Source organism: Calonectris borealis, chromosome 3 (assembly GCF_964195595.1).
Source record: "Calonectris borealis chromosome 3, bCalBor7.hap1.2, whole genome shotgun sequence".
Lineage (NCBI taxonomy): Eukaryota > Metazoa > Chordata > Aves > Procellariiformes > Procellariidae > Calonectris > Calonectris borealis.
The window spans coordinates 79881778-79953866 of NC_134314.1; the positions used below are offsets into that span (position 1 = coordinate 79881778).

General features: G+C 42.2%; 2 protein-coding genes and 1 pseudogene across 2 annotated transcripts in view; 1 reads left to right on the top strand and 2 right to left on the bottom strand.

Annotated features, from left to right (window-relative positions):
• The first annotated feature begins 8999 nt into the window (after positions 1-8999).
• On the top strand, positions 9000-47300 carry LOC142081405 (uncharacterized; annotated as a pseudogene).
• A 3353-nt stretch (positions 47301-50653) lies between these two features.
• TTLL2 (tubulin tyrosine ligase like 2) lies at positions 50654-52526 on the bottom strand. The gene has a single exon (XM_075148136.1). It carries the CDS (start codon positions 52522-52524, stop codon positions 50860-50862), a length of 1665 nt encoding a protein of 554 aa, XP_075004237.1. The 5' UTR covers positions 52525-52526; the 3' UTR covers positions 50654-50859.
• Positions 52527-64237: 11711 nt separating this feature from the next.
• Positions 64238-72089, bottom strand: part of UNC93A (unc-93 homolog A) — a 19837-nt gene continuing 11985 nt past the window's right edge. The window contains exons 6-8 of the mRNA XM_075148137.1: positions 71961-72089; positions 70240-70371; positions 64238-64754 (exon numbers count right to left, since the gene is read on the bottom strand). The exon at positions 71961-72089 is cut by the window's right edge and continues 7 nt beyond it. Coding sequence (XP_075004238.1) covers positions 64489-64754; positions 70240-70371; positions 71961-72089 — 527 coding nt within the window. The 3' untranslated portion in view covers positions 64238-64488. The remainder of the gene's footprint in view (positions 64755-70239; positions 70372-71960) is intronic.

A 72089-nucleotide genomic window follows, 5' to 3' on the forward strand; every position in this document is an offset into this window, starting at 1 on the left:
AGTATTTATTGTTAGGTCTATAAAACCAGGTTTTTAGGAAACCTTCTTGACTCCGGTTTCTCTGCTGACTTCCACCCCACAAGAATGCAGTTATCAGAAATGAATAGTCCTCAAAATCTGCTTCCTCCTGCAAAGGCAGCTAACACGCCTAAGACATGGGCAAACTGTTGGATACTCCAGAGTGCCTGATAAAGTCTCGAGTATCTCCAGCAGATAACTGGAGCACACAGGAATCTTGTTAGACATGGACTAGTTCATATCTTTCTTGCTTCAGGATAGGAGTCAAAGCATCCAAGTGGACTGAAAGAATAAACAAAAGCTACCACATGACAGTGCAGGATATGGGATCTGACAGCTACAAACATACTGGGTAATGTTTTTAGCATATGTTGGTATATGACTCTTCCCATGGACCTTAATATCCCATAGAACCAGGCATCAGAAAAATCTCATGGGGAAAATGCTAAAAGGAAACATCAGCTTTTATAGGATCTGACATCAACTGAGACACACTCATATTTACAGGGTTCTGGCTGCAGAGAAGTTTATGCTCCCAGATGCGCAGATATTGACTGCCACTATTAGATGCATCTTGTGCAGGTGGGGAAGCTTATCCAGAAGAACTGTGCACAAAAGAAGTTTACAGTGAGATTTTTAAATATCTTTAATTAAGAGCCAAAGGCCCAGCTGTCAAAATAACACTGCTCATGGAAATCTGTCTTGCAAAGGAAGCAGGGGTTAGTGATAACTGGCAGAAAGTCAGTTTTGCTGGTGTAAGGTGTATCCACATTATTGCTGTTATAGTCTGTTATAGCCAGTGTAGCTCCATTGGCAAAGTGCCCTTCTTGTGGACTTTGCTCAAGGTGGGCTGGTAATTCCAGCTGGAAAAGTGGATTTCACGGTATAAACAGACTGAGTCAATTATCACCTAGTTCAGAAACAGAGCAGTGCTCAAATTTGAAAACTGTCTGCAAATTATTGTTACTGTCTTCTTGACATGAGTGTGGAGGCTTGGGTGTATTTGGAAACTGTTCGGGCTTTTCATCAGTCTGAGTTTAGTAGCCACTAGGTTATACAAAAATGCCACTGTCCATTGATTATTGACATTTCACAATACCATAACATGTTGTGAGACACTGATACTATCCTAAGAATCCCTTAAGATTACTTCAGAGAGCATGCGTTTCTTTTAGGCATAAAATTATTTTCACTGTTACATTTTTTAAAATCATCTGTGTGCTTCGACTTGTTTTAGTCTTGTTTGCTCACTCAGAATAGTGCAAGATTTCCCTCTAGTGGTTAAAACCCCTACAAATTGTCTAAAAGCATAATGTAGTATCTGTACTATCTAGGTTTTTTTGTAATTTTACATTGCAAAGGATGCACAGGAATGTCAGACCTTAAATAGATGTTATTACTTTGTAGATGTAATCGAAGCTTCTTTGCAGCCTGATTGAACAGAGACATGTTACAGACTACAATGCAGTCACGCAGTTTACTTTTTTCCCAAAGCCAGGTCTTTTTTCATTGTTGTGGGCTTGAGTTGTCTTTGTGTAATGCAGAAAATGTACCCATTTATATCAGTACACATTACCAATTACTTGAGCTTTCTCTCTCGGGGCGGTATTCTCCATTTACTAGAAATCTTTTTTTGCTTCATAGCAGATACCAGTGTCTGCAGAAAATTAAACTCTGGCCCTTTTTTACTCTACCTGCAAACTTCTCTTCTTCTAAGACACAGCAACAGGTAATACAAGGGACAAAGCATCACATGCTCATTTCAGAATTTCAAGCTCACTTGCTGGGAGCTATTTGGTGAATTCCTTTTCTGTCTAGGGATTCTATTCATTTATAGAAATGAACAACAGGAGAGGAAATTTGAAATCCATTCTCAAGCTGCTTTTAATTACTATTCTATTTTGGGGTTAAATTACAGTGAGTTGCCCATGCCTACTTGTTTTGTCTTAGGGAGGTACTGTTTTTGCTGCACTTGCCGATAGGTAAATTGATCCTAGTTCCACCCAGAAAATTCCACATATCCTTTATTGCCAGAGATTAAGCAGAACTATTGAAACTATTGTGCTGACCTTGTGGCAGTCCCTTGCAGAGGCAAATGTCTTCATATGTAGAGTTTTCTCTCCAGATTTAGTTGTATGTTCTGATAGCTTCCTTATAAACTCTGTGTAACCAAGAGTTACATACATATTTACGTATGTATTTGTATACATGTATTTATATACTATTTATATATGTATTTATAGATGACGTATATATTTATACACTCAGGTAGTGCTTCCTAGTTTGTGAACTTTCAGGTCTCACTTTTACCCAGCTTTTACTCTTTGGGATCACTTTCTCTGCTAGACAGCCCCTGACTAACTGTACAGCAGGCTTCAGGTGGTTTTGGACTGTTTTGCTCCAATTATATTTGCTCCCATTATCTTTTCTTCTTGAATATGAATGTTTTTGGATATGAGAGGACTGCCAACATTTCACCATGTTAGTCCCATGGATGCTAAGGATGTGGCAGCTCAGTCCAGCTCCACTGTGGGACAGAGGGTTGGTATCGGAGGCTTGGATAAGAAATGGGCAGTGAGAGAAATGTAGCATATGTATAACGTGAGACCATAAAAAAACCCTGCAGGATACTTTTGCATTTCCAGAGAAACCCTTATTAGGACATGCTGACTGATCTTGTTTAGCTTCATGTAATTTGTCACCTCCTTCCATGTTTGCTTTCAATTCCAGCCTAGTCTTTTTGTTGGGGCAGGTGAAAGGCACTGAAGCACAGCCAGCTTTCACATCATTGACAGGGAGAAGCTGTGTGATGTATTCATAGGCAATAGGATTTCTCTTTGGTTTAGCTTCTGCTGCCTGTAGCTGTATTGTTTGAAATGTTTTTTTCAGTGTGACTGGGAACAAATCAACAGGAAGGGCAGTAAACTGTATAGTGCAGATAGGTGTGAGGAGGCGGGGGAAGAGGTGAGTACACAGAAAGAAACTTGGGAAAAAAGACTGAAGTTGAACAACAAAATTTCCATTTTGGAAAGACAGTTCTTTCTGGGACTATGTTGATTTATTTTATTACATGTAGGATTCTGGCTTTAGTTGCATGAAACAGAAAACACAACCTCATCCCTTCCTCCAAACCTCTTATCTGCCAAAATTTAAGGGAGAGAGCTGGGTTTAAGCAATATCTGTTCCCTAGTCACAGCTCTCTTCTCTGACATTTTGCCTTTTTTCCCTTTAATTTGCTCATCCTTTCCATTCTCTTGCGGTGCTGTTTCTTATTTTGCATCTCTGTAGTGCTACCTGAGTTGGTTTTGCAGTAGGCAGGAGAAGAATCCTAGGAATCTGTAATGAAAGGGGGCTGACACCTGAAAGAAAGAGGTGTTCTTTCTTCAGTCACTTTTACTCTGCTCCAGCAGTGTAGAGCTCTCCCGAGCAAGCCAAACATGGCAGCTGTTTCTGTGCTTCTTTCTTTCCTCATCTGATTTATCTCCCATAGCTCTTCTTGCCCTAAATTCTCCAGGAGGAACAGCGAGCAGGGAAGCAGGCGTTGCCACTTTGTCTTGGCTGGAAGAGCTGCCAGCCACGTGGCACTGGTGGCCCTTTCTAGTCTGTTGTTTCATGTGCAGCCTTGCAGAGCTTCTGCTGTGTAATTCCCATCTGTTTAATATCCCAGGATATGTAGAGAAAAAAGAGGGAGAGAAGAATTATTAAGGCACCTTTGAGTTGCATTTTCAGAACGTCAATCGTATTTAACTTTAACAGGTAGCTAAACCATCCTACATTTAACAGAAGTCTTTTTCTATATGGTATGGTATACAAATGAGAAAGAAAAAACCTACAAAACTGAACTGATTTGGAAGTTTTCAACTGTGACAATAATTCTGCTGTAGTGAAACTTGAATGAGCAATATGTAAGGCAACAGAAATCTCTCCTGGGGAATCTTTACAAAAGCCAAGATAAATTACATGGAATTCAAGCACTCTGGAGTATCCTAAATGGTAGAGAGTAAATGAGTTGTGCTTAACTTATGTAACTCGTGTCAACTAGTTTATTACACTGAATTGTGGATACTGTTACTAAGTTGCTAGTATTTTACACTCAAAACTAGTAAACAAATCACACTAACAAGTTACTGATTCAGGAAGAGCAAGCCCTCATGTTATGCTGTTGCAGCTAGGTTCTGGGCGAAGTCATGAGCTCGGTCTGAAACTGCTTACCCAAAAAAAAAAAAGGTAAGTACCAAAAAGCTGAGTACGGAGGTCGCACTGCTGCTACATGTTTCCACGCTGCAGTGCAGGCTGTTTGGGGCAGGTGGCTGCCCATGCTGCCAGCACCTGAGTGAAAAGGAGAGATTTAAAAAGATAAAAAGAGAAAAACGAGTCTATGCTCTACTTCTTGGCTGCTTTTAAAGACTCCAGCTTGCTAGTGAGGCGGCTGACAGCGTCTTGCCGGGAGGAGACCTGGCATCCAGCTGGAGAAAGAAAGGAAAATGCTAGAAACGCCAATGTTAAGGTACGCAGACTTGCAGAAAAATATTGCCGTGGCAGAGGTGGCAGGCCAGGGTTCAGCCGAGCTGCGGGCAGCTGGGGGAGACAAGCAGCGTCGCTCCATCGCATAGGAAGGGCTTCAGCACTGCTCCTCTTGACCTCAGTGGCATGAACGATGCTCCAGTAGCAAATATTGAGACAAATATGTGCAGAACTAGCCATAAATTAGAAACAATTTGCCACTGTTCGATGTCAGTGATCACAGTTTTATCAGTCGTCAAATAGTAGCTTTCAAATGCACCAGCCATGGTGGTCATATGGAACAAGTAACAACTTAATACAAATAAATGGCTATGTTCCTCACCTAAAATAAAAGTGTGATTTCCTATTACATCATCAAACAATTGCATTTTGCATAAGAAGAATAAATCTCAAAGTTTAATGAAAAATAAGCAAATATAAATATATCACAAACCCATGAATAACTTAAAAAACCATGATCACCCAATTCACCTTCTAAATGTATTTGTCAGCACATGTCTTACAACAAAAGACTTGAAGATTATAATTAAATCCTAAATATCTCTAGGAACTATCTGGAAACTCCATTTTGTTTAGGTTGATACCAGTCTTGCTTTTCTCTTGAATCACTCAAGGTGTGAAGAGTTAGATATTGCTCTGGTGTTACTAATAGCTCTGTTTTCTCCTGTAAAATTCCTTGGCTCGCTAAGTATTTTTGGAAATTATTCAGTACTTCTAACAGAAAAAAATTAGTGGATTTTTGTGTTGATGTATGATATTTTTCATTGTATTAGTTTAGACATGTCTCAAAGCATACAGAAGTCAATGGGAATTAATGGACAAACTTCATCCTTTTTATGTTATTGTTGGTTTTTGTATTGTATGTTCATCTTTACAGAAGCCAAATATAACTCATGAAGCAGCTGCATATTTATTTGCATAAGCAGATTATAAAATAAAGTGTCATTTTGTTATGGGTCTGTACCATTCCCAGCAGAGAAGGATCAAGAGCTGTGCCTGGGATTGTTAGGTATCAGAGCAGCGCAGATATAGAATAATAAAAAATTCATTGGATTTTGGAGAATGCAGTGAATGCAGGCTAAGTCCAGCACTTCAATGCTTGTTGAATATTTTGCATTCTATGCTGCTTAAAAGAAAATTATCACCTCTGATTTATGTCTCCTTGTTCTGTTTATCTATATGCATCAAGCTTATGGCTGTTGCTCGACTCTTAATACAATTTGAAAAAGCAAAAGGAAAATTTACAACTAATAACTTCTCATTGCTATCTCTAGTAGGGAGAGTCTTGGGGAACTGCTCCAGGGTTTAGGAAAATTCTTCTCCCAAAAGTCTTTCAGACAGTGCTAGGGAAGAGGGCTCCCCTGGGCTGCCCCTGTCACTGACAGCTCTCGCAGGGCTGCGAGTCTGGCTCTGAGGCTTCTGCCGAGGTCTGCAGGCCTGAGCACGTATGGTTAACTTCCTAATGCTATTTTTGGGGACCTTATTAAAACTGCCGGGGCTTTCAACTAGATTTCTACTTGTTTTCAGGGGAATTTGTGAGGATTTAGCAGTTTTAAAGATCAGGTCATGTATGCATACGCATACTGACTTAATGCATACAGTTAACACATCAAAGGCTTTAAAAGTACATGGGTGGAAGGCTCTGTGGAAGTGCAAAGTATTTTACATATGTATTTTGTCTTATATTTATTAGTACACTACCTGGGATAAAACATGTTCATCTTTATAATAGTTTTTAAATTAAAAACTCTGCTAAAACAGAGAATCTGCTAAACCAGAAGAAAACACTTCACAAGACAATCGTCAGCCTGTACCGAGCTTCCTTGTTTGCTCCTGCCGGCTGCCAAGGTGCTTGTGCAAAGATATTTCTACCTCACAGGGAGCAGTCTTGACTGCTTTGGCCATATTTACTGAGGAACTACTTTGTTGCCTGGAGAGGGGGAGGCTTCGTGTGGCTTTGAGTGGCGCTGTCCAGGAAGAACTGCAGGGACCAGGGCTGTGGGTGAGAGCCTGTTTACTCACTAATTCCCTGGCAATCCACAGCAAGGAGAAAGCAAACATTGAAAAGATTCGTGATACAGCAAGTTTTAGTCTTTGGTTTCTTATCCAAACTAAAGTCAGCTACCAGCCTAGGCAGTGTTAACTTTTATAAACAAATGATTTCTTACCTATGAAACCTCATACATTAAGAATATACCTCCCCCCCTTTCTGAAATCGCAATATATTAAGCTGGTGAAGAAGATCAACTATGAGGGACAGTTATTGGATTTTCTTTTTACTTTTAATGGGATAAAAGCTGACACTGTCAAGTTAGTCACTCAGAGACCTCCTTATCAGTGTTAAGGTTTGAACATCTTTTCCTTGCTGATGATTTCAGGCAGGTTTCCTTGCAAAATCCAGTTCTTCACAATTCCTTACCTGTTGTGTGGTGGTTGTGGTGCCTAAAGCAAAGTATGTGTTTGGAGAGACCCTTGGCAAGTGTCACCTGTTTCCAGATCCCACCATTCTCAGTCTTCAGATTATGTTTCCTTCATCTGTATTTTGGAGAAAGCATGACCAGGACATGGAGTCTCCATGCAGCTGGTGCAAAATGTGATGTCAGTGGGACAGGCCACCAACAGCCTTTGTATTGCCCCTTACTACTGAGAGTAACCTTCTTGCTGGCAGCTGCTAACTGCCTAGCATTTGAACTTTGTACCCTATGAATAGCTAAGTGATTTTGGTGGGTATATGTTGCTTCCTAGGTTTATAAAAAAAAAAAAGTCAAACAAAAAAAGCCCCAATCAACTTGCATATAGCGTTATACTCAGAAAAATCACTGGCAGACTGGAACTTTTAGCTCCACTTGAGTTCGACCTGAAGTGGGGACCTGTAGGAGAAGCAAATTATCATATCCTGTGCAATACCAGCACACAACCAATACTGCTGTTGGCAGCAGAGGAATGGGGAGACTCGGGAATTTGGTATTCCCTCTTAGGTTTTGGAGGGAATTGCAATATAGAGACATGGGCTCTACTCTGTTGTTTAAATGTGATTTCTTAGCTCATCCTTTCTGGTCTGTGCATGTCTAGTCCTCTGTCTTCACTACACCTGCTTCCTTTTTTTTTCACTCCTATTAAAGTTCCATTCTGTAGGGTTCTTATTTTAGCGCACAAGCATTCTGCACAGACAGCCTGGACTTCTGTTGTTTTAGATTTGTAGATTTCTAAAATGTTTCCAGTGGAACTGCAGATTACTCTAAAGGGAGTTTAAGCCTACAAACAACATAATGTTTCCTAGCTACACATGATGGATCTGTCAAAGCAGGTATCGAACTGGTAGGGTGTGTATACATCTTGCGCAAACCACTTACATTAAAGTAGGAAGAAGGCATTAAATCATTTTCTTGTGAGCAAATGAAGTTCTTGGAGACTCCACATTTCTCAAAGAGTGCAGATAAACTACCTTTGAATCCTCCCATAGCAGACAAGATGGGGGAGCTCACTAGCTTCAGCTGCTGAAATGTACCCCCCCACCCCAATTTTTGAAGGTAAGTAGCAAATGCCTGGCCCCTGCCTCGGAAGGACTGGAGCCAAGTGCCTAAAGAGGGGAAGCAGAATGTTTGTGTTGCGCAGCTGTCTCAGCCATACCGCTCTCAGGGAGAACGGACGCAAGCTGTAGCAGTGTTATTTTATCTTTTTGAAATAAACATTCTTCTAAGCTACTTAAACATCAGGTGGTTTTCTAGTGATGTTTTTGCTTGTTTTTTTTCACATGCCATTTATTTTCTCCTGTTTCCTCCTGTTATCTCCATTCCCTGCTTTCTGCAGTCACCTGTGGACATTAAGCACTTTCTTTGAATTTAAAGGCTGCAGATTTAGCTGAAAGGCAAGGTCAGGACACTTTGGCAAATGCTTCTAGTGGTGAATGGGTTTTGGTTTTTATTGTGATAGTCTTACATCTGTTCCTGTTTGTCTGAGACTTCAGGATTTAATAGTGAGAGAGCAGGCAGTACATCTAAGCCATTTTAGCTGGCAGAAATATTGTGATTTTACAGGTTTTTTGTATTGCATGTATCCTAATAGTACTTTATATGTATGTATGTATATTTATATATTCTTTTATATATATATATAAAATATATAAAAATATATATATGTATGTTTTACAGTTTCTGAAATCAGAAGATACTCAACATTCAGCCTCGGCTAAAAAAATAATCTCTTGGATGAAAAAAAAAAAAGAAAGAAGACAAATCACAGGATTTACTATGTCAATATGACCCATTTGTTCATAGTGGTTTTTATTGCACATCCCTAACACGGATTTCGGAAAGCAGGGTATGGAAGCAGATGCTTTTAAGGAGGAAGACCATATGTCACAGCAGACTGCCAGTGATCTAGCAAGCATGGTACCATCTTCCAATATAATAATTGAGAAGGTCATGCCTTCTTTATCCCCGGGTTGGGCTGACAATATGAGCGAGTCCTCCAGCAAGCAGTGTCCACTTTTATACAGTTCAGAAGCCAGCGGTATGATGGGCAACAGTAATGTCTCAACAGATAACTTGGGCCACAACCAAGGTTTTCAGCATGCAAGGCAATTATATTATTTGGCCAGCTCTGATTTTTTTCCTCAAAAGTTGGCTTCCAGTGTAAGCCAGGCTGGAATTCATGATGCAAGTGACACCTTGGAAATGTTCACTCCTCCTCTGCTCCCTGCCTCAGAGCCTGGGATGAACCATTGTGCTCCCACCTACAAAAAAATGGAACAGGTTAGTTTGCTTTAAATAATCACTGAATTTATAACTGCATATTGTATATTTCTGATAGTTGCACAGCCTCTTCAGGAAGAAAGGGCTGGTAACTTTTTTGTCTGTCTATAGGTAGGAAGCTTTACTGGCAAGCACGGGGAAGTGCATCATAACCCTGTGTCTGATGCTGTTGCTCTAATGCATCCATGCAATAAATTGCTTTTCCCAAGAGGCAATTAATCACTTTTTTCTCTTGTTCCTTTTGTTCGATAGTTATCGCTATCTCCCTCCCTCTGGCAAAAAAGATTGCATGTTCTGGCTCCACATTCTCATGTATGTAATGGTTGTAGGGCATGTTCATGTTCTTATTTCCATATGCCTTTCTATCAGTCCTTTTCTCATGCTACATCTCCTTTTTTATCTTTTTTCCATTTCTGACTTTTTCCTCCTCTTCTTAGATTTGACAAAGTGATGGACAGGAGTAACTCCACAGTATCTCTTCCACTGAGTGCTCTATGTGCTTCTCATAAGATAGTAAACAATATGTTTCCACTACAGTTGAATTTATTATTTAGGATGTGTCTCAACACTTTCTCCACTGGAAGTCTACCATCGTTTTAACATTTTTTGATTATGTCAAAATCAGAAGTACCTGTGCTAACAAGGCTGCATTGTCTGCCTCTTGCCCTGGTACCACCTCTGCACAATAGACAAGAGCTGGGAAAACTGTTGTTCTTCAGTCATATGTCAGGAGATTTGCAGTTGGGCTGTGCCAGTGCAGTGGCTCCTTGACCATCTAAATTTCCTGCGGCTGAGGACTGCTAAGTCGGGTGTTGAGGCTGCCCTGGGATCAGTTCCCCACTGCCCTTCTCAAGGGGCTACTTAAGAGCCAGTCAGGAGTCCTCACCACCTTCAGCTCTCAGTCTAATGAAGATTTTAGTACTTTACATTTAGGGTCAGGAAACTTGTTGGGAAAGTATTAATGTAGGTAAGGCTGCAGTTGAAGATGACTTCTTGTGAGTCCCAGGAGCCTGCTACTTCTTTCCTGGATGACATCAACCAGTTCATTAAGTTTAATGACCAGAATGTATCCTGTGATATCCTAAACTGTCAACTGCTGGGCATTCTTTGTTCTTTGGTGGCTTCTGGCATTTGACTATGCGAATTACTTGAAATGTTCTCAAAGATTCTGGTAAAGAAAAAGTGAATTTGGGGTTTGCTTTGTTACATGGTGCTTCTTGAGTGATACCAGACAGAGGGGCAGTAGAGTGAGAATGATGCTCCCAGGCAGACTGCTGGGAAGCTCCAGGCACAGCAACAACATGAGGGTGTTTTTATGCTGTAAGTTTTAGTTCTGGAACAGATCTGGTACATCACAATAAATAAAAAAAACAAGAGGAAAAAAAGACCTGTCTCTTGCACTACTGATCTCTGGTAGTTCTTCCCAGTGGACAGGACAGAAGAAACAGATGAGAGAGAGAGGGAGTCAAATAAAGATAAACTGGGAAACTCAGAAGGCCAAGGCAAGTTGGATAGGTGTGTACCTGCAGGGAGGCAAGGGGGAGTGCCTGGCCTGCAGAAGGACTGAGGAACTAGTGGCAGCAATTTAGTCAGAGACAGAGTCAGTCCTTTCTCCATGTTAGTGAAGATTTCTGTGGAGGCAAAGACTGGACTTATTCTTCTATCCTTTCATCCCTAATTTCAGACCGTGCTCATATTTCCTCCTAATTGCATCTGTGCTCTGTAGATATTGACTTTTGAAAGCTGCTTTTCATTGATGATACTGGTAATGTCCATTTATCAGATAGTTCAACAAACAATGAAACGTTTTACAGTGAAGCCTGAGGGTATCATCTGCTCTAACACCACCTTGGTGTGAAACACAGACGGATACTTCTCTGCCTTTTGTGCTTTAGCTTCTGTGGGAAGGAAATCCCAGGACATAGACCAGAAGAAAATGCTGGCTGATGTGAGGCTGAGTAGCAAAACCTGGCAAGGCATATACTGCCTGCACAGTATCAGTGTACCCTTTGAGTTGTAAAATGGCAAAAGAGTTTTAAATACAAATGTCAACATTCTTTATTAAAAGTAATACACACTTTAAGAAACACCTACCCCCAAAGTCCAGATATGGTGATTCTTTCTGATTAAAAACCATCCAGAAATGTAGTTTGATACTATATCTTAATGATATTTTCAGAGTCCAGGAGAGCAGGACCAGGTGATGAGGCAGCAGATGGAGCAGCTGCAAAGGGTGGTGGCTGAACAGCAGAAAATCATCGCACTTTACAACCCAGGTACTCAGGGAATCCCTCCTGATGCTGTGGCACCTCACCTGCTGATGCTTGCACTGCAGCAGTGAAATGCGGCAGTTCCTTAAAGAAAGAGAAGGTCTGATAGTTGTTTTCAGTGGCTGGGGGCTCTTCCTCTGCCAGTTGGGATAAAACATTCATTTCTTTACACACATTACACACAAGCTGTAAACCCCAGAAAACATTTCTTTCCACTTTTGTATATTAAAATTCCAGGAGAACCATGAGGGGGAGTCCTTTACGTTTAATAACAGACCTCCTGTACAGACTGCTATTGAAGTATAAATTTGAATGGTATTGCAGAAAATTATAGTATAGTGATGAGCATTACAGAAAAGCTGAAATATCATTTTTTCCTGTACCTATATATGAAAGTTACAGCTTTTACGTAGAAAAAAGAAGAGGAAGAAAGTCAACAGATCATGCTTCTGTTAATAGACTCTTACCTTTAATAGTACATAATGTTCCTCACAGCATGGTACAACTCCTTGAACACCTTCATTTTGTCAGTGGCATTGCCAGAAAACGCCATCTGCCCAGCAAGTAGAAAAAGAGGAGCCCCCCCAACTTTCCCACCCTGTCTGCAGCAGTAGCATGTTCTCCTCAGCATGTGACCCCATGGTGAAAGAAGAATTTAGGGAAATCATGCAGACTTGTGACAGCATTGGCCTGGCTTTAGCAGGGCTCCTTGTGCATAACATCAGGCAGGGAACATCCATAAGGGCATAGGAAGGCCAGGTGATCCTTGGATTGCTGCTGCTCCTCAGATAATCTGCTGGGGAGGCAGCTTCACCTAACCCATATGGTAGTAGCCTAAGCAGCCTAAGGCATCCCCTGCCTGCACCTGTGCATTGATCTGGCATCTGTTTTCTCAGTCAAATTTCAAGCTTCTTTGCCCAGTTGAGGAGCTGCAAGAGTCTCATTCTGCTAAGACCTCAGAGGATAGTTAGGAGAACTAGGTTATGGCACCTTGCATGCTAGAGTTCAGTATAGCCTGATGGGGTCTTACAAATAGCTTTTTAGAGCTGAAAAGCTACATTTTTTCAAAACTTTCTTCCCATGTTCTAACCATACATAGTGTGAGGAAGTCCTCTCAGTTAAAGACAGTGATGTCTTTTGCTGTTCCTCAATGCCTGTATAAAAGTACTTCATAACACACCTAGTTTGACCAGTTTGGACAGAATAATTTATAATCAAAATTCTATTTCAGTTGCCATATGAGGAACATCTGCTTGCAAAAGTCCATTCAAAACAATACGCATTACTTTAGGCAGAGTTAATGATAATAATAAAACCACCAAGAATTTATAGTCTCTTGCCTTCCCCCCGCTCCAGAAACTCTGGGAGTTGGCACTTGTTAGTTGGTTTTGGGGAAACACGACCTTACATTATTGTTGCCATAAAAGAAATTGAAATATTAGCAAGTTTCATCTACCTCGCTAATGTATATAATAGCAGTTATTAGCCAACAAAATAAAAGGGCTTAGAAAAGTGGAATTAAACAACACTAGCCAGGAAAATGCTTGCAGGCTTTTAACCTCCCTCTACTCCCAGTGTAACTAAAATGGAAGAAAATAAAAAAAATCCAGTCTTTTAAACCTGTGTATATGCATGCGTAATTGGATCTGTATAAATATACCAAACAGTCTCTGCTGGCTTCAAGCGTCTGTCTTTTAAGAATATCTGAGCTCTGGGGCTTTGCTTCATTCCCTCTCAGCCACATGGGGTCAGAGAACCTTCTGTAGGAATGACAAAAAGTTGGGCTGGACAAACAATGGACAACCGGATGCATCGCACTGTTGGGGTGCAGCAGATGCTGACATCAAACACGTTAACAGCAACTTGAAAAGCTGTATGGCTGTCAGAACCGCAGAGCATGTATGTAAGCAGTAGGCTTGGGGTATATGCACCAGCTAGGAAGCAAGGGCCAAACCCCACCCCAACAGTGACCATCAAAAGCCTGGCTTTCTGCAGCTCAGGTTGTCTGCTTGTGTTGTGGGGACCTTTCTGAGCTCCCCGATGGTGCCAGCGGTGCAAAGCAATATGAGACTGAAGGGAAGAAGAAACCTGAGAAAGAACAGAGTTTCACATCTGTTTGAAGGTCTAGTTTTCAAACCTGGTGCTGTGAAACAATCAGTTTTTTTGATTGGGGGGGGTAAGCAGGATCTCAACCACTGACCCTCCAGCCAGAAGCCAAGCCACACCAGCAGTGATACCAGCAGGCCTGGCTGTCATTGTACTGATTTTCCTGATGGAGCTATGCCACTGCAAAATAGCTGTCAAGAGCCAGTGCTGTATACCAGGGAGACAGCTTGAGAAAGAGACAGAATAAAGACTATGGTTGAGTAAATGAAATCTTCATGATCCTGTGCTTTTTGCCTCAGAGAAAAGTCTAGTTGAAATTGCAGGCAAATGCTCAGCAAGCTGTCTGCGATGACCAGGTTGAACAAGTACACAGTTTGCGGCTTCCAAGTTTTCTAATCAAAGCAGAACATCCACAGAGCAATTATGTTGCTCATTAATCCCTGCCCAAATGCCACTATAGGCAAGATGCTTGTTGTTACTTCTACCAGTTCACTGTGAGCAGAACAGTTAGGCTGCACCACTTTCTTCGGGTTCTCAGGAAGGGCTGAACAGTGTGAGAAGGAAAGTGCCTTGGGTCCTGCTACGCTTCATCATGCAAACTTCTCTTCCCCCTGCTGTAAATCACTGGACGCATTTCTGAAGAAAGCAAGTACAGTTAGTATCATGAACTCAAGACCAAGCTCATACAGTAAGAAATATATTTATAGGATGCTGTTTGGGTGTATTTACATATCCAGATACATTTAGCTAACATATAAAGCCACAGACAAAATGGTTACTTGAATGAAAAGCTGACCAAAATCTGCACTGAAAGTTCTCATTTGTTAGTGGAGGCAGTGTAGGTTGAGGGTAGCAAAAGACATTGCATAATCTGGTCCCATTAAGCTTTAAAGAGGTAAAATATGAAGAACTACTAGGGCTACGATTTATCTTATTATGATAAAGGTAGTTGCTTTAATATTGCCATGCATTTAAAGAAATAATAGTGATCAACAGTAAAATCAAAACCTCATTGAACTATAGGTTGTCATTTTAATGTCTCATGGTAACACGGACAGAAGTGGCTCTGCCCACCAACTGGGTGGTTAGAGCATCTGTCCAGAAGTAGCACGTTGGGCTTTTTTTTGAGTCTGTGCCAGACAGGATTTGAATCAGCCTTCTTCCAAAAAATGCCTTAACTGGGCGATGAGGCAACTTCAGTCGCAGGCACTCTCTATTCTTCTTGTTGAAGTCAAGTCACAGGACAGAAAAAAATCATGGTATGGAAAAAGAAAATAAGAAGCGGCCTAACTTTGTAACCTTATAAAGGGGTTTCTTTTCTGGAAATAGTGAGCCTGGCCCCTGCAGAACTGCTTATGTCTTTTCCACTTGGAAGTCTTCTAATAAAATGTGTACAGCCATCCAGAGCTAAAAGGAAAACCTTCCCCTCTTTTGCATTGAGGAGTGCCTCAGAGAATCTTTGCAATACTTTACTTTTACCTGCTAAGGGATTTAAGAAGTCCTAGGGGAAATGTGTGTTTTATGTGCTCAGGAGTACTTTGTAAATTCTCTTTAATTCATCAGCCCTGTGGCATACAATAATTTTGGTTATGACTGATGGTTGTAGCAAGCACGTTTTACAATTTAAATAAAATAACAAAAGCAGAATTTGATTATTTCACTCTGAACATGCAAACCACCAGGGAACATGAAAGCAACATTGTTTTTGTGAAGTACCAGTTTAGCAAGAGATTTCTACTCGGTGCAAAATATTTGTTTTAAGCTTCTCTAATTTTTCTTCTCTGGTAATTATTTTTAGGCTTTCCTGTTTCTCCTGGGATACCTTCCCACCTAGTAGCCACGATGCCACCCTTTCCATGCTTTCCGGCTACTTTCACTCCTGTCCAGTTCCCACCAGGAAATTCTTCCCAAGTTGAGAGCCCAGAGTGCTTACAGACCTCTCCCTTGGCAATGCGCTCTGCTTGGCAAAGCAGATCCCCGCTGTTCGTGCCAAACGAGAGCAGTTCAGAAATCTCAGGAGAGCACGTGCAGCTTTCAGATTCAGGTGGGTAAAAAGCGCTGGAAATCTGAAGCTAAAGCTATTGTGCAAATCCTGTGAATTTTTGCCCTTGCTAGTGATTGTTACTGATTTTATTGCAGGTCAAGGAAAAGTGCTTTGGTTTTATGGTGGCTTGTTATAAAAGCTTTTAAAGTATTTTAAACTTGATTTTTTTACTTTTTGAATCACAGCCATCCTGCCTCTCATACTGACAGAGAAATTGGGTCTCGTAGATATAAATGGAGCAGAAAGTCATAAAATTGGAAAAGCTAAGTTTTATGAAGTAGGGAGTATGTTATATTTAGGGGGAGAAGCATAAAAAGTAGGAAGTCGATATAGCTTCCAAAGGCAAGAGAACGTGTTTCTTTAGCTAAGGCGGCCTGCTCTTCATCAGCAATCTTGGTGTTTCTCACATTGATATGAAGTTGCATCATTTGGAGGAAAAACAATGTAAGCTGCTACTTGGTGTCTTCTCTTTGCTACACTTTGCCAGCCTTTTCTTCTGTGGGAAGATACCAAAGGGTGAGAAAGAAGAAAGAGCGATTTGCAAGAAATCAAAAGCTGATTTCAAAATGGGAGGAAGAGGAACAAAAAGAAGTGGGAATGAAGCTGCTTAAAGGAGAAGAGGATGTAAATCAGACCTGCATCCTGGATTCCTTTGAACTTTTATAGCAAGACCTGACTGTGATGCTGTGAGACCGTCCCGTAGTACAATTGAAACTTTAATGCCATATTCTTCAAGCTAGCTCAGGACCAGTACTCTCACTGAAAGAGTCTTGTCTCCTTCTTGTGCCTGGCACTATTATTTTCCTGCTGGGTTAACCTGAACCTGGTCAGTTGCCCAGTGAAGTTGATCAGAGAGCTTCAGAAATACTTCTGCCAGCACTAATGGGGGGGTGCGGATGAGGACAGTGGGAACCTAAGAGCAAGAACACATTAGGACAGGGGGAGGTATGACTGCTTTTTTTGACAGCGGCACTGACTTAGACCTGTTTCGTGTGTGTAAAACTAAGGTTTGAGGGTGCAGAAGCCTTAGTACATCAGGTTGACTCCTGACTGGAAACTGGTCAGTGCAGTTGCCTTTGAAATACGCTTCAGTTGAATGTGTGCTTGAGGACTGAACTGAGACCTTCCTGATTGTTGTGACAAGTGTGTGTTTTTACTGCTGGAAACATAAACATGAGTGTACCAATGCTTGTATAACACTTCACATTCTTATTTAAAGGGATAAGCACCGAGCCATTGCTTCAGTGTACTGGGAGCACCACAAAAAAACTTTCCAGGGAAGATGCTCAAGAAGAGAACAGACAAGAAAACAAAGGTGAATTACACAGCTACTTGGACACGTAGTTCTTGCCTTGCCCTGGGAATCACTAGTTGAAAATTACAGTGCTGGGGCACCTCTCCTATTAGAGCATTCCGGAGACAGCATAGCCTCACACATGAGACTGTGAGGAGGGACACATGGGTTCTGCATCCCTAGCGGCTGCCAACCTGCTCTGTCGCCTCTGGTTCCTCACATGTATTCGGGTGCAAGGCAGGTGAGAAGGTTGCAGAAACAGCACTGCTTGTCTGCCGTCGGACTGGAGATTTTTGATGTGTAGCTGGGAAAGGCTGAGGGAAGGATGTAAAGCTTTTGTATTCCTGTTGTCGGACCAGAAAGTCTTTTCAGTATGTTGCAAAGGACTTCAGTAGCTCTGGGTGTATTAATGTGGTGAAGTGAGCTATATAGTTCCTTGCTACAGCAACACTGTGCAGTATGAATGAGCCAGTAAAGGCTTTTTGCTCCAGTTGACAGGCCTAACTTGAGCTAAAAGAGCAAGTCTCCATCAGCTGACACTTAGAAAAAAGATTAATTGAAGTGGGAGCCTTCTTGTAGTAGTGAACATAGCCACTAGGCTTCGATAGGAAGATGTACAAATTTGCACTTTTATGAAATAGAATAGAAAATGCCCAGTTAGAAAGTCTCATGTGTACTAATAATGCTTGTTAAACGGTTTAACAAACTGGCTTGCAGGTCACATAATTACAGACACATGAGTAGTTCAATACTGTCTAGCAAAGTGTCTCCACTGCAATGTTCTGCAGTGAGCACATTAACCAAGCATTACAAATCTCTAGAGGCAAGGAGTACAAATCATACCATTTGCCCTTTTCTTATTTCCAGCAACTAGACATGAGGATCAGGAGCCTCTTTTTTTCATGGGTTGCATCCTTCCACCTACTTAATTCAATTGTATCCTATGAATTGTTTTCAAAAATCAAAATCTTGCATATGTTGTTGAAAATATAAACATTTCTAATTTATTTTATGATGTTTATTTTTCATTTATTCATTCTATAAAGCCTTTGTTTTCATTGACTTCTTTCCTGCTGCTTAGATAACAGTCAATTAAAAGAAAGGAGTTTCCCTGAAACTTTTTCTGCTGTCAAAGAAGAACAAAGAGAACAAGTAAAGGAGGAGATTCCTCCATCTCCCTTTGGCACAGAGGGGAAGATGAAGACTGGAAATATAGGAGACAGGTGAGAAATGATCTTAATCAGTCAGTCAAGCTACAAAAGCATGTTTTCCTTGATTGTGCACATACTGCATGTGTTATATTTGCAACACAAAGGCTCTTTCCTTCGCTTGAGAGCAGCAGGTATGCATGGGCAGAGATTGGACGGATCTAGGGACTGTCAGTTGATCTACTTCTATATAATAGGACGCTGGTTTAGCCAATTTAAATGAACTAGTTTTGCAACTATGATCTTTAAAGGATAGAAGTAAGGCAAAAATTGCCAGGGAGAGATAACATCTGTTGTTATGCCATCATTTCTTCTGCAGTGGCCATCAGTTTGTGATAGCAGCATCAGTCTGAGTAGCTCATTCATTCTTGTCCTTGCTCTGCCTCTTCAGCTGTGCCAAGACCAATTTTTATGTGCCTATATAGTGAACAGGACAGTGAAGTAATCCTTGTTAAAATTATCTGGAGAGAGGAGAAATGTAACTTTTAACTTGGGTCAGTTCTCTGATCTGGTTCATCACTGCATTGCAAAAGGAGTTGTACCAGCACACGGAGGGGGTGTTCATGGCTAGGCAAGAATGGTTAGTGATGGAAGAAATGCTCCTAGAGTTGTTACCTTTCCTCAGGTAGGAGGAGCAGTTTTTTTGGCACACCGAGCCTTCCATCAAGTATAAAAGAGAAGCAGCAAACTTCTAGGCAAGTACAGACTGAGAGTAATTGTCATGAGTGTGTTTTAGTGTGTTAACCATGTGGGAGTTGGGCAGAGAAAGAAGATGGGGACCTCCAGAGCAGGAGGCTGGGAAGAGGTGGCAGGACCATAAGCACCTCTGGGCAAGTGGGCCTGTCTACATATGCCTTTTTGGATCAGCAGTGAGCTTCTCAAGTCTGTCTCCCAGTCACCCCCACTTGCTGTGCTTTGGTTCACATTGTGGTCTTAGCATGAGCTGGATGAAACTAAAGCACAGAATGTACTCCAGCTCTTCATGACATTTTTGTTACAGGACCAGGCTATAGTTGGTTTGAAGTAAACTTCCCTGAAATGCGTATAGTCTAACGTTGAGTCCTCAACAACAACAGTTTTGCTCTACAAATCTAATCTTATTAGGCCATGCTGCGTGCCAATAGACAGAGCCAGACCAACAAACGAAAAGATTATCCATGGTACAGTGGTGTTAGGTAGAGGTAGGGTATAGAAAGAACAGTAATGTAACCACTACCTCTATTAAACCCAGGATTTTTTAATATTCAGTAAGTGCCTAAATTAAGGCTCTAAGCACATTTTGAATGAAATAAGACATGTTCATGTATACTGTATTATGCTTCATTTTGACTCAGTGTTCAATTTGTCCCTCCACAACATTATAGACATTATTTTTCTCCTCTACCACTCTTCACCAGCTAATTCAAATCACTCTATCAGAGAGATAGTGGGTTCTTTGTGACTGTAACCATCTCTAGTCTGGAGAAAATGCCTGAAATACTTTTCCTTTTGACTATTTTCTATTTTTAAGGAGAGACTGATACCAGCCAAAAAATGTTACTTGCTAAAAGCATAATTAATGTTTTAAAGTGAGACTTAGGTGTCACATAATAGTGGGCTTTTTACTAACATGCTTCACATTTTAAAAAAATTGGAGAGGACATTTCAGTTCTAAACTCAACATCAGCTCCATGAGAATTACCGAAAGAACATTAGTTGGAGAACCTTACAAATAAGTACCTTCCTGTTCCTTGCCTAGGCCAATCACACCAGCAATTGGTATTAGACAGAAGCCTTCTGAAGAATTTGTTGAAGAACAACTTAAAGCAGACAATCATCTCATAGCAAAACAGCAGAAGGAGCAGCAGGTACTGTGCCATAGGTGCATTCACTTTGTTTTTGACAAGTTCTCATGGACTTGGGTATTGTGTGGGTTCTGTTTTGGCTCATTGCATGGTAGCACATTTTTCCACTGTTCTTTCATGTGATATTGGAAGATTTTTCCCAAAAGTAAAAAAAACTCTATTACTCAGTCACCGTCATATTCCCCAATATTTCCCCACTGGATTCTTCTCTTTCCACATACTTTCTGGGTCATAGTTTGTGCCTGAGTCTCAACATACTTAGCTAAATTAGACCTCAGGGTTGATTCTGTTAGTTTCTTTTGTAATAAACAGTCCACGCAGTCTCTCATGTGCCACTAATGCGAGAATGGGGGCATTTCCAAATATAGATTTTGTACAAGGGCCAAGTAGAGTAATACTGTTCTGCTTTTTGCCTGATGTGCAGTCTGAGATGAGTTTATGTCTGACACCTCTAGGTGTCAGACTCAGCGTTTTGTTAGGCTTGTTGACTTGGAAGATGCACATTTCACCACTCAGGAATTTTCTCTATGTCTCCCTGGCAAAATAACATCTCAAACTGCTGCATTTACATATTTCTGCATCACATTGTAAAAAACACTCAAACTTCCTTTAAAAACAAAGACAGAACTTTTCTCATCTTCTATCATGTCAACACTTAGCACCATCTTAACCATCTGACTCTACTAATGAATTATTGGAGGTGTCACATAGTGACTGCTTCTAAAAGTTCTCGTACCTTCCCTGTAGTCTTGGGGCTGTTACTTATGTACTCAGTTATCCATAGCCAGTGTCTTTAAGACTTCTGGTATCTCAGCTTTTTCAATTATCATAAATATCTTCCTTTCTGGAGAATGATTCTCAGACTGTGATTGTCAGGATTTTGGGTGTTTTTTTCAGAGCAAGGCAAAAGTAACACCTCCAAAGGCTTCTCTGAAACGAAAAGATGGTATGGCAAGGCTCAAAAAAAATAAACAGAAGCCTTTAAAAGAAGACACCAAGCATTCCAGCAGAGCTGGTTTGGACTGCTGGGGTCATTTCTCCCAGCCTGGCCAAGTGGATGCAGACATACTGCAGCCAGGGGAATGCTCTCAGTTAAATCTGCAGGTCAGTAGCTCCATGCAGATGGGTACACATGAAAAAAAAGCAGACTGTGCTTTAGCTGAGTGGGAGATAAAGGCTCAGACTGACTGTGAAGCAAAAGTAGTTGAGCAAAGTGCAAAAGAAAAAGAAGTGATTGGGAAAGATGAAGACGCAAAGGAAAATCCTGTTGACTTACCACAGAGAAGGTGTCCTGAAATCCTGCAACCATGTCCTGAAACAGTAACAGAAATGAACCTACAAGTAGGTGATGAAAGGGAAACTCATCATATGGATTCTCTAGGGAAAGCAGGCAGAACTGATGGAAGACCTGTGGAGGCTACCCTGCAAAAGGACCTAGGTAGGGTGGATCAGACTCTGAAGGGTCATATCAGAGAGGGAGCAAAAACCCCCTTGGAAGTCCTGCAAAAGCATTCTCCACTTCAGGATTTAGAAACAGATCGCATCAAGGAGGCAGAGTGGAGTGCAGGCCCTGCATTCACACAGGGTCAGAAGTGGGTTCAGGTATGCCCGCAGGAACTTGTTTTGGGGAGCCAGAGCTCAGAAAGCAAAAGACAAATCCATACTGGGTTTAAGATGGTCAATGATAAGATAGTAAAAATTATACGTAGATCACCTGAGGCTGTGGAGAAGGGAAGCTCATCCTCAGCCTTCCAGCAGGAGTGGCAAAGGAAGGGGACAGCTGCCTCAACGTGGCATGTTGCATCCTTGTCCTGTGAGTCAAGCTGCTTATCCTCCAACAGTGATGATGACCCCAAATGTCACCATGCTCAGTATCCCTCCCAGCATGGGCGTCAGGGAGTAGATCTTGCTGACAGACATTTGGATCTCTCTGATGGTGATTATGCTAGTGATGAGCACAGTGGAACTGAAAAAATGTCTGTTAAAAAGTATGGCAGATCACCCCCAAGGAAACAAGATATTCAAGCGATCTCAAGACAACAAGGTCTCTCCTGCAGCACAAGCAGCAGTGATTCCAGTACTGGGGCTGTCAGACTGAAAGGGAGCAAGGCTCGCTCTTCTCTTCAGCAGTCCCTATTTCATCTCACAAGACTGGAAAGGAGAGAGCATGAGCCTGAATCAAAGAATGAGAATAGGGCCAGGGATGTTAAAAGTCTACATCTGCCATCCTCAACAGTGGCTGGTGAGATTCCTGCTTTCAAGATTAAAGAAACCCCTGCAGTGGAGGAACCACAAAAAAACCCGATAACAGACACATTAGGTAAGAGCTACCCGAGTTTTGATTTACATTTATTTTCCATAGGGGAAAAAATTTTTCTTGGATTTATGACTCATTCTGCCTGTGCTCCCTAGGTATATGCCCACTTCTGTTGGTATTTCTCAGTCCTAAACTGGAAAAAAAAGAGAAGGGGGGAGAGATATATCTGCAAGCCCCTTGTTACGCTTGGCTCTCCACCGTCACTAGCCATTTTTCCTAAGTCTGTTACCTGAGGTGCAATTTCAGGTGCAGACTTTTGACCCCATGAGACGGGTGAGAGGTTCAGTGAGTCTCTGGAGTCAGTGCTAGAGTTCCCTGTAGCTTAGGTGTGTTCCTCCCACTGAACCGTAACAGTGAGATGTTCACATTTTCTATTTACCCTCCTCAGAAATAACGTGACTTTAAAAAAGGTGGGCAAAATCATTTCTCAAATTTGCATGTTTTGTTCCTAAGACACAGGGAGCCTCACATCAGCAGAAAATTATGATTTCCTAAGAATATCTTCACTCAGTTTGTCTTGAATGCAGTCGCAGTTCTTTGGTCAACTAATCTTTCTAGCCTTTTGGCCCAGTGATCTTACTTTTGGCAATGAAATGGTATCTGGCTTGACCAGGATTTAGTCCTTTTTATTAAACTGGTTCTTGACTTTTCTTCTCTCTTAGTTTCCACTGAAGGACTTCCCCCACATTGACTCCTCATCCCAAACCCATTGGCTGTCTCTTTGTGTAGGATCAGTCAAAATCAGTTGTCCTGCCTGTAGTAATCGCCAGGGCAGAAACAGTCACTTCTGACAGCTCTCAATTGCTCTGTCACAACTTGCTAAGCACACTCTACTCCATGTCACACTGCTGTTAAAAAAGGGTTCCTGAGGCCTCTTTGAAAGTTACATTCAAAATAAGGTTGAACTATCACGTGGCATTCACATTGCTGAAGAGGAATTCTGCTACTGACACTGATATATCCCCAAATCTGTTTCACTTATCATGATTTGTAGGGCTTGGATTGCACTACTAAGAACTATGCTGGGAATGGAATACTTGCATAGTTAGGCAAAGATACATTAATTCTTTTTGATAGATTAAGCAATAAAGCTTACTGCACTTAGGCAGTCTGTGGTTTTAAATACATAGAGAGGGTTCATAAATATTCACAAAGTTCTGTGTACTAACATAGATGTCTTTATAGAAGAAACCCAGAACATCCTTACCAGAGGATTAGAGACTGGCGTGTATCGCAGAGGAATCCCTTCACTGACTAGGGTGAAAGAAGAACAAGTGAAAGCAATGCATTTTCGCAGGTAAATCTGTATACACCAGAAATTGATTTGTGTGTGCAGTGAGGCAAATATTTCCTTTAGGATCCTTAAAATCAGGCTGCTAAATTCTTACTTATTAGCTAGCTTCTTTTTGAGGGCATCTATGTTGTCTCAGAATTGAAACACTTATTTAGCTGTCTACATTAAAAGTAAAGCGCCTAACTGAAGGGCGCCAACTCTGAAAACACTGATGCAGTTGGGGTGTTAAAGCTGAGTAACGCCAAATACTTTTTATAAGTTGCTGAACATCTTCAGATTACACTGAAATCAGTAAGAACTCAGGATAATTTTTTTTATGGGATCAGGCCTCTGATGGAGTAAAGGATAAACTTCTCCTATCACATTCATATCAGGGTGGCCCATATTTCCAAAGTTAACAAAAGGTGTATAGCATACATCAATGCCAACAGCATTGTTATTTCAGGAATACCTACCTTCAGACTAGGATGCATTTGGTACCATATAAATGAAGAACTTGAAATCAAGAGAGTTGCTTCTGTAATTTGTAATTATTAAATGCTGAAAATTGCTGTGGTTTTGTTTTGTTTTGTTTTGTTTTGTTTTACATCTTAATAGAAGAAAAATAATTCCTTACCACAAAATCCCTGCAAGAAATAAGTTGTGAAACTATGGGGTTTGGAATAGAAGTGCCTTCACAACCGTAACTAATTTCAGGTTATGCAAATGCCTCTAATAAAAATTGAGCATGCTTACAATCAAACCAAATATGTATTTTTCATATAATGAAATCTGTTAGAAATTACTAGGTACCATCTACTGTAAATACAGTAGAGATTCTTCTCCTCTTTGCATTTCAAGCCTAGTTCTTAACTAGTGCCAAATTAGTGTAATTTATTGATTTGGATTTTTATTTTAACATATAATGCAAAGTAAGAAATTATTTTTCACATCTGCTTGTCCATTCCTCTTGATTTCAAAGACCATGGGATTAGTGCCAAAGGATATTTCTGAATTACATTTATCAGTTTGTATCATTTCCTCCTATAGCTGTCTTTCAGCAAAATACTTTCAATGTCTTAAAAATAAATGGTTTAATTAGAGATCCTTCTTGTTTGTGATCTTGCAAACATATTGGAACATGATCTCCGGCTGACTGTGATAGGTGTTCCAGATGTGAGTATTTGTGGCATTTGGCAGCTCATAAAACTACTAATGAAATTAGGTGCTCCTTTTACTTTTACTGGTGTAAATTTTGGCTGTGGAGTGATGTACTGGTGCAGAATTACTGCAGTGCCGCACTCTGCCAGCACTGCATCCTCTGCCTGCTGACAGTGCTGCCTCACAGATGACATGGCTTTGATTTTTTCATAATAGTGCAGGTTTTTAAAAGATCCTTCTGTGGATTTATTCATGTCTTTAGCCATAGTAGCCCCTAGCATTTCCACACAGATGTTTATCCAAAAATGACTACCTAGTATAATGTGTACATTTTTTCACTCACTTTTTCTAATTTATGAGCTAAAACTAATTGCGAAAGGCAGCTTATCCTTGGCTGCGTTGGCCCTGTGCTGATTTATGCAATCTGAGAATCTGCTTTGTATTTTTAAACCAGTAACCCTATTGGGAACACAAGATGGCCACCACATCAATAGCACTTCACTTGTGCCGTGTTGACAACTTGTGCTCGCTGGAAGCAATGAAAATCCTTTTGAGAGCAGCGCGACATGTCTGGACCTGCCCAGTCTATCCATTCTTTCGTTTCCAAGCACTTTGTTTGCAGACCTTTGCAGGCACAAATAATATAGGCAAGAGGGTGAAAACAGTTGGGATGTAGCGTGTTGTGTGTATCTGGTGCCTAACGGAACCTGGACAGTGCTCAAGGCAGCAGCCTGTGGCTCCACCCTTACCTCCACTGAGGTAGTTGCTGCTGGCTCTTGGCATCGCTCAGAGGATTCATGGATTTCCTTGTTCCTTCAACAAGGACAGCTTGTTTGCCATTTTTAGTAATTTCTATTAATATAGCATAATTTTCTTGTAGTATTGAATCTGCACTCTTTCTGGACAAACAGCAGTAGCCAACGTGTTGGGGTTTTTTTTCCCATCTGCATTTCACTAAAAGACTTTTTCTTGGAAAAAAGACTTTTGCTTCATGTGTGTTTTTGCCTCACAGCCAGCCTGCTGGGATGTGCCTCATGCAGAGGTGTGCCTGGGATGCATGCAAGAATTTGAGTTAGCACAAAGTGCTTAGTCTTTTTTATGTATTTTATGTCTGTGTTGTGCACCCAGCTCCTATTTGCAATTTATAGCTGGGGTATGAACTGATTGTCAGAGGCTCCAAAGAAGTATTGCGTGTGCTCCTGGTGTCCTTGGTTATTACGTTTCCTCAGGCCAGGGTCTGTTTTCTAGCCTTAAGGCAAAGAGGCACAGCAGAACACCTCCACACGACTGACCTCTCTTACCCTGCAGACCAGAGTGGCTGCACCCGAGCTGTCTGCTGGGCTTGATCCCTGGCCTGCACTAACCTCTAAACCATTGCCCAGTGCTGGATGGCTGATGCCAAGACCAGAGGTCATGTTAGCAGTATAACGCTGTGGACAATTGCACGCTTGGGTTCATGCTCCAGCTCTGTCTGATTAGTTTATTCGTATAGATGTAACTCTTGTGCAATTCTGAAGAGGTTGATATCAGCTGACATGCTGGAAGGAATAGCTACCTGGATTTTATTTTACAGGATGCAAGAAACTTAAGAACTTAAGTCTTCAGTGGAAGATGTTATATATAGATCTTGTGTCTTGCTTTTGTTCCAGTATATTGTATTTCAGGGCAACTGGTCTGGCTATGGGGCAGTGGTAGGCTGGACATAATCACGCAGGGGCTATATTTGCTAATTTATCTGTATTAATGTGAGGAGAATTAATACTTCTATTGACTATTGCCAAGACATTTTTTAGCATGCCTTTAACCAGAATATTAGACAGGCTTATTTAGGATAGAAAACAGCAAAAAATAAAAATTAGGTAGTGAATTGTAAAGAGCAGCAGGATATGGGGAGTTCATTTATCTCTTAGTATTTTTGAGAACTTTCGTATTTTGCTGCTGAAGTGCTAAACTCCATTACTGAGAGGAAAACATGAGGTCATGGCTGTGTCCTGTAGCTCATGTTGCTTTTCAAGTAATAGCGGTGGCCAGATGGTGGCTGTAGGTCATGAAGTGAGCTGAAGCAGGAAGCTAACAAATAATTTAATATCATATTAAAAATGAACTAAGCAGCTGGATCATAGTCATACAAGTACACTCCGTTTGATATGTAAAGATATATACTCTTCCCTTCTTGCTGAGTTTTTAAGTACACTTCCAGACCACTCACGCTTTGAGGCATTGAGTTCAAAGGCAAAATCTTTTCTGGGTGCTGAGCTCCCACATTTAACTCTTGGAGTATATTTGCCTATGGAAAGTAAAGCACTTCATGCCCTTTCATTCAGGTCGATGGCTGTTCTGATTTGTAGTAATGACTGGGTTGCTGGAAATACAGCTCAGTCCCCAGCCTTGCATGATGAAGTGCTTCATAAGTGCAATGCCTTCTGCAGGTCTGCCTGAACTTAGCTATCTCTCTGAACAGAAAATGTGTTTAAAAGCCTCTAAGTTCATGGTCATTACATTGTCAGAAAATTTCAATGATGAGAATTGTTTCCATCTGCTCAATAGAATATTGAGCTGAACGCATGCATGAGCGTTCCCAATGATGAAGGATCAATTTTGACAAGTGCTGATAACTTGTTGCCACTCCCAGCAGTATCAGCATATACGGAACATGCCCAAGCCCTCCAAAAATCATGCTCAAAGAAGGCGCATCTAAAGACGCTTCTTCGTTATAGTCTTTATGCCAACTTCATACTCTTTGTTTACCTTCTGAACAGAACACGAATGGACCAGCTCAAGACTGTCAGGAGCCAGGAGCTGACTCACCCTTTGGAATACAACAGAGACCAAATTCACCCCCTGCAGAAAGAAAAAATTGCCCATAGCAAGTTCAAAGGAACAGCTAGAGTCACTGGAGAAAATGTGAAATCAGAAGAAATACAAGTAAGCTGTCTTCTGTAGAATAAATATGCAGTTCTCATCAATTAATATCCTTCTATGCAGGCTTCTTATGGTAGTACCTGAATCCTTCCATTTGTCACAGATGGCCAATTATTCATGCTACTTCTTGAGGACAGTTTTGAGTACAGTGAAGATTTTCTATGTTAATAGGACATTGTTTTGGTTTGTGTTTTAAATGTACATCCCACTTTCTTTATATAAGAAAAAAATTAGGTTGTGCCTTCTATGTCTTAAGGAAGGTTGGGAGGTTCCCATGTTCCTTATACTTCCTTGTACTGATTTGCCCAGATCTGAGCTGGCTCTTGAAATATTTCCAACTCCTGCCATAGTGGGCTTTACATCTTTTTGATATAGAGAGTCATAGTGCCAGTGGCACAGAGTTACTGTGCCATCATTCTCTATTCTCATCCCTGAGCTGGGACTTGATTTTTTCCTTTAAACTATCCTGACCTTTGGCTTTGAGGTATATTGATGATATCTAGCTGTGCATCTAACAACCTAATCTGCCTAATAACATCCCTGAGTCATTTATTGTGGTTTCTTCTAAGTTCCTTTAGGGAATTCTATCTGTTTGAATCCTGTATTTCAGCCTCCTTAGTGATAATCTCTGAATATCTGTGGCTATTATCTCTATTAAAAACAGCTAGACATAATAAGACTTTAAGTAATTTTCTAGAAGAATCACTGAAAAGAGAAGAAAAAAATGCCGAGCCATGTGATACAGTGATAAAGGAGATGGGGGCAGCTAAAAGCGATATTTTTACAGGATAAAACAGTAGGCAATGGTAATGCTCAGAAATGTCTGGAACAATGTTCTGCTGCAAAAGGATATCTAAACCAAACTGATGTATTTGACAGCAAACTGACAATTTCAATGATTTTCTTGACCAGAAAAGTTTCAGAACAAATAAAACTGGCAAGAGAGTACTTTGTTCAAACTTTCTATACTTTCTTTATTTTTAATTTGTACATTTTTGAAATACATATTTTTGTACCATACACATAGTGAATGTTTTCTCTGCTCATGTTCCATACTTCTCTACAGGTAACATTTACAACAGGAAATGATTAACTGTTTCAGTAAGGTTATTTTAGTATTTTGAATAAAAATATTTTGAATGTCCTCTTTGCACAATTTTTTGAAACATCAGCGATTTAAAAAAAATTGTTAGTATTTCTGTCAGGGAATAATTGTGCTTCCTGACTAGGTCTAGCCCTAGAGATGAATTTTGATAGAACTGTTTTAATCTTTTGTTCCCACCTGATAACATAATGAGTGCAGGTTCAAAAATTTAATTTTCCACAAAACAATTACAAAACACTGAGTCACTTATCTGTGTGATTCCCAAGTTCAGAACTCTGCTTCTTTTTGCAAATGGCTAATGGATGTGCCAAATTCTGACCAGGCAGCTCACAGCAAAGAAAGGATGGTGATTAGGACACAAGTGGGCAGATACACAAGTGAAGGGAAAGCAGGAAAGGGGTGTATGTGACGACTGGTTGACTACAGAGCAAACTGCATATTTCTAGCTTAATTCCACCAATATTCCATTTGAAGTGTCCAGCATGAGTGCTCTGAAAAGGACGCAGTGTTGGCATCAGCACAGGTGAGGGAAGGAGAAGGGAGTAGGGAAAAATAATGGAGGTGCATGTATGTGGAAAACATTTCCTGAACTCAGTTGAAAATTATGTCTTTGCAATTCCCTTCTATTTAACTATTTAACTATTCATGTGCCCTTGTCACTACATGAAGATCTGAAGAACTGACATTTTTGCATTAAAATATACCTTATATTCTTGCCTTTTTTTGAAAACATTCACATTTAATGGTGTTTGTTTGCATGATTAGTTTGCATTTCCTGATTTTCCTTCACACAGCAAGGACTTCTCTCTGCTCACTTTGTAACAATCGGTTTGTTTTAAGTACAGGAGTTTGCAGAGTGGTGGTTTTATGTTGTTTGTTGGTTTGTTTTTTTAAGAAATAATTTCAAATGTGTTCTTTTTATATTGCAGACCTTTATATTGAAGACCTTTATACTGTTGACCTTTAAGCAGAACAAAAGATTCCATGATTCCCACTGGATGTATAAGGTGGGCATGCCTAGTCCAGAGCAGGCAATGACATGGCACACTTTTTCTCTACTGGTAGGTACTAAAACAGCAGATTGCTGGACTGCAGGAGGAGTTCAAGAGAAATGAGTCCTGCTGGCACGCTGCCTACAGCAAGCTGAGAGACCAGGTTGAGATGCTGACCAGGCAGAACATGGAGCTTCGAGATGGGCTCAGAGTTTCAGAACATCAGAGATGGAAAGCAGAAAAACCCCCAGAAGCTGTGAATTTCATGGACAGAAAATCAGAGACCCCGGTACTGGAAGATATTATCTGTTTAATACTGTCTGAAAAATTCAGTAGTTTTTCTTTGGATCTGGCATGTGTGAATACTGTTCCTCCATTCCTGCCACGCTTAGCCTGAAGGGGGGAAAATCAGCTCTGTAGTAAGCTGTGTTAAAATATACTCTTTGTGTGGTCCTCTGTCACTTAGCCTTACGTATCCATGAGGTGGGCACTTCTACAAGGTGATTCAGCCAACCTATCTTAGACACTTATATCAGGGCAGATGTCTCCCACCACTACCTAGGGAGGGAGTCTAGAAAACTAATTTACATTCAGTGCCTAAATTAGACAACTGAAGTCTCCCAAAATGAATTCTACTCTTTATGTATATAATGCCATTCACCTTTTTAATAAAACAGCTCTTCAGCCAAGTGCAGGCTGGTTTCTAGCAATAGATATAGTGGGACCTTTTATTAAATCTCATTTCAGTTCTTATTTTGTACTGTAAACTTTCTGGGAAGAAAACACTGTCAGTGGCCTGTCTTACAAAGGCACAAGTTGGACTCCTGAATGGGAGTTACACTGGGGTGGAGCAGGAAGGACAATCAGGGTGGAAAGCATAGCTGGCTACTGTAAATGTCTCTGGAGATCTCCTGAAATCAAAACAGCTTAATCATAGGTTTACAGATTCTCTTGTAATTTCTCACTCAGTATCACACTAGTTTAATATACTTGTAGGGTTACTTGTTACCTTACTATATAACTGAGTAACTTCATTTAAGGGAGTTAAAGGAAGGGAGAAGAATGCTGTCACCCACTTCTTACATAGGAGACAGCAAGTCTTGGTGAAATTAAATGGTTCAGACTAGAATTCAAAAGACAGAAGTCTGGTTTGAGTGGGTCATTTAATCTCCCTGTGTATTCAAGGGAGAAAAATATGTGCCTTTAAAGAGGGCTCAATTTCATCCTATGTGTGTCAAGGTGACTAGAACAAATAATTATTTTCTAGATGATGCAGTCTGGTAAGATGAATCCTGCTCTTCCACAGAGTGGCTGAACCTAGGAGAAAATAAAATCGAGCCATTTACTCCTAGGTATTTCCCTAATTTGCAAATCTAATTTCTAGTAATGTATCTTTAAAAGATGTTAGAACCACCAATTAACCTGTCCTCTGCTTTATGGAGTGAAGCAGTCTTGGTCTCTCTTTTTATTTGATTTCAATGTACTTGTTACCGAGATTTTTCACCTAACACTATTAAGTTCCATTGAAAATGTCATTTCAAGTTACATTTCACTTTATTTTTAATTTTCCCAAACCTACCTGTTCATATGACTCATCCTTTTATAGATTGTGAAGATCAGAAAAAAAGATTAGTCACATGTACAGAATGAAAAAATATAAAAATTCCAATAAAAGCAAGGGTAAGAAGCAGCTAATTGACTTCCGTTGTAGGCCAGATTTCGGTATTATTTCTACTGCTTTGGGACATTTGGTGATGTAGAACTACGGCTCAAGCCACTGAAGATTTTTGTTGTGTGAGAGTAATGTTAGGATGCCATATATAAAGATGTTAGGATGCCATATACAAAGATTGTTGTGTCTGGTTGTGGGGAGTTTCAGTCCCTAGCAGAACAAGATGTGGAATTTCATTCACTGTGTTTAAATATCATAATTTTTATTACAACAGAAAACCAGATGTCTTTGAGGGTTGTTTAATTTCACTGCCTGTGACTTGAACTTAAAATTATATATTTATAACAAATTCTCCATTAGGTTGCAGAAGCTATTCTGCGAGAGACAGCATCTTCATTCAAACAAGAAGAAAGATCACGGAGAGATAATCACAAGAGCCACAGCATCTCTCATCTGGGGCCGAAGACATCTTTGCAAAAACACTTCTTTAGAGATGTGAATAGCAAAGTATGCATTCCTATTGCCAGTACTCACTTTTCCACAGTTTCAAATATTTATTTAAGAGACTGTTCTTTGGAATCAAAATTTGCGCAGATGAAAGTGTCTGTATAAGCATGGTCATGTTTTCTTGCAGTGGGCTTGTGCTGTCACTCAGCATAACTTTGCTTGTAGTTTTTCTTCTCGTTTTGTAGTAGCAGGAGACAAAACTTTTTTCCTTTTCTAGACCTAACTGAATTGCCTATTGTTTGCAGATATGCTCTGAATTCATTGTACCTGCTACTTCACAGATTGCTTTTACACGGAACTGCCATACCTTGCATCAGCAAACCTTAAAACTAGTATTTTGCCATTCGAGGCTTTATTTGCCAATAAGCACTAGTGGCCTTCTCTCTGATAAAGTCAGTGGGAAATTCACTTAGCTTTTTGCAAGTTGTGACACGTTAACTCAGTATGTCAAGTGAGATGCTTGTTTCTGACTGGTATCTCTATGACTGCTCCTCTACAGCCAGCTTACCACGTTTCTTACACATCTCTCTGTTTAGAGTATATAGATATCTAAATATCTCATTGTGCTTTTCTTTCTCTTGGCTTTGTATTTCTTGCTTCTTATTATGAGCATCTTGATTATTATGAGTCCCCTTTCTTCCTTTTGCTCGCATTTAGCTGAAATCAGTGCTTTGTTCAAGTGAACAGTCTGTCTGAAATTCCTCCTACCTACTGGAAACTTATCTCCCGATTCCATTGGCTAAAGCAAAACTTAGCTTAGATTAGCCAACACACTGCTCTCTCTGCCTGTTTAGGGACCGAAATCAAATGTTAAACATGTCAGATGAGAAAGGAGGCAACTATTCCACTCTAGTGATCATGACAGTGTGTGTCTTGAAAGTCACTAGACAGTGGCTTTAGTGAATCCTGCATGGTGCCAGATATGAAAAGAGATAATAAGAACAACTTTAGACTGAATATGCTTAAAAGAGCAGAATCAGTCATGTGCGAAATAGTAGCTTCAAAGAGGGTGCAGGTATTATGTGCCTGCCTTCAAGAGTGGCTATATTTCTAAGCAATATATGTTGTTTATAAGTCAGAAGGTGGAGGGAAATTGTTTTATTTGTTCTATACTGATGTCAGATCTCCCCAGTCCCTTCTACAGCTGGGATCTCTCCATTCCTCTGTGTTGTGGTGGACAAAATTACTAGCCAGACAAGTAATGTGCAATATACTATCGGGCAGTTAAAGTGGCCAGTAAAGTCAAAAAGCTATCTTTGGTAGCTTACCCTGGAAATTTCCAAGGTATGAAAGAGTTTGTTTCATGTGAACATCTCAAGCACTCTTGCGAAATGAGTTATAAACAGAAACATTTATTCCACATAGAGACTCCCTAAGACCCATTGAGTTAATTTTCCTCCTGCGGCACACAGCCATGTGCAAAAAAAATTGTGGCTTCAGCAACAGTTCTGAGAAGAGGGAAGTTGAGGACAGCAGACTTTTGGGTTCGCCGTTATCTGAGCTTTCATCATCCAGCCAGCATTGGATCCAATCCAACTTGAATCCAGCACAAACATGAGCTAGACTGGTGGGCATAGTGCCCAGATGTCCTGAGTGAACTCTGAAATATTTGACAGAGACACATGTTCTTTATCTGATCTGATGGCCCAAGAAGGCCTTGCAGTGAATAGAGTGGCTGCTGCTTATTTGAATCTAGAATTGAAAGCTCAGGTAAATGGAACACTAAACAGAAGTCCAAAATCTGTGTCATAGCGATAGAACTGAACATGGTGACTTACTTGTGTTTCCTTTGTATTTGAGCTCTTTTGCTAGCAGGTGGATGCTTTCCCTCAAAGATTCTGTGCATCTGGACAATTCTAAATTTTGGATATAGATAAAATAAACTCTCATGCTGATTCTGTCCAGAATTGAGAAACTGTGCATGGGAACACATCAAAGTGAATGGGATAACCTTGAGAAACAGAAGCAGAGATGCATGCCACAGGGACATGTGTATACCTGTGTAACATATTCAAGTTACGCTAGCTAGGACTGGTGAGTTTCATCAGCTGTAATCAATAAGGCAAAACAACACTTAGCATCTGACTTATTTCTGTCAAAGCTAATAGAATTTGAGGATATGTAAAAAAAAATTGTGGACCAAGTCTGAATAATGATCAGTACCGGTTAAAGACACAGATTTTTAGAAGACATGATTTTATGGAAAAAAACCCCGTATCTGATAGATGTTCTACATCTCTGAAAAAGACATATTCTAGTTGCCTATAATACTTTTAATGATGATTTCTGTTTTTACTGTAGCGTGACCTCGTTGGTGAGGAACTGGCCACTTCAAGCTGTGCTTTAGTGAGACAAGATAAATGTCCATTTTAACTGTATATCATTAGTGATTCTTTCAGAATATGGTTTGAAAGATGTGCAGATTGGCCAAAACTGTTAATATTTATTAATTATTAATATGTATTAATATGAATTCTCTCCAAACAAGCTGATTTCTGAATGCATCACATTATACATTTAGCAGGAACGAGCTGCCAGTTTCCTGCCAGACATGCAACCATGGATAGATGTTAGTGATTTCTGTGAGAAAAGATACATTCATTTGCAGGGGGGGGAGTGCTACTGAAAGGTATACTGATAACATTTCTTAATGTTTTTGTTGGAAAAGTTTCAACTACGGTTAAATGTGCTTACTTCCAATCTTACTAGATGGATTTTGCTGTCTAATCTTGCAAGAGATTTTGATGACCTTTGAGCATGTTATTTCCTTGTCTATGAATGTTCTTCCTGACCATTTACTAACTCTGAAGCAGGGAATTATGAGTTCTGGGAATATGTAGACAGACTTTTGTAGCATTTCACTGCTTTATCCATGAGTATTTGTTGCTTTTTCTCAGCTTTTTGATCTGTAGGTGGGAATGCAAACTTTACATGACACAAACTGTGATATTTGAAGGTTATAAGAGATCCTTATTTATGGGAATTGACAAACGAGAGATTTCCAGGACAATTTGATTTGTATCAGAATGACGAAGAACTGTAGGTATGAACATCTGGGAGGAAAAAGCTCATTAGCAAATTCAAAGGATTATTGTTGAGTATGAGGATCAAGGAGAACATAATATTTTTAAAGTTTCTCTAGTCTAGGTGGCCCCTGCTTTCCACTGCCTGCCTGACAGCATAGATCTTAGGACTGGAAGACCTCGAGAGATCTTTTGCCAAGAGCAGGATCAGTGTCACTGATGGTTATTTAATCTGTGCTTCGCTATCTCCCATGAGAAAGATCCAAAATGAGCTGGCATCTTCTGCTGCCTACCTGTTCTTTTAGTTATGAAGTTTTACTTGATAACTAAAATCCATCTCTTTTGTTGTCACCAGCTAACCAGCTGATTAATTTCTATTCTGTTTTCAGTGGAGATGGGAAACAATTGATCTACCTTGTGCACCTTGGGAGGCTGTTTCTTGCTCCGACTCTTCAACCCCTTTGTATCAAGGGTCTGCATTTACTGGCAATCCATGTGTTTCCAATGAAGAAAAGTAAAAAGATTTATTGAGATTACTTTGTTTATGAAAGTGATGGAATTGAGAGAATCTTTATCAAGAACCTCATCATATGTGATTAACTCAAATACTTAGTACTTGAGTCTCTTAAAAAGTGTAGGGCTAAATTGCAGTGGTTGCCTGGGTTACAGTGACTGCTATGATTTATGAAAAGGTCTCTTAGAATGATATCCATCAGTATGAAAACAGAGACCACACGTAATTCACTAAGCCGGTCTTGATTCCTCTAACAGTATTGCTTTAAAAATAGGTATGCTAGGGTATAATTTAAAAATGTGTAATCTATGCGATGCATAAAAAATGAAATCAGCAGCTTTTACAATGGCATATGTAGCAAGCTGGAGTACCTTTACTAACATTTTTCTGCATGGAGGCTCCCTCAACTGAATTGGTTGTTTAGATACATCATGAACAAAACTCACCATGTCCATGGAAACACCTCTTCTTTCTTTCTGGCTTTATCTTGCTCCTTCACTTTTGCAGTCCAATACATCTTACTTCATGAGCTCGTTAGTTCTTTAAGTTAAAAAGAATGAGCATGGGCCTCTTCTCATCATATTTTTAAGGCCTATACAGGTCTCTGTCCCTTGGCTATGGCATCACCCATTGCATTACATCAGTAAATGTTGACTTCTGAACATCCTTTTCAAAGATGGCTTTAGATAGCTCATGAGGCCTCCTTTTCTAAAATAGGCTTTCTAGGCAGCTCTGTGTTAAAAATCTCGCCATAAAGTATTTTCTATTTACAAGTATTATGTAGGTAGTTCTTTAAAAGCTTGAATTGCAACATTCTTTCTATAATACACCACGTGCTGGTGCCACGTAAAGAAGGGGCTGGAAACCTGTGGCTGGGGACAGAGGAAGAGGAGTGGACCTCCAGCAATCTGGGCTGAGATTAGCTTGAGCTGCTGTGAAACTGCACCAATGGCTTTTCAAGTTCTCTTAGATCACTTGGTAGTTTCAGTCTTGAGATCTTTAGCAATAAAATGATGGCTTAGGAGCTCTTTCCTTCTATCAGTCTGCAATTTCTGAGATAATATCTCTTCATCAAAAGTAGTTTTAAAGGTCTTTAGTACTATACCACTTGTCTCAAGCTGAAGTCCCAGGCATATTTTGACAGTTTGCCTATTCACTTGTATTTGAAATCATGATTATATTTGGAGAACTCAGGCATATTCACAGAATCTGCCTGCAGAAAACATCTCCAAATTTAAAAGAGAAATCATATTCCTTTAACAATGAATTCTATTAATTTCTGTTCCTTTTAGCATCCTTGACTGAAAGAGCTAACCAGTTGCCTATCTCCTGCTCAGAACCGTTTTATGCTTGGAGGAAAAGATTTAGCCTTTTAAAATTCTACACCTTTCTGATGTTGCAATAGGATTTCTTTCTTGGCTCCTTCCTTGTAAGAACATCCATTAAACTGCAATGTCATTTATTAATATAAATAAGAGATCACCATCCACAACAACAGCAGATCCTCTACATTTCATTGATCAAATGGAGAAAATTTTACAGCTGTCAAAAAGTGGCCATAGCGACTGTTGTCAGAAAAGGAATTGTGCAGTCTTCCCGTGTTTGTGCTTTGCTAGTCCCATGTCCCTTGAGTAATAGCTCATGGACTTAGGCAAATGAAGCTGATGGCAAATATATTCTTTCCATGGACTGCTTACACTCACCTTTCCAAGCAGCCAGTCTCCAGTGTGTAAGACATTTAAAAATGTACCTGGTACCATTTCCATGGGTTTTTTGAATGTTTCTTTGTTTCTGACCATCATGTGCTCACTCCTAGTCATTCACCAGATCAATGCATTAGAGATTCTTCTGATACCAGTTCTGACAGACACAGCCATCATCCCTTGCCATTTCTGGGACGACTTCAGCAATGTGGGCAGTGAGACTATGCCTTTGTCTCATACTGCCAGGCGTTTCTACGTTAGGTTCAGTACCTTCAAAGTTTTGACTAGGCAAGAGTTCAGCCTCAGTTTTCCCATCGTACCAAAGTAATGTTTTCTTTGCAGCTGCCAACCCCTGGCAGTCATTGTGTAAATCCCATATATCTCATGGTGGTCATGCAGGAATATTGCATGTTTCCTCTATGCTCTGATCTAAGATCTCCAAGAAAAATTGGGGAAGTGCTTTTGAGTAACTGTGATCTTTCCAGTCTAAATATCTGCTATTTGAAACAGTTTGTTTGAAACTGTTCACATCTCATTTCCCTTCTGTGCCTCACATCTGTCTCAGGGTCCTGCAAGGATTGTGTCAGCCTTGATTGAAGGAGAGGTATGAGGGCAAAATGTAAAAAGGGTAGATGTCTGGCAAGTAAAAATGAACTGTCATGCAATATGTTTTACTGGGGTCAGCTTAGTTGTGGTATCCCAGAGAGGGCTATCTTTCCTGCTGTTGGCAGGGTGGTTGGGACTGAGGGATGAGAGCCTGAGAGCAGCTGTTGGCCTCGCACTATGTGCCTTGGATTACCCTTGACTTGCATCATTGTCCGAGTAGAGAAAAATGTGGGAAGCAAAATAAGACCCCAAATAGAGAATTACGTATAACATATGTGTGTGTGTCTGTGACTGTGTCTGTGTATGCCCACATACACAAATAAACCTTTCCCTAAAAGTTTTAAACCCTTAATGATGCACCTGTTGTAGAAGGATTTTTAATGCTGTTTTAAGATGTTTATATCAACTTAAAACAAATGTATTCAAACCTTTTAGGCAATAAAAAGCTCTGTGCAAAGGGCTGATCCTTTGAGATTGGTGACAAAGGAATATCAGGAAAAGAAACCATCTAACTGCTCCCTTGGCAGAAGCACAACACCGACTGGCAGGAGGACTCCTCACCAGGGAAGGCTGACACCTTTTGAACCAGAAAAAGTAAGTCAGTAGCAAGGTCTATTCAGATTGCCTTTATTTTCTTTTTACAGTATTGTTCAGAAGCTGGATCGGGATCCTGATCCCTACATAGCTGCTGCTTGGTCTCCTTTCCCTGATACTGCAGTTCTTTTGCCAGAAATTATCTTAGAGGCTGTTCGTACATTGAGCTATTCGGGCACCTGCAGGCCAGAGCGTGGGTGGATGCTTTGAAACCTGTCCCCCTTGCCCTCAGAAAAAGTTCAGGGGTGATCACATGCACCAGACATCGGGGCATCACACGGGCCCGCGGCGCCCCAGGGGCCAGGGGCTGGGAACATCAGGGGCTCCCCACGGAGTCTGGCACGGCAGGGCCCGTCCCACAGCCCCAACCAGGGAGGAGGGCAGGCTGGGGATGGAAGTCAGGATCAGGCCAGAATCCCAATCGTGATGAGAAGCCCATAGTGATGAGACAGGTCTGGGGTCACGACCAGAAGTCAGCTCATGGGTCAGGGTTGGGTTTTGAATCAATGAGGTGCACGGCCAGGCACAGGCATGACTGCCATGCCCAGGATGGGCCAAGAGCGAGAGCTGCTGAAACACAGCTCCCAAGAGAAGGGATGGGGTGGGGGTGGGGGGAGTGACCTTGTCTGAGGCTCCTTCCAGCTCTTCCACCACGTTTCTTTCTCCACAACAGTCTGAACCAAGGTTAGACACCTGTACCATATCAGCGCACAGACAGCTAAACTCCTAGGAAGGGGAAGTGCACTCTGGCCATGTCACTGATAGCTGATAGTCCCATGTTACAGTGGAGCATGACTGTATGTCAGGGCCTCTCCATTTTGCTTCAGGTTGTACATCAACCTCCTCCTACTGGGAGAAGAACAGATGATAGGAAATCACCTGGAGCTGTCTTGCATCTGAGTGGTGGGTTTAAGGAGCCTAACTCATCTTCCTATATAAAAGGTAAGATTTGTGGGAATTTTCTGCTTAGAGTGGTCTGCAAATGACTTGGAGACACTGGTCCCCAACTCTTGGCTCATAGGCAATATGTTGTCACTAAAACTCTCCTATAATTCTTAGAAGAATTATGAAATTTATATTTATATTGAGGATGGTGAAACACTGGAACAGGTTGCCCAGAGAGGTGGTAGATGCCCCATCTCTGGAAACATTCAAGGTCAGGCTGGACAGGGCTCTGAGCAACCTGATCTAGTTGTCCCTGCCCAAGGCAGGGGGGTTGGACTAGATGACCTTTAAAGGTCCTTTCCAACCCAAACTATTCTATGATTCTATGATATTTTACAAGAAAGGGAGAGCAGGTTGTGCTGTTGCCTGCTTACTCACTGAGTTTGTTGTCATGGAAGCCCAGAAGGTGGGAGAACGGATGTGGTCTGCACTTCACTTTGGTCCAGGACAAAGCACCTTTGGGACGATGGACAAGCTCTTAGCAAACATTATCTGTAAAAGAAGCAATGTACTGCAAGAATCTGAGAGCTAGCATCTTTAAAAAACCTTCTGAGATAGATATGGAAATATGTGATTCAGCAATTTTCATATGCTTTCAATGACCCTTTTACTTTGCTTTTTCTTATAGGCAGGTCTTTGCCCATTTCAGATAGCTCAGAAGACATGCCCCTCTCACATAACCCCAGCAATGACACTTGCAGCTTTGCACTCTGCAGTAACAATGAAGAAACAGAGGTATTTCACCATGTAACTCTATAAAATAACTCATTGAGTCTGTGATCTTAGTTTTCATATACAGCATGCTAACTCCCATTCAGCTGGGAACAATACTCTCCCATCTTTATTTTCTTGCCTCTATTCATGATAAGTACACTCTTTAAAACAACATTGCAATGGTTTACAAATAATATAGTAGATTTCTTTATCAAGATATTCCTGCACAACTGTTGGACATTAATAGATTTATGTTGCTAGTTAATATTTTAATTTTGGCTGGGGAAGAAGAGACTCTTAATCTTAAAAAGACAGAAAAATTGCTAAAACTTCAGAATAAAGTGGCTTTTGTGACCATACACAGGAGAAGTAGTGTAACTGCATATGACAACAAAGTATCTACAGACAGTTCTCCTGCTTTTCTGGATGCTGAAGCAAAGATTTGAGCAATTTATGAGTCTGGGTCTTACATGATCAGCAACTGCCTTCTTTCCATTTGTGGACTGAAATAAAACACACCAAGAAAAAGAAAATCTTCCATTCCCATTTCCTATGCTATGCAGCAGACACAGAGCTTTAGAGATGGATCTGGCAACTTGAAGCACTGTGCTTACAGCTTTTTACTGGAGCATATCATTGCCCTCTGGGGAGCAGTACTCCCTGTTCCTTTGGATCCCACAATTCGAAATACATCACATCTTCAAACTGTAATTAACATTAGTTAGTAACTGTTCTGGATGCTATATGCCAGATGTCAATTAACTTAAGGCTCCTTTATGCTGTCAGACAGCGCAAAGAGCACTCATTGTAATGGTAAATTGGATGTGTAACATCCTGAATAGCCCTTAGTTACATAGTTCGCATTACCTACAGCTAAGAACCATGTAATTTGTTTTGGAAGAGTGGCTCTAGCTAATAAAGGGACCTTTCTTTGCAAATCAGTAACCCAATATTCAGAGATAGTTCTGTTCTTTGTTCTTGTGTTTATTCTCTCCGTTTCCTACAGTGCAGTTTTGCCAGAATGCACTCTTGTCCCCTCATTTTTGGACTTTCTCTACGCTCTCTTTTGCTTTGCAAACTGAAGTTAATTGGAGTTAATGTGCAACATTTCTAGTTATGACTAAAAGATCAAAAATCATTACAAATGCAAGGCAATACCAAAAAGAAGGGCAGCTTTCCTCTGCATGTGTGAAAGTAAATATGTTTTTTGCACAGTTGATTAAAATTAATCAAAATATGTTAAAAACATCTCTGTTTATATAACACTGACTGTGATATTTTCATAATATAGCCTCCAAAATCAATATTATCTAGAAGATCAGTGTTACACCAAGAAAGAAGAAAAAGTGAGGAAGAGGTGCAGGAAAAAATAGAGTATCGTGATGGAAAGGTGAGATAAAATAGGATGCAAAAATACTTGAAGAGATCACCAGTAGGACTGCAGTATAGATGGGATCACTGCTTCAAGTAGCCAGAGACAATTAGGTCTCCAATTAAGTGTCTGTTCCTTAAAGGAGAGCTGAAGTGTAAAGTTCACACCATGAATGGTAGGAAATACATATAGCTGATGGACTGGAAATCAGGTAACCAAATTATTTTCTTATCTGTCTCCCACACGGGTTTGCTCTACGACTTTCACCAAGTCTTTTTGTTTCAGCTACCTCATTTGTGGCCTGGGAGGAATGATACGCTTACCATTAGAAATGAAAAGTGCTAGGGGGTTAGTGATGGTGTTTTGTAGTGCAAGATTAAAGGCCATTCTTTTCTTTCCTTGGAAGTAAATCTAATGGCAGTGAGCTTTGCCAGCTGGACACCACTTGTGGGAGAAGTCTTCCATTATACACAGCTGGCTACACCTGGAGTAGCGTCAGCAGAGTTGTGCTTGATGCAGCCTGCCCAGTTTGTTCAAGCCACCTGTCAAAATCCCCAGCAATTCCCCAGCTGCATCTCGAGATTGCTTCCAGCTCCCTTGTCCTGAGGCCCATTGCTCAGGTTGGCAGCTGGTTTTACCCCTTTTCTGGAAATCCCTTCTTCTGGGAGGGGATGAGCAGGCAATTCTTGCTGGCTTTCCATTGTGTCCCTGCACTCCTTGCCACCAAACTGGATAATCCATTCCCGAGTGGCCATGTCACATTTCCTGCACAGCACCTCAGGAGTGATCTCAAAAGGCTGATTCTGTAGATGAGTCTATGCATTGGAAATTTGGTGCATTGCTGTTGGGAAAGGTTGTCAGCAAGGTGACCAAGAGAGCTGGTAGTAGTTTCACCGCTGATAGACAAGCACTCTTTCCAACGCTGTCGCTGCTCATCTGGGCAGATCTGAACTCGGTCCCAGATGTCTCTTCAATTACACTACTCCACGCAGGCTTATCCTGTTAAAGCATTCCCTTGATATTGACTAAGGGTAATCTATGCCCAATTACAGTTGTCGATTCTGGGTAAGGTTTTTGACTAGATAAAGTTAAGACAGTAATTCAGTTTCTGTAACTGTTCAGTTCTGGTCTTCTCTTCTCACCCCACCAATACAGACGTTGATTAAGGATACCTTACAGTGAGCAGTCATAGAAATGGCTTTTGCAATATAACAGTTGTTCAGGGAATACTGGTTTGATATGCCAATTCTTTTATAGCTAATGCTGATATGGGCTCTGTGAAAGCTTCTACCAATCACAATTCCCTCTTGTAGAAGTAGAAAATAAAATATCTGTTCTTTGATCCTCAAAAGAAAAATAATTGTGAAAAAAAGTTGAGTCTGACATTTTTACCACTGGATTTTATTCATAAAACTGAGTGGTGGGCTGTACTTTCCTGTGCAATTAGAGAGAGAGGTCAAAATGGGGATTGATGCCTTCCGAAAGAGATATTTACTCTCATTTAAACTACGTGGAACTTCTTGTAGCAATGCCTTTTGTCATAAGTAGGTGTTAGAACATCTTTCCATTACTAACTAGTAATTTTTAAATGAAATAATTTCTGAAATCTTGCCCTCAGTGATCATTACAATGCCTGTTTGGAGAAATACGGCATTTCTCTTCTCCCATTTTTTTTTTTTTTTGATTGGGAGGTATTCCCTTTTTGTGGAGAGTCTGATAAAATTGGACCCATATGGCAGAGCTATAGTGCACCTTCTGGTTGTCTTTGTCTTTGGACTTCACCAAATGAATTATATTATAGGATTTGATATATGCTGAACAGAACCAGCTGCCATAGTAATTCCAGGAACATTGATTAACCAGAGGCTATGCTAGGTATGAAGTCTTCTTTGATGAATATATTGTTTGGAGAAGAGCACACTGATGACATTATTGCCCTCTGTTGTTAAGAAGTCTTCAGCAATTTTGCAGATCTCTGCATGTAGCCACATTTAATTCTGTAGTACTGAATGTCCATACAGGTTTATGTTACTTGGAATAAAATGGTTGTTAACATATGTCAGCAGTCTGTGTTAATACATCAAGTTCAATAATTTTGGTTCACACAATCCAGAACCAGGGTCTCTTAAGTGACGTGTGTGGAATCTGTACCAGCATATATGAAATTAGTACAGACAGTAACTCACTGAAGTTGGTCAGGGAAAAACCTGAATGGCTTCCCTATTGCCACAGGGCTGTGTGCCTTACCTTGCTTAACAGAAAAACAAGGTGGTGGGGTGGGAACCTGGGCTGAGTGCTGGAAGTGAGTTCATTTTGTGAAAAGGAAATGACTTTTGGTCTCTTTTACACACGAATGAGGCAAAAATAAAGTACTTGTGCTGCAGAGATAGCTTTTGAAATACAAAGGCACAGTGTGACTTACTCCAAGCTCCAATTTAATTGGAAGGCAGTGCAATATTACTCATTCCTTTTAACTTCATTTACATTAGATGCTCTATGTGTTTGAAGGTAGAAGAGGTGCTTACTGATGGACGTCGAATCATCACTTTCCGCAATGGTACTAAAAAAGAGATCAGTGCTGATAAAAGGATGACTACGATTAGCTTTTTCAATGGAGATGTAAAGAAGATCATGCCAGATCAGAGAGTGGTGTGTAATTTTTTTTTTTTTAAGGAAGATTAAATGATTAAGTGATTTTCCAACAAGGTCCTATGATTTATCTTGATCTATCAATTCTGGGAGAAATTGATGAGGAAGGGTGTTGGTTTAACAACCCTGAGTGGTTTAACAACCCTGAGTGGTGAGACTGCTTCATCTAGAAGGACAAAAGTGGAAAGAGATGAAGAGACGAACAGTCAAAGGAACAAATGGGTAGTTGGCCAAGCAGATCAAAGGAGACTGAAAGAAAGCAAAGGGCAGGGGCAGGGGCGGGGGGGCACAGGCGAAGGGCAGGGGCATCTGGAGCAAGGACTGGTTTTTATACATTTATAGGGTAGGTAGCACAGGGGGTTCTTCCCTCTTGGCATTATATAAATATAAATAGTTAATAATAATGTGAGCTAGAGTAGAAATAAGTGAGGCCTTGGCAGGAGTGGGACTATTTTAAATTAATAGTGCATGGATGGGAGCCAGAGCAAAGAGATGGGAAGATGACTTTCATGCGTGCACTGTTGTCTTGTACGCTACAGAGACGAAAGTAGAAACATCTAGACACAGCCATGAGGAGTGGGGTGCATGAGAGGAAGGAACAGAAATGCAAACATAGCTACTTTTATGGATGGCAGATACAGAAAATAACCTTGAAATGACTTTTTTAAGATGGCTTATTTTTAAGCACATTGTTATGGTTGAATCTGGTGTGGTCAACACGCCTGAGGGACAGGATGCCATCCAGAGGGACCTGGAGAAGCTCGAGAAGTGGGCCTGTGTGAACCTCATGAGGTCCAACAAGGCCAAGTGCAAGGTCCTGCACCTGGGTCGGGACAACCCCCAGTATCAATACAGGCTGGGGAATGAAGGGATGGAGAGCAGCCCTGCCGAGAAGGACCTGGGGGTACGCGTGGATGAAAAGCTGGACATGAGCCGACAATGTGCACTCACAGCCCAGAAGGCCAACTGTATTGTGGGCTGCATCAAAAGAAACATGGCCAGCAGGTCGAGGGAGGTGATTCTGCCCCTCTACTCTGCTCTGGTGAGACCCCACCTGGAGTACTGCGTCCAGCTCTGGAGTCCTCAGCACAGGAAAGACATGGACCTGTTGGAGTGGGTCCAGAGGAGGACCACAAAAATGATTAGGGGGCTGGAACACCTCTCCTATGAAGAAAGGCTGAGAGAATTGGGGTTATTCAGCCTGGAGAAGCTTCAGGGAGATCTTATTGCGGCCTTTCAGTGCTTAAAGGGGGCTTATAAGAAAGATGGCAGCAAACTTTTTAGCAGGGCCTGTTGCAACAGGACAAGGGGGAATGGTTTTAAACTAAAAGAGGGTAGATTTAGACTATAAATAAGGAAGAATTTTTTTACAACGAGGCTGGGGAAACACACGGGTACAGGTTGCCCAGAGAGGTGGTAGATGCCCCATCCCTGGAAACATTCAAGGTCAGGTTGGATGGGGCTCTGAGCAACCTGATCTAGTTGAAGATGTCCCTGCTTATTGCAGAGGGGTTGGACTAGATGACCTCTAAAGGTCCCTTCCAACCCAAACTATTCTATGATTCTATGATTCTAATCTGCTTATGCAAATTTTGTGAGCATGCTGCAAACACTTCACTCTCCTTCCAGATTTATTATTATGCAGATGCACAGACAACCCACACTGCTTATCCAGATGGCCTGGAGGTGCTGCAGTTCCCTAATAATCAGATAGGTATGCAAGAGCTCATAAATGTGAACTACATGTGCAGGAAGGTTTCTATTATGAAAGTGTCATCTGATTCTGACTCCCGCAGATTGGGTTTTTCTTCTCAATTTGCATTGTCTTTGCATTTGACTTCCAGTTTGTTCCATCGCTTTACTGCTCAGTTTCCTCCTATAAAACAAAGATAATAATGGGGTGTAAATGCATCTCTTCTAATTTTGATTATCTGATTATTTGATTCTTTAATTTCTTTAGCAGTACGCTGGATATCATTTCCATCCTCACTACAATGTCCAAAAAAATCTGATCTAGCTCTGTGTAAAGCAATGTGACAGAATGTTAGACAGACTTTTTACATCTTCTTTTCCACAGAAAAACATTATCCTGATGGCACACAAGAAATTGTGTTCCCAGATCACACAGTGAAATGCCTCTATAGTGATGGATTCAAGGAAACTTTTTTCCCAGATGGTACAGTAGTAAAAGTAGAAAAGTAAGTCTCATGTTAATGACAGGAACCAGGCATTGGGCACAGGTACAATGATACTGACGTTTAAAACTGTGGCTGGATTCTGCATGGCTGGGAAATTTCCAGATGAAAGGAGAAAGGATTTGTAAGATAAAGCGGGTTTTGCTACAATGAGGCACTGAAAATTGTTCACTTCCACCTTGGATGACAGATGACCATTTGTCACTGGCAAAGTGACTGTGAAATATTCCTTATTTAGTTCCATGTAACTTTACACTGGCCAGGATTGCTGGAAGATCACCAGTTGTCTGTGTTCACAATGTGGGTACTAAAGGATTCAGGATGTGGACTCCTGAGCTCTATTCCTAGCTTTTTGGCTCCCTTTCTGATCTGGAGCAAGGCATTTCATGTATTATCTCTCTATTCCTCCATGTAAAATGAGAAGAAATGACAATAGGACTTTCTTACACATGCCTCTTCTGGGCTTAGGGAGGATCACGTTGTAAAATAGATTTCCTGCTCACAAAATGCCTTGAGATCCCTGCATGAAGTAGTCATGTAAAATGCAGATCCCACCATCCACTAGGTATTATACTATGTACTGAAGTACCTTTGTATTGAAATCTTATTGTGAGATCAGATCTCTAATGCCATCCCATTTAAATTCTGAGGTGAATTATAACTTGAGAAAGTTGCCACTTGACATTATTTTCCACTTTCATTGTGTCACATTAGACAGCTCAGTGAGATAGGTTAATAACAGATAGTGCCTTCTTATCACTTCATTCATTGCTATTTCTTTCAGGAATGGAGATAAAATAGTGGTATTCAGTAATGGCCAAAAGGAGGTTCACACTGCGCAGTTCAAGAGGCGGGAGTACCCAGATGGCACTGTAAAAACTGTGTACTGCAATGGCAGACAAGAAACCAAGTATTCCACTGGACGAGTTCGAATCAAAGATGAGGAGGGTAATATCATCCTAGACAAGAAGTGATTCCTCCCCTCAAAGGGCTGCACTGTACGTAAGTAGCTCAACCCATTTTCCTGGCACGTCAGAACTGTTAGGAAGATTAAGCCTTGTGAAAATGAATGGATGGATCTGTAGGGCTGAAATTTACTTTGGTTTGGTGACTGGTGCTCAGTTTGGAATGTCTCTTGAATGAGACTTGAAGGAATGCAGCCATGCCCTCTTTGTGTATGTAACAATAAAATAAATGCTCATAGTACTTCTCATCAAAGTGTTTGTTTCATGATACCGATCACACTTTCCCTTGTTTTTCTGCTAATTAGTTACAAAAGTGACTACAATTAAGGAGCATGGCATAAGAACCTCAAATCTACAAAGCTTTTTGAATTTCAGTTCAGTGCTGCCTTATACTGACTAAAACAAATCTACGGGTTTTTTTTTTCTCAGTTAACCATCACAAAAAATGTGGAAGTGATTAATGTTTTCAGTTTGGTTGGGTTCTTTGGAGCAGAAGATCCCACCGTGCATCAGGCCTTATCATGAGCTGTACATTAGACCAAAACCTGAGCAGGAGTTCAGTGAACAGTCACACCTCTGGATGTCTCTTCCAACGTAAATTATTCAATAATTATATGATCATAATCTAAGAACTCTGCCTCATGCATTTGAAGACAAAACGTAATGTTTATTCCATGCTGGTCATTATTCTGGATGAAACAGCCCTTTCTTTTTCCCTCAGCAGTCTGTCCTCAGAGCTCCGTGTTGCTTTGTTTTTGAATTAACCTTTCCCACTACTGCCTTTATTCCTCCAGTAGTGGAAAAATATTTCTGGTCAGTGAATCTCTCCAGCTTCCAGACTCTTTGGATTGCACTTGATACCTAAGGGGATTAATCATTTATCAGATGCTGCTTTCAACTGTGTTCCCCGTAGACTGCCTGTCCATCATCTGTCTTGAATTCTTCCAAAGCACTGAAGCATTTCCCCTGTAGAGCTCAGCTCATTACCTGCCCATTGACTGAGGAGACCAATTATCTCCTTATGCCCTTCAAATTCCTGTAGCAACAAACACACTTTCATAGCATGCTGCCCTAGCCTTTTCTCACACCTAAGTGCAAAATGATTGCAAGATTATGGAATTGCTCTTTCTTCTCTTCAATTTCTAGTGAGTCAGACTATCGACAAATCACCATTCAAATTACAGAGCATCTTTGGAAGAAATAGATTGAATAGAGTAAGAAGCGTTGCTAATATGGATCATACACATGCTGTAGTTTATGAATTTAATTACGATGCCCTGAACATCCATGCAGTTTGATGTCAGCTGGTGTGATAATAAAATTGCATTGTTTTTCCTTTACTCCTGTATAACAAAGGAACGATTTATATACCTGTGCTTTTCACTACTGAAATATTTAATATATTACATGTGTTTTGTAAAAGGAAACTCTAATTAAAAGAAATCCAAGAGATCATTCTTTTCCATGTGTTTCACTAAGAATTCCAGTTCCGTGCTGCCTTATGCTGACTAAAACAAATCTACGTTGTTTTTTTTTTCTCAATTAAGCATCATGAAAAAAAATGAATGTGATTAATGCTTTCAGTTTGGCTGGGAAACTAGATGTGATACTAATGTTTTGTAAAGGACCACTGTTTTTATTCCCAGGAATTCCTTTTAACAAAAGGTCCCTGCTCTCCAGTTAATATGCTGACATTCTCTTTGTTTCTATAGTAATACAGAAAACAGGCTTCGTTTGCAGCTTTTAGCCTTAAATCACCTTTTGCCATCAATAACCTGTGTATAATCCCTTCTAATTGTAAATTAAATACGGAACAGTTTTGTTTGTATGCTGCTTGCTGCTTGCTTCATTAAGCACTCTACTGTACTTGCAGGAAGCATTCTGATTCTGGAATAATTAGGCTGGCAGTGCTGCACAGGTGTAACACATGGGGGTATGTGCAAGTCAGTCTCTAGAACTGTGTGCATGCTGACACGCATGTGTGCAAACGCCTTGCTGATGTGTGCATTCACCTTGTTAGCTCCTGCTTACAGGGAGGTTGTAATGGCATGTAAGTACGGGCCTGGTTCTACGTTCAGGCAAATCAACGGCAAAACTTCCATTGGTGAAGTCAAAGGGGGAGACTACTGAGGATTGCACAGTACCTTTGTCAACCAGTGTGTGGCCACCACTTTCACCAAGACATGTTTGTCAAGTAATGTATTATAGTGTAATAGCAAAGGCATTATTGAAATAAGGGGCACAAAGTTGGTTTGAAAAGGAGGAGACAAAAAATACCTACGTAAATGACAAGCTCTGTCAGGTATAACTGGGAGTCCTTCACAGACAAATGATTCTCACACCCTACCTCCTCTACCTTCCACTTGCATTAGTTAACCAGAAGGAGTAATGGCTCTACCAGCTATAGTTCATTGTTGTAAGAACACAAATAATCCAATTTAAGTGTGACTGCATATGTACTTGAACTGTAGCAATACACATGCCTACTTTACTATGTTTTTTGTCCTAGAGGGTTTATAGTGAACATAATTTTACGGATCCTTCAGAGAGATGGAACACAGTTGGGAAACCCCACTTCTCGCCTTTCCACAGGTTTTCTGGCATTAGCGGAAGCACACTACAGCCAGTATTTGGCCTCAATTTTGATTCAAATTTAGAATATGCTGTGACTTCTGAACAGAGTTACTTCCATTCAAACCGCTGGAGGCAGCAAAGATATACAAGGGAAGGGTAGTATTTTGACCATCATCTCAAAATGCTTCAGTTCAGTGTTAGTATTTTTCTGATCACCAGCTGATCACCAAAGTTTTATTGCAAGCAAAACAAAGCTGCCTAACCACTGTACCCATCAGGTGGCTAACACAGAGTCTGCGAGAGAGAAGTTTGATCCAGTCTTCTGAACGTGATATTTGCAGTTTATATTCTGCTCTCTGTTACCTTGGGAAGCCTAGTATTTCTTTTTATTACGAGTTTATCTGAAACAAAACACTGGAGTAGTATATAGATTTTTTAAAAATTACTTTCCATAAGAATTTTTACAGAATCCTACTGGTCATAAAATGAAAGTTATTTCATACTGTTGTTTCATACAATGCAAAATTAATTTCTGGAAATGAATGTTGGGAAGCTCACCGGATTCTTCAAAAACATGATAGTTTTGTGTTATTCATATGACCTGCACCTTTGTAAACTGAGTGCATGTTGAACGCTCCCCGGTGTAAAGTGACCAGTTTTTCAAGTCATAAAGCCCCCTTAGTTAGGAAAAGAAAAGAAGCAAAGATCACTGAGAAAAATAATACACAAAGACTGACATTTCTGAGGATGTTTTGAGAAATGCAATTCTCCATTTTTATTCTGGGATTACTTTAATATTGCAAGAATTACTTTTAAAAATTAGTCAGTACTTTAATTTTAAAAAATAATCTCTCATGGTAATTGCTAAATTACAATTTTTAAATTGTGTATTGTTTGAGATATCTCCCTTTCTAATACAATTTCAGTGTACATCGACCTCCTTCAAGCTAAAGTTGTCATTTATGATATGTCTATACAACCTAGTATCATGAAGTTACACAGAAGTTAAATAGCCTACCCTTTTCTTTGTGTTCTGCTGTTTTGATGGCAATTGTTTGCTCACTAATTTGTTTATTTCCTTTATGATGCTCTTTACATCTGTCCCATCCCTGGAAGCTTGAAGTGCAGCTTCATTGAAAGGAAAAATAAGGACAAAATCTCCTACCCGGGGTATAGGCCTCTGGTCTTTATCAGAAAGGAAATAGGGGCGTGTGGTTAACTCATAGTTGCAGAAGTCGGGTGTAGGTAACCAGCGGTTGAGTTGCGCAGACTTGTGTGGAGAATGCCCAGCTCCTGGGAGCTGTTTATTTTTAGCTTCGGCTTTTGCTTGGGAGGGTATTTTTGGCATGTTCATCCTTTCCCGCAGCTGGGAAGTCAGTGTTTTCCTTGGATGTGCTCTGGCAGTTTTCTTGGTCAGGGTAGCCACCTTACGAATTGATCCTCTTGCAGTCTGCAGGGCAGGTTGTAGAGAAGAAGCAGAAGTACATTTAGCCACTTTTCGGCAAGTGAGTAAGCCAGGAGCCTCCCCGGTGGCACTCTCACCAGCTGCGCTCCAGGGCATTTGCTTTCTGCCAGCCTTTGTCCCGGCCACTTGGTTGTGCCTGAAAGTGTCAATCTGTTTGTAGTTTAGCAGTTCAACAATATCATGAAGAAGTTTTCTTTTCACAGTGTCATCAATGGAACAGTCTAAACACAAGGCCGGATTGTAGTTGACTTCTAAAAGCCACGGCTTGAATTTGTCATCAATCAGGATGTCAAAGCCAAAGAGCTCAAAGCAATTGGAAGCCACTGGTAAGGGGGTTACAGCAAGCAGGGTGAGAATCACTATGTTATTGATCTTCTGCCAGAGGAGCATGTCATCAACCCCAAATATTCGAAGGTAAGAACGAAATTTGCTGAATGTCCATTTGCAGCCACAGCCAATCCCTTCTTTATGCTTTTTGTAGGAAGCTCCGTATTTGTTGATGCTGGTGTTTGTTAGGTGGGCATAGATGTTGTCTAGAGAACCAAGGTCAAACTTTTCAGTGGCAAACCTCACCAGTCCTTCTTCGTAAGTGTAAATGGTGAGGGGGCAAAAACTGGTGACACACACATAGAGGCGCAGATCCAGTTTATACCCTGAAATGAGCAAGGGGTTGCTAATGTACTTCTGCACAATGACTGTACAGTCATATACTAAGTCTTTAATGTCTTGGAAAATGAGTATGCCCCTTCCACGGGAAAGATCCACAGGCTTGCAAATCCAGTAGCTAGGTCTTCTGCCTACTGACTGTCTCTCCTTGCTGTATTCTGCTATAAATTTGACATAGTCATTGGGCATGATGAATGCCACTGGACTAAATTCATACAGAGCTGATCCATACGCTCCTTTCATACGTTTCAGATGCCTTGCCAAATAGTCTTTTCTGGTGATCCGGACAGCTTCTGGGTAGTGGTTGAGCCTCTGCCACGGTTTAATGCTGTGGTAGTCTGTCATACGGAAAGGTGAATTCCGCCAGTACAGGTTCCAGTCTGCGTCATCTTGCTCCTTTTTGTCAAATTCAGTCCAGCCGCGTTCCAGTAAAACCTCACGGACTATTGCAGGGACATTCTCATGGAGACGGAACACCAAAGGCCTCAAGATATCTCTTGTATCATAGTCATCTGCCATCATTTCCATCTTACTAGCTGAAAGAAAACAGAATCACCAGGAAGGAAACAATGAAATTAATGCCACAGATTGTGCTAGCAGTCATCACCCTCACTGTATTCTTAATGCCTGTCACTCTCAACGTAAACGCAAAGCATGTCGCCCCTGTGTGTTTCTATGGTCCACGACTGAGAAGTCAAAGGCTGTGTTTAAGCAGAAAGATATGTAAAACAGCATTGATTCCAAATAGCTGTTAAGGCAGCACAAAGCATTGATTGCTGCAAAGTTATGTATCTCCACACTTTATTTACTTTTTCTTTGAAGTAGCTTACTACAGCACTAGTTGTCTCAAAGCTTTTGTAATTCTTGGATACTTAGAATTTTCTTTTTGTTTTTTTGCAACTGCCGTCAGCCTAATGGCCGTAACTTTGCCTTGCTTGTAACTAAGACTTGCTGTGCACTGCTGCCTTGCTGAGACATTTTGCCAACGTATCATGTTACCCTGCTCTGAGCAAACTCACTTGGTTAAGATTATAAAGTCCGATGCAAAACCGATGGTAGACAGTAGGAAAACACATATTGATGCCAATGCTCTTTTCCTCCTTTGACAGAAGCTGATTTAACTCACTGATAATCTTCTGCTATTCCTCCAGTGAGCTACTCCCCTCTCAGTTCCTGAAGAGCAGGGCACATTCTTGTCTCATTGCTTTCCTCTCAAGAAAATAATGTTCCATAGAAATGTATGTAGATTCTGAATGAAATACCATTTCCCATTATCTATAGGGGAAGTAAATGATGGTCCCCGTCTATTTTTATGGGTAAGAAACACATTTTGAGTTATTTTGGGCATAGCAATTCTCATATAAACAGTTCATGAAGTGTGCTCTTCCCTCCCCAGCTAGTTCAAAATACACAAGACGCAAACTAAAACACCTGTTCTACTGGCTGGTGGCATAGGGGCAAAAAGTCCGATGAACCTGTAGATTTGAGAGTGTTGCTGTTTCTCTCAGTTTTAATTTCCTGAAACCCTACAGAGCTGCTCCCTGAGGATTAGACTCCGTGTTTGGAACGGAGAGTGTCTTGGATGAGAGAAGAGTGTTTGTGCTGAGGACCATTCTGACACAGCATTAACGTACCGACCTCCGCTTCCTCTCAGAAAGTAGCAAGCAAAAGAAATACAAAGTGGACAGGACATACGCTAGACAAGACTCCTTCACATCCTATTACCAGGGTGACATCCTTGCTCTTTCTTTTCAGGTTGAGTTTTAGACTCCAAAATGAGTAGCCTCTGCCTTTCAACAACTACAGAAGCCAAGGGAACATGTCACACCTGGAAGTACTCAATGCTGTGTGCAGCTGAGTCGGCCAAGGATGCTTTTTCTGTGGAAAAATTACGTTTTGTTGAAATGGAAAGCTTTTTTCCAGAGAACAAAAGTAATCTTTTGCCAGTTTTTTTATTTAATTTGAATTTTCTTGTTTCGAAATTGTCAGAATATCTTATTTTCATTTTTTTTTAAAGACAATGGTTTAGAAAGACTTTCTTTTTAAATGCTAATTTAGTTTTAAGACTAAAAGCCCAAATGTGAAATGAAATGCTTTACCATTATCAAAATGTAAATTAACATAATTCAAAAGTTTTGCAAGTCACAAAACAATTTAAGATTCTCATTATTTTATTTGAATGTGAAAAACAATTCAAAAATTCTGGCAGGATGAAAAAACATGTTTCCCTCTCCACTCTGACATTTGGTGACTCTCTTGTATAATGTACAGTCTTGGCTGTCCAATGCATTCTGCTGCTGCCAACAGGCTCCGAGGGGTAACCACAAAGGAGTCACAGAGCTCTTCTACAAGCAGTGTTATGGAGTCTGTTACAAGTGCGTTACAATGCAGAGAGCAGAGCCAGGAGAGTCTCAACAGGGGCTTGATGGGAGGAGGGTTTTAGAGAAGGGTCCAGGAGCTATTTCAGTGAGGCTTGGAAGCAGGGCAGCGGTGTTAGAAGTATATGGCTACTTTACCATAGGACTGTAGTGTGTAGGTTAAAAATAGCCCTGGACCATCTTATACCCTGTAGTGAGGGAATCATTGTCTAAAAATGAAGGGATTTGAAGCAAGCTTTGGTCCAGGATGTGAGGAACGAGGCTCCTATTGGAAGGGGACCTTAGGCCTCATTAATGGACTGAGATTGTGGCCAAAATTTGAATTTCTGTATACGATGACTTTCTATATTCCAAAGTAATAAGTAATTCTATATTCCAATAGTAATATGTATATTAATATATACAATGATGTTTTACAGTCAGACGTGCAATACCCTTCCATCTCAGGTTTAAGCTAGTGTTGGAAGGGAGCAAGATCTAAACTGCACTGGGATTATTCCTCTGAATCCCCTTAGAGACCAGAGATTCCCTCCCTGTACAGACTGCAGCTGAATTCTCCTTAGTGAGAGCTTTCTTTGGGCGAGGCGTTTATAGGGAACAGGAGAGAACATGGTAAGTAGGTACTGAAGTGCAGTCATGATGTAATAGGACTCACATAAAATACCACAAAGTGGAAAGTAGTCTTGCTGTGTCTCTTGCAGTCAGTGCTTCTTTTCAGACCCCAGGAAGCTGAGGGCTTGTTGCTGAGCTTGCACACAAACCTAACGTGGTGGTCCCAGGAAATGTTTGTTATCTTTGCTTCCACTTTCTTTCCTGGGAGTTCTCTTTCCTGTCCCCTTATTAAACAGCACTATGTCACGTGACAAAATGAAAAAAAAAAAAATTAAAACTAAACAAGTTTTATAGTAGTTGGTTCAAATCCTTGGGCAAAGATTAACAAATTAAGAAAAAAAAGATGTAATTGAAAGTAGCCATGCTAAGCATTTGGATGAGTCAACTTACAGACTGCAGTTAGCTTTGCCTTTTCTGCACTGCTTGACACTGCTGCTAGCAGTGTTTCAGTGAAAGGCACTGTTGTTTGTGAATCCAGCGCGTGGTAAACTGTGCCATCATGGTCTCCGCTAGGTAATCATAAATTAAGCTGTTAGTAATGTCTGAACAATGAAGCCTTCTTGGTGATTTGTTCATGTCAGCTTGTATTAATGGAACATCTGTCATACCTCTGGCGTTCAGGGAGTAGTTTACAGGAAATTGGCCCACCAAGCCTAGATATAACAAATGTCGGCTTCAAACTTCTTGGTAATTAAGTGTAAAGAAAATAAAACATTTTAACTAACAAAGAACACTTGCTCGCTTTTAAGGAAGGCATATTATATAAGCAGAAGCTCTTGAAGTACAATTATGAAACGGTAACTCTAGGATAAGGCATTGGTCTAAATGAACGAACAGAATTTTCACTCACTTTACTCTGTATAAACGTGTGCCCAGATGAACGCCCATCTCTTCATTAGCCTACATTCCCAGAGGGCTCTGTGTTCAGCCCATTCCTTAATAACTTGGAAACTGACTCGCATGATTGTAGACATTCTTCCGCAATGCAAAAATGTTACAGCTGTCTCTGACCACGCGCAAGTTTAACACCTACCTACCGCTATTGCCAACTGGCACCCAGAAGCAGAGACCTTCCCCCTGAGGAGAGCACGACGCCGTCATCTGTGACCTCACGGCTCCGGGGCCGCGCAGTCGCACTGACGTCACGGCAGCAGACCCCGTGCCGGCGTCCCCCGGGAAGCACTCACGTGAGCTCGGGCTTCGTGCCAGCCATGGCTGCTTCCAGCAGTTCACGCCTTCCAGTTGCTGGGTTTTACACCTATGGGAGGAAATACAATCCTTAATGGTTAGGCATTAAACGTGTGTGTTTGCTGAGTTAATGCGGAATGTCTCTGTGTAATTAAACTCAGCAGACTGGCTGGCGGTCTTTCCGATAAGTCTTTAATTCCCCAGGGTGACAGATCATAACACGGGTCTGGAAGCTGCCTGCCTTGGGATTTCATTTCAGAAATAACCATTTTAATTATTTCTCGAGGTGATGGTTTCTGTCTGGTACACCATCCAGGTTCGCCCCGTCAGGCCCAGGCACACGGCCTCCCCGCGGGAAGGGCGGCGCTCCCCAGGGGCACCCGCGGTAAGCACACCCTCCGCCGCCCGGGCGGCGCGCAGCCTGCCGGCCTCAGGTACTGCGACCAGCATCAAACACACGTCCCTGAAGGCACAGGAGCGCGGCTGAACCGCTGCACGTCGCGCTCACATTAGCAAAAGTACTAGTATTTAAAGCCGTGGTCGCTGGGTACGCTGGGGTGGGGGCCCGGCTGAGCCCCCCCGGCCGCACATCGTACCTGGGCCCGGCGGGGCCCGCCGCCACCGCGGGCCTGCCCTGCTCTCCGCCCGGACCGCTGCATGCCCCGCCGCCTGCTCCGGCCCACCCCCGGCCGGAGTAGCCAGGCGAGGCGGGCGGGCGCGGGGAGCGCCGGGGCCTGCCGGCGGCGCCGCGGGAAGCGCCGGCGGGTGGCCTCGGGCCGTTGCTTGGCGATGGGGAGAGGCGGGGGCGGGCCGGCCCCTCCCTCCTTCAGGCCGAGGCCGGCAGCGCAGCCGGCCGGTCTCGGCAGAGTTCCCCGCAGCTGTCCCGGCGCCTCCCTGCAGGGGCTGGGGCTGTTTGTTGTTTTAACTGCCCACAGCCTTTCTGCCCGAGCTGGCCAGGGACGACGCACACCCAGGGTGCCCATAAGGGAGAAAACCCGTCACCTGCGGCTCCCCCTTCTCCTGCGTCGCCCCTTGCCCGCTGCCCTCGCTCATGGGACTGTCTTCTCCCTCGAGGGTCGGGGCACGCCGGCTCAGCCCCGCCACCTGCCCAGGACGGATCTCGGTCCCCGCAGGCCTCACGGAGGGAGCCTGCTCCATAGGGCCGTGCACGGGCTGAGGCGTGAGTGTCCTGGGAGCTGCAGATGCCGGTTGAGCCCCTGCATGTCTCCCACCTCTTGTCCGTGCATCTGCCAGCCTCCAGCTGCTTGGACCTTGGCTCGTGCCATAAGACACCATGATATTATGTGCCTCATGAAAGCAATTACTTAATGTATCAATATTAATTACTTGAACCTGGCTATCTTATGTTGCAGATGATTATGTTGCCATAATCCATGGGCTCCCCAACACCTACGTCCTCATAGAATCATTAAGGTTGGAAAAGACCTCTAAGATCATCGAGTCCAACCGTCAACCCAACACCACCATGCCCACTACACCATGTCCCTAAGTGCCTCATCTACATGTCTTTTAAATACTTCCAGGGATGGTGACTCAACCACTTCCCTGGGCAGCCTGTTCCAAGGCCTGACCACTCTTTCAGTAAAGAAATTTCGCCTAATGTCCAGTCTAAACCTCCCTTGGCGCAACTTGAGGCCATTTCCTCTCGTCCTATCACTTGTTACTTGGCAGAAGAGACCAACACCCACCTCACTACAACCTCCTTTCAGGCAGTTGTAGAGCGCGATGAGGTCTCCCCTCAGCCTCCTCTTCTCCAGGCTAAATAGTCCCAGTTCCCTCAGCCGCTCCTCATAAGACTTGTGCTCCAGGCCCTTCACCAGCTTCGTTGCCCTCCTCTGGACACGCTCCAGCACCTCCATGTCCTTCTTGTAGTGAGGGGCCCAAAACTGAACACAGGATTCGAGGTGCGGCCTCACCAGTGCCGAGTACAGGGGCACGATCACCTCCCTGCTCCTGCTGGCCACACTATTTCTGATACAGGCCAGGATGCCGTTGGCCTTCTTGGCCACCTGGGCACACTGCCGGCTCATGTTCAGCCGGCTGTCAATCAGCACCCCCAGGTCCTTTTCCTCTGGGCAGCTTTCCAGCCACTCTTCCCCAAGCCTGTAGCGTTGCCTGGGGTTGTTGTGGCCGAAGTGCAGGACCCGGCACTTGAACCTCATACAGTTGGCCTCAGCCCATGGATCCAGCCTGTCCAGGTCCCTCTGCAGAGCCTTCCTACCCTCCAGCAGATCAACACTCCCGCCCAGCTTGGTGTCATCTGCAAACTTACTGAGGGAGCACGCGATCCCCTCATCCAGATCATTGATAAAGATATTGAACAGGACCGGCCCCAGTACTGAGCCCTGGGGAACACCGCTCGTGACCGGCCGCCAACTGGATTTAACTCCGTTCACCACAACTCTCTGGGCCCGGCCGTCCAGCCAGTTTTTTACCCAGCGAAGAGTGCACCTGTCTAGGCCGCGAGCCGCCAGCTTCTCTAGGAGAATGCCATGGGAGACAGTGTCAAAGGCTTTACTGAAGTCCAGGTAGACCACATCCACAGCCTTTCCCTCATCCACTAGGCAGGTCACCTGGTCATAGAAGGAGATCAGGTTGGTCAAGCAGGACCTGCCTTCCGTGAACCCGTGCTGGCTGGGCCTGATCCCCTGGTTGTCCCGCAAGTGGCTCGTGAGCGCCCTCAAAACGAACCGCTCCATGATCTTCCCCGGCACCAAGGTCAGGCTGACCGGCCTGTAGTTCCCCGGATCCTCCTTCCGGCCCTTCTTGTAGATGGGCATCACATTGGCAAGCCTCCAGTCGTCCGGGACTTCCCCAGCTAACCAGGACTGCTGGTAAATGATGGAGAGCGGCTCGGCAAGCTCCTCCGCCAGCTCCCTCAGTACCCTCGGGTGGATCCCATCCGGCCCCATAGACTTGTGAACATCCAGGTGGCATAGCAGGTCATTAACTTCTTCCTCTTGGATTATGGGGGGTTTATCCTGCTCGCCGTCCCTATCTTCCAGCTCAGGGGGCTGAGTACCCTCAGGATAACTGGTCTGACTATTAAAGACTGAGGCAAAGAAGTCTTATCCTCATCCTTGGTGACAACGTTCCCCCCCCACATCCAATAGAGGATGGAGATTCTCCTTGGCTCTCCTTTTGTCATTAACATACTTATAAAAGCATTTTTTGTTGTCTCTCACGACAGTGGCCAGGTTGAGTTCTAGCCGGGCTTTTGCCTTTCTAATTTCCTCTCTGCACGACCTAACGCGATCCCTGTACTCTTCCTGAGTTGCCTGCCCCTTCTTCCACAAGTGATAAACTCTCCTTTTTTTCCTGAGTCCCAGCCAGAGCTCCCCATTCAGCCAGGCTGGCCGCCTTCCCTGCCTGTTCTTCTTGCGGCACATGGGGACAGCCCGCTCCTGCGCCTTTAAGACTTCCTTCTTGAAGAACGTCCAGCCTTCCTGGACCCCTTTGCCCTTCAGGACTGTCTCCCAAGGGACCCTCTCAACCAGTGTCCTGAGCAGGCCAAAGTCCACCCTCTGGAAGTCCATGGTAGCGGTTTTGCTGGCCCCCCTCCTTACTTCAGCAAGTATTGAGTATTCTACCATTTCATGGTTGCTGAGACCAAGCCGGCCTCCGACCACCACATCTCCCACCAGTCCTTCTCTGTTCATGAATAGCAGGTCAAGTGAGGCACCTCCCCTGGTGGGCTCTCTTACCAGCTGCATCAGGAAGTTCTCTTCCACACACTCCAGGAACCTCCTCGACTGTTTCCTCTCTGCCGTGTGGTATTTCCAGCAGACGTCCGGAAAGTTGAAGTCCCCCACGAGAACAAGGGCTAGCGACTGGGAGACTCCTGCCAGCCTCTGGTAGAATATTTCGTCTGCCTCCTCATCCTGGTTAGGTGGCCTATAACAGACTCCCAGCAGGGTATCTGCCTTGTTGGCCTTCCCCCTCATCCTTACCCACAAGCACTCGACCTCGTCATCACTACCATTGAGCTCTAGACAGTCAAAGCACTCCCTAACACACAGGGCTACCCCACCACCCCTCCTTCCTTGCCTGTCCCTTCTGAAGAGCTTATAGCCATCCATTGCAGCACTCCAATCGTGAGACTCATCCCACCACGTTTCCATGATGGCGACTAAGTCATAGCTACCCCGCTGCACAATGGCTTCCAGCTCCTCCTGTTTGCCGCTCATGCTGCGTGCATTGGTGTGGATGCACTTGAGCTGGGCTGCCGATTTCTCCCCCGACAATGGCGTGCCGCCCCTAGGCTCTTCTCTAGTGAGCCTGGTTTTATCCCCTTCCCCCTTCGAACTTAGTTTAAAGCCCTCTCGATGAGCCCCGCCAACTCATACGCGAGAATCCTTTTCCCCTTGTGAGACAGCTGAACTCTGTCCGTCGCCAGATATTGAGATATTTCAACAGAGATTGGTGTGTGACCCGGCCTCAGTCCCTGAAGTCTCCGAAAGAAATGGCTGAGCTGTCCTTTCTCAGGGCCTCTCCTCCTGTCTGGCATAGGTGGCCCCTCACTCGGTGTCCTCATTACCTGCACTGTCTCATGGTTCTCTTGTGTGGAGGCCTGACTCTCCTTCTATACCTCTAGGGAACCACAGTTTGGGACTGAGGATACCAGGGAACACAGGGCATTCAGTACATGAGCATTAGCAGGCTTATTTCCCATTGCCAGATTTAGAGCTCTTGGAGATTTCAGCCACATGCCTGGCTACAACTTCAAACCCCAAAGCTAGTGTCCACTGAGATGGCTACACTCGCTCTCGTTAACCTCACACAGTCAGAGTCAGACTGATAAAAGCTATTGTTTCATTGCAGGATGAACACTGTTGTTGCTGTGGGTGAGGTAAGAGCTTGCGTGGTAGTGAAACATGGGGCGAAGAAGGGTGAGTCTACCTGCACCCCGCTGCTGGTTGAGGCCTCAGCACAGTCAGACCTATGCTGCTCACTGCCTGCTAGACTGGAGCAGGGCTTGTGGAGTCTTCCTTGGCCGTGAAAGGGCAGAGGCCTCACACCAAAGCAACCTCAACCATCGTTTTGTTTCTTGCATTTCATTGAAGACGTGTTCCTAGCTGAACTTTTGCCTGAAGTTTTTTTGATATACTATGCAGCAAATTCCCTATTGCCTTTATAGTAAACAAAACCACATAAATTTTATAACTGTGTACTGTCCATGCATAATGATATCCTAAATGGCAATTTCTGTTTGGATCATGTCCAAGACAGATAGGCACCTTTATTCTCACCCTGTCCCAGGAGTAAGCGTGTTCACTGCATTGCCATGTGTAGTTCTGGCTTTCGTTACCAAGGTAACAGAGTTTTTCCTCACACTACCTGTGGGATGGAAGAGTTGGTTTTCCCCTTATTTTACAACTGGGGAAATGACTACAATAAAGTTCTGTGACAGAATCAAGAGTTGAAAACAACTCCCCAAAACACAGGCCACAAGGTCCTGTCCCCCATGCTGACAGTGTCAGTGATCCTGAGGTTCTCTCCAAGGTCAGAGCACCTTTTTCTTGTTCCTTGGTAGCTCCTCACAGTTTCAGCTGGAATCTGTGGAGTGAGGAGCTGTTTGCTGGGATGCCATTGCTGAATTTTACTGCAGACAAATCCTGGGCCCACAGAATACAAAGCAATTAAGGAGGTGTGCTGGGTTGACCCTGGCCACCAACAAAGCACCCACCTAGTTGCTCACTCACTCCCCCCACCAATGGGATGGGGGAGAGAATCAGAAGAGCAAAAGTGAGAAAAGTCATGGGTTAAGATAAAGACAGTTTAATAGGTGAAGCAAAACTGCATGTGCAAGCAAAGCAAAATAAGGAATTCATTCGCTGCTTCCCATCGGCAGGCAGGTGTCCTGCCACTTCCTGGAAAGCAGGGCCCCATCATGGCTAACGGTTGCTTGGGAAGACGGAGGATTCGGAGATGTGTTTCACTGTCAGTTATGGAGGTGAAATCAAGTTTCTGTATCAGATGGAAGCAAGGAAGGCTGAGAATCAGCAGCAGCCTAGCAAATCCATCTGTAATCTCTGGGCAGCTGGGAAGCCATCAGGATTCTGCAGCCATAATAGTTTTGCCATTTATATTTCCAACAGAGAGATTAACAGCTTGCCTTTGAGCTGACAGGGCAAAGGCACAAGAGGAAGGTGGATCTGTGAGGGAGCCCACCTGTCGCCTTCTTTGCTGCAGGACATAATGAACTCTACTTAACTGTATGAGACCTGGAAAAGAAGCTTATCATATGAAAAGCCATGAAGCAACACAGGTGAAGTCTGGAGGGGAGTCCAGGTGCTTGGGAACATGAAATGTTAGAGTGATAGTAAAGTAGCATGAAAGGACTGTTACTTAAAAGCCCTAACAATTTGGGGATTTTTTTCCACATAAATTGTATTATTGATTTCTATCATGTTGTCACACCATATGGTGCCTCATCCTCCTGTTATGGTTAATAACTGAGAAGAAGTAGTTTCAACTGTTAGCACCATGTCATGCAGCAACTTAACTAGCCATGTAGTTTATTTCCAGGGGCAGCACTAATCTTGGAGATAAACAGCATTTGTCTTCAATTTCTTTTATGCTGTCTGCCTGTCCTGGTTTCGGCTGGGATAGAGTTAATTTTCTTCCTAGCAGCTGGTATACTGCTGTGTTTTGGATTTAGTATGACAATAATGTTTTAGTTGTTGCTAAGTAGTGCTTACACTAGTCAAGGATTTGTCAGCCTACCATGCTCTGCCAGCAAGGAGGTGCACAAGAAGCAGGGAGGGAGTATAGCCGGGACAGCTGACCCAAAGTGGCCAAAGGGGTATTCCATACTATAAGATGTCATGCTCAGTATATAAGCTGGGGGGAGTTGGCGGGGGCAGCAATCGCTGCTCGGGGACTGGCTGGGCGTCAGTTGGTGGGTGGTGAGCAATTGCATCGCGCATCACTTGCTTTGTATATTCTTTTCTTCTTCTTCTTCTTCTTCTTCCTCTTCCTCTTCCTCCTCCTCCTCCTCCTCCTCCTCCTCCTATTTTACTTTATTTCAATTATTAAACTGTTCTTATCTCAACCCACGAGTTTTCTTACTTTTACTCTCCCAATTCTCTCCCCCATCCCACCGGAGGTGAGGGGAGTGAGCGAGCGGCTGTGTGGTATTTAGTTGCCGGCTGGTGTTAAACCACAACACTGCCTTACACAGTGGACCTGATCATAGTGTCATTACCAGTAATGTTCATAGTATCTGTACAGTGCTTTCTCATCAAGATGTAGGGACACTGTGCAGTAATTGCACTGTAGTACTCTTCTTGCAGTAAAACCACAAAATCCAAATCTGGAAACAATATAGTATGTATAAAACTGAACAGAAGTTGAAATGAGATGAGGGAAATCCTCATCTGAGCCACTGCTAGATGCATATAGTTCTCAAGGAAATATTGCAGCATAGGCCCATCCTCCTTTTCTCCTTCTCACTCTATGACTTGCACTGTTATCTGCATCCTCTGCATGGCTGGGTTCCCCAAGTAACATCCCCCGGCTCCTTATCTTGAAAACAGCTCTGTCTGTGGATGGGAAGGTGGGGAAAACTCATCATGACTGAAGGACTTGGTCATGCAGAAGGCATCTGTTTTGGGAGAAAGCTGCTGTAAGTGGTGAGGGAAGAACTGGAAACAGGAAAACCAAAAGGGAAAGAGTGCTGGGACAGCAGAGGGATGACATGGGCAGAAACACAGTTGTCTGCTGACCTAAGACAGATTGGTGGACTCAGCAGTTAGTGGATTTTGTGGTGTTCAGGTACAAACTGTAGATATAGCCAGTTTATAACTTGGTGTTATTTACAGCAAGTGTTAAAGAATGCAGGATAAGAACAATATAAATGTTTATAAATAGCGGTTCCATGAAATGATGTGTGTTGTCTGCAGTCAGCTGAGCAACCCCAGTTGCTGTCAGCTTCTGGTGCTGCATGTGGGCTTTTCAGGTTTGATTGTAAAGCTATGGCACTAGGTCTGATCCACAGATACAAAAATGTGACTTTAAGAGTCTTGTTTACATTTATTAAGACTTTATTAATTAAAAAAAAGATAAAACATTTAGTTCATCATTTGTATGAAAGGGTGAAGCCAGATAATCTTCACTTATAAAGCTGAGATGTCAAAAGAGATTTTTACTCCTAAGACATTTGCATTATACTGGCCTTGAAATCTGTTCCTTTACCACCTTTCTGGAGACAGTACATGTTGGAACGCCCTTGGAGACATGCCTGTAGGAGCTGGCCAGTTTGCTTTGCCTCCATCACTCTGACCCTGTTGGATTACATGTGTGTTTCCTGGGTGAGGGGTCCTACATTTTCCTTCTTTGTAGCAGTAGGGGTCCCAGGGGAGCTCTTAGCTTCGAGGTATTCAACCACTCCATACGTCACCATAGACAACACAAGCACAGACAGTAAAATGTACAGTTTGATGTAGACTTGCAATTTGGTGCTATAACCAAAGGCAATGACAAATCCAAATGATTCCCAGAGACGGTAATTGGCAAAGGCAGCCTCCTTGTGTTTCTCAAATAAAATGCCATAGAGTCCTAGAAGAAAGGAGAGACACGGCTTATGAAGATTAAGTCTGAAACCATGTATTTTCTGCAAAGGGAATAAATAGACCATAATGGGGAAGATAGACCCTCCTTCATAAATGTCAGAGAAAGGAAAATACAAGCTTTGTCTTAAAAGATTTCTGCACTCCCATGGATTGTTATAAGTGAAATTACAGAGCAAAAATGACAAAATAGAGCATATCAAAGAAAAAGGGGAAGAAAATGGGAGGAAGGAAGAAAGGATGGGTTCTATTGAAGTGAGATGGCAGGAAGCTTATTTTTCAAGTTATCAGTCACAAAAGAGAAGGTTCTTGCACTGACAAGTAAGGAGGAAGAGGAGGTGGCCAGGAATGGCCCTTGACACTGTAGCGTCTCCACGTATAACTATTGGAAAGGTTATACCAAGTCCTTATAGACTTTCAAAGAACAAGCAATTTTGTCTAGGGACATGGTCCTTAAGGACCAAGTTGCTCTTTCAGTGGGCAGCAGAAAGGATTAAAGAACCATAGGGACCTCCCTGCTGCCATGCTTCACCACTTTTGTGGAGAACCTGCATGGACCCTGCATGCACTGTCTACCTGTTCTTCGAACCATTTCTTTCACCTGCCTAAGAACATGCAGAGCCTGTTCACGTAAAATGCATGTCCCTTGTTTCCACAAGACCTTGGCCTTAGGGAGCCCTCAGGTGAGCCTTGCAGTGTTGCCAATGGCAGCGACGTGTGCTCTTCATACGTGCCAAGTTAAGAGAAACAAACTGACCCAAAACACTTAAATCAGAAAGTTGAGGAGAGCGCTACAACTGGGCTCAGATTTAATATGCAAAGGAGATTTGCCTCTCTGAGATAACCAGGTTTTCAAATTTTCACCTCCTGGATAGGTTGGCAAAAAGAATATCCTTGATGCATACAGAACCTCTGGGCAGCAACCGGAAAACTTGCTTGATATAGAGACTTAGTTAAACTGATCATCCTAATGTGGCTGGGAAGTTCCCACTGAGTTCAGTCAGCTGCACACCCACAACTGGGAGCCAGGGAGGGTTTCCCAGCCTCCAGGTCTGACTGGCTGGGCACACAGGGAAGGGGAGAGAGCTTGCTTTCCTCTGAGTGCTGAGCTAGCATCAGTGGTGATAAAGAAGCGGGTGTTTCCACTGACTCAGCTGTGGTGTGCAGGGAGGGAAGGGGAGAAATATCACGAACCTTGACTCTTCTCATCAACTTCTCTATCTATCAACGCGTCTGTTTGAAATATGCACATTCAGCCAAAAGGCACAGAGGAGTACAAAGTTCTCTAGAAGTGTGGGTAGGCTCAACTAACCCTTCAGTTTTCTTAAGAAGGGGGAAACATAATCTATATGTAAAAATTCACTGCTTCCTGATGACTGTAAGAGGACATTTACTGAACGATTCAATTTAGACATGATGGAAAACCCGGACAAGTGCATCACAAGATGTACTTAGTTCATTAAACTGCCTGAGTGTAGTGTAGTGTGAATTACTTGATAATCCTTCATAGTTTTGCCTAATAAATGAACAAGTACAAGTTGTTCATATAACTTTGCTGATATGCCCTGTGTTATCTTCTGAAAAGGGATTAGTGAGGAGAGTTTAATATAGGAAGGTTTCTGATGTGTAAAGATTCTGGCTTTCAGCTGGTACCTGTTTTCCCTTGCTGTTTTGAAGCTTTCTTTTTTGACCAAAACAATGGGAGAATTGAGTGGGATCTAGTCCAAGGCTCAGCTATAGGAAGGGCTGACTTGGCAGGAAAGTTCTCGTTTCCAGGATGCATATGTGGTATTAGCTAGCAGTTACATAGGCGCACAATGGTGTTTCTGCCTCAAACCTAAACATTTGTCCGTATCACAAACACTGTCGAGTGTCATGTGGCACAAGTTGCCTGGCTGAAGCTTTAGCAGGACCTGCTGGGCTGGCTGGGTGGAGAGGCTGCTAGCTCTGAATTCTTGCAGCTCACTTCATGGAAATTATCTTTCCTGTTTATCGCTGCCCGTTTACCCACTCCTTCCCCTGCTACTAGTAGGCATGAGTATATAACAGGACTGCTGGAAATCATTTGAGTCCAGGTTTATAAACTTTCCAGACTAATTCGTATCCTTTCTAAAGATGCATATCAGCCTGGAAAGAACTGTATTTTACTGTAGTCTACCTGATAGCTCTGTGCTACACAGTTGTTATGCCCCAAGTGCAGTTATTGCCAGGAGGGTAAATATTGCATCTGTGTTCAGGTTAGATAAGAGAGGGCACAACACACTCTGAAATGAAGCAGCTTTCACTGGAAATAAATGAGTGTCCACACACGTACACAAACATGTTAGGAAACCTTTATAAGGTGAAGGGACTCATCTACCGTGAGCCTATATATCCTCTAGGGGGAACTCCAGTATTAACTATCCACAGCAGGCCAGAATAAGCCATCTTCGATTACCGTAAAATGCCTTAAGTATGCGGCACAATGCCGTTGTATTTATACAGTGGTTAATCTACTGAGGCCCAAGCAGCAGTCATGGAAGCTTGCCAAAGGAAGGACCACAACCTCGGAGCCCAATGCTGTTTTAGAGGTCTTCTCTCACCTCATAGCCTCATTCCTATAGCTGGGAATTTCTCATGTGATGTATATCTGTATAAAACTGATGAAGGGGAGAAGAGATTTAGTCCTAAATGGGCACTTTAGACTGAAGATCCTGTTCTGGGATGCAGCATTATGGAATAATGTCACTACACGTCACTGTTAAGGTTTCATGTCATCACTGGATGTTTCAGTGTGACAATGTGACAAAGCAAACTCTGTATAATTTTATAACTGGGAGCTATGGAATAGCTGAAGAAGGTACAGACAAAAAAAAGATATTGTGCAAGCATAAGGAACATTTGGTTTTTTCCCAGCTAACACAAATGTGAAATTTTCACAAGGATCCTGCAGGAATCTGGGAATGGAGATGACCTGTTACAGTGCTGTAATAGAGGTCAGTTTTGTCACAGCACTGCAGAGCTCACTCGCCATCAAGTAAGCGCAATACTTTGTCCACCATCTATGCCCCATCTGGGGGTTGGGAACTGCAGCCAGCCTCCTTCTCTGACACTTAGGTCCTCTGTACTTATCCCTTCTCCTAACAAGCGCACCAGGTGCCTTTTCATCAGGCATGCAGGGACCTTACTCAAATGTATGTAAATGCCTGAAGAGGATGGAGCCAGGGTCTTTTCAGAGGTGTCCAATGACAGGACAAGGGGCGAGTGGCACAAACTGAAACACAGGAGGTTCCCTCTGAACATCAGGAAACACTTTTTTTTTCTGTGAGGGTGACTGAACACTGGCACAGGTTGCCCAGGGAGGCTGTGGAGTCTCCCTCCCTGAAGATATTCAAAAACTGACTGGACATGGTCCTGGGTAACTGGCTTTGGGTGGCCCTGCTTGAGCAGGGGGGGTGGACTATGTGACCTCCAGCCGTCCCTTCCAACCTCAACCCTTCTGTAATTCTGAAAGAAGCCAAGTGTCTAAGGGCAAGGCTTTCTGGAAAAGAGAGAAGCAGGAAAAAGGGCAGGTCCTTTATCCCAGTGGGAGACTAAGATACGGCTCTGAAGAGTGTTGGGAAGGAGCCTGATGAAGAGTCAGGAAGACTGTGGCTGAAGCAGGAAATGAATGAACAGCTTTACTTCAGAGAGAGCAAATCCTCACTGATGTTGTCCTTCCAGGAACCTGAATAATGAGAGCACTCGTTTAAAATTGTACCAAAGGCACAAGACTGTGGGTTGGGATGAGAGAAGATGAGGTGTCGCTTGCCGTATGTGCTAGCTCTCCTCTAAGGGATATGAGCTGGAGCTGCTGGAGGGGCAGAGAAGTCTGGCTGGTCACTTCCTTGTGTGTGGAGGGGGGACTCTACACGTGCTGGAAAGGAGATCGCTGTTAGTGCCAGGCAGAGGACCGTGGTGTTTTCCCTTTGGCTCTCTAGGGGGAACATGATAATTTATCTAGTGGGTGAAATCATCTAAGCTACTGAAGCAACCAGAGGGATCAGAGGGAGGGAAGCCAAGACACATAACCTGATGTGGGCCCAGATGAGCTAGTTCTGTCGCATGCATATTCCTATGCCCTCTACCAAATACGAATTTGAGATAGAAGAAAACAATATTCATTAAATAAGAGGCAAAATATGGGAGCAGATGGGAGAGCATGTAACTGTCTTACTGACATAGGGTATGGCACTGATTTAAAAAGAGTGTGACTGACAGTGATTAGCAGACTTCACTTCAAGTCATCACAGACTAGCTCTTTCTTGCCCTCTCTGGCACTTTAGAGTCTATCTTTAGTCTCTATAAGAGAACTTCCTCTAGTTTTGATTGAGGGATCAGTTTAAACAATCCCTTATGGAAGTCAGTTTGTATCAGCTCATTATCTGAACTGTCAGTACATAATAATTGCACTGTATCACAAAGCAGTAGAACATAAAAAATCATAAAAACAACCGTAATGCATCAGATAAGAAGTTCAATTGTGTACTAGGATAAGAGTGTAAGAAATGAGGCAAGTATACAGTGATCTTTCCCCCGCAATGCCCTCCTGACTCTGGCAATCAAAGACATTCTGAGTTGTAGATTTCCTCTGGACCACCAGGCTTTAATAGCCCCCAAAAACATTTTCCCCTGATGTGATGTAATTCCAGCTTAAAAACATTTACATTTTGGCAATGAATTACATACTTTGATTATGCATTGTGTGAAAAAAGCATTTATTTTGATTTCTATAAAGCCTGCTGCCTGATAACTTTATTTGGTGCCACTAGTTCTGTTATTTAGAGAAACAGTGAATTTCTAATCACCTTCTCCATACTATTCATGATCTTACTGACTGCTTTCCTTACTTATCACTTGTCCAGGCTAAAGTGTGCTAGTTTGTTAGTCTTCCTTCAAGTGGAAGTCTCCCATGACTCTGCTCCTTTTTATAGCCTTCTTATGCCTTACCACTTTGATTATGATTTTTGAAATGGGGCAAATCAGAACTGCATGGATTTACTTGGTTGCATAATGTTGCTCTCTGTGGTTTTCTCCTTCAATTTTTTTCTAATAACTCCTGACAGCCAATTTGCTGCTTCTTTTGTTGCTGAGCTTTGAGTCGATTTTTTATCCAGAGTGGTCTTCTTTATTGCAAAAGACAGACCGAATGTATCATTCTTCTGAGTTTTCTGATTTTCTTTGAAATACTTGTACTCCTCCAGCATATTTATTCTGAATATCCATTATCATCTTCTGCAGTGTTCTCTCTTCATCTTGGAAAAATTTGTTTAATGAGAATTTTACCTTCTTATTCCCAACTTGTTCTTATTTCTTCTACTTTCCAATCAGCTAACATGTTTCTTTTAGATGCTGTCTTAAACCCATTATCATTTTTATGCACATGTTGTTTTATAAATATGAACATGCAGATTTTTATGCTCAAGAGAATTAATTTCATTGTCACCAGGACTTACCATTAGTTTGTGTCTGCCAAATGGCATCAGATAGGCCCCAAAGAGCAGGGAATATGAAAAACACAGCAAGCTGTTTAGGATGAGGTTTCCACAGCAGTAGTGCTATTATACAGGCGGTGTTTGTAACTGTGGCTGTTAATTTAGAAAGAAAGAAGAGAAATATAAATGCTATTACAAACAGGACAGATAGTGGTAGATAACACTTTCAAATTCTTCCCCGAACTAGAGCACAAGGCTCTTAAAATCTTTCTGGTTCATTGAGATTTGTGCTGAGTTGATATCGCATGAAATACAAGACAATGCAGTCCTTTGGCAGGCTTCAGTTAATAATTCTGAGCCGCGTCCTGAGCTGAGAGATCCTCGGCGCTGATACGGCTGTTAGCCCAAAGGAGAGGAACTGCCACTGAGGAGGAGAAGGGGCTGCTGAAAGACGTGCAGCCATTGTGTGAGGCATGTGGGAAGGCGGGGGAAGAAGCACCCTCTGCTCTCCTGACCTAGTCCTTAAACGTAGGTTTCCTCTCAGGGCCAGAGGAGACAGTTAAGGACATCTAGAGGGTCTGGTGACTTTTTATCTTTCTTTTTAAAAGCAGAATGTAAATGAGTCACTGATTCCTCCCCCCACAGGAACACCTTTACAGGCTGAGTACAAAGACCATTGGACAGAACTGAGAGGTTCAGAGATCTTGCATTACTAACACTATAAGGTTTTTTAATTATTATTATCTGGGATTTTTTAAAATCTAAAATGAGTTTCATAGAGTGAGACACACCTAGGACAGACATGTACAGAAGAATCTCTGAACCAGTGGCTGTAGCATAAAGGACTCTAAATTTCTTCTTCCTTGCCCAGGTTTAAAATTTCCTGTGGAGGAAATGCCTAGAATGTCTGGATGCACATTGACTTACTCAGTGAAGTTTCTTATAGTACAGGTTACTGTGTAGTGGAAGTAAGGTATCAGTACACTTCAGTACAAATACCTTAGTGGATACAGGGACACAAATGAAATATTTCTTGGTATTTTTCTGCCTCCATTACTCTGTTACTCATTGGAACAGTGTTCAATGGAGGAGAAGGTGGTTTAAAATATACAAAACTCTTCTCATGCCAACCTGAAAATTACTGACCCATACAGAGGCCCTCAAGTTATTCTAGCCTGACACACTGGCATAAGACTTTTTCTTTTATTTTTCTCCCTATAAAGTAGGTAGTGAAAAGGACACCAGGCCAACCTTTAAAAATTTTCCTGAAATTCCTAGACTGGTTGCTTAAATTCCAAGTTCACCATCCCCTGAGACTCAAATCAACAGTGTATCTCACGAGGTTAGCAGTTGCTTTCACTCCATAAAGGTGAGGAGGTTTCACTTCAATGGAGAAATCCTTCTCAGGTATAGTGTAGGCCACATCATCTGTGTTGTAAGATCATTTATCACGGGTTGCATTAGAGCTGTGAAGCATCAAAGCTGTAGGGCAGTTTCTGAGTAGACAGCACCCTCAAAAGCAGGGTGAATACACCACCAGCAAAGCGATGTAAGGCAGTGACCTCAATACAGTGGTTAACTGTGCTGCCTCTCTTCTCGTGAATGAAGTTTGCCTCCAGATTGACTTTGGTTGTAATTGATAGCTGACAGCAAGCTCTCCCTGTGTAGTGCATGCAAATGGGGGAGCACTGGATTTGATATATTACATGAGGTGAGCAGTCCTTCAAGTGACCTTTACATACCTAATGCAAATAGAAGTTTTCTACCCGTGAACTGAGAGATCCTTCCAAAGAGCAGAGAGCAGAGGGAATTTACAGCTGAAAAGCAGATCATCGCATAACCAACGTAATGTATCCCCAGGGCACAGGTTA

Coding starts and splice junctions, on each gene's coding strand:
- TTLL2 (XM_075148136.1), bottom strand. CDS start 52,524: ATGGAAATGATGGCAGATGACTATGATACAAGAGATATCTTGAGGCCT.